Below are 66,537 nucleotides of genomic sequence, written 5' to 3'. Positions count from 1 at the left end.
CCGCGATCCTCCTGTCTCAGCCTCCCGAATGCTGGGATGACAAGCGTGCGCCACCACGCCCCGCTTGCCCTGTGCATTATTACCAAGCAAAAACCTATAATTTAGGACACTCTCCAGCTTATCTGTTAATGAAATAATAAAGACCTTGATCAGCCTGAGGACCCTAAGTCTGACCAGACCACCATAAACTACACCAGGAACTACAGGCTGCCCCACCTCCTCCAGCCCACCCCTCTCCAAAGAAGACTTCTGTCCTCCCAGTCTCTCCCTCTTGAGATGGCGAACTCTCCCTAAATGTGTATTTCCCAGTTTCCTAAACACCTCCATGTCTGCCTGCCCCATGCGTTATCCATCCATCGCGTTATCCAAGGACCCCTCGCATCCCGAGTTCCCGGGCTGAGGGATGAACCTCTCACCCCAGAGGGCCACGTGGGAGGGACCCTGGGCCAGCCGTGGAGGCTCATGGGACCCACGAGGCCAGGGCCCAGTGCAGCGGGGAGGGACCCCTGACGCCCCTCGGCCAGCTGCAGGGCCGGGCACAGTTCAGCCACTCGGCTGGCCTCGCCCTGCCTCGGGCTCAAGTGTCCCGGGCCTCTCTCTCCATCCCGCTCCGTGTCAGCCTTCCGGGGCTGCACCCCGCGTCCTGGCATCCCGCCGCGGCACCCCTGCATCCCTGGAACTATCAGCTTGGCCGAGGCGGCCCTCAGTGCCGCTGCCTGTGGAACAGGTCAATGGTGGCCAAGGAGTGGGACTGGGTACCCCCTCGGGGGTCCTGTACCCTCCTGGGAGGTGGCAGACCCTGGCTCCGCCTCGGGCACCGGCAGGAACCTGCCGTGGGCCAACCAAGTTCATGAGCAGCGGAGAAAGCAGCTCTGGCTTCCCTGCGACCCCCTGACCCCCAGCCCCCAAAGCCGCTGCGCTCTGCCCACCTGAAGGGAAGGGAACCGAGGGGCCAGCGAGTAATAACTTGAGGGAGGGAGGGAGCAATCCCAGCACTCAGCCTCTCCTGACACACCTTCCCTCCTTCTGCAAACGGGCTGCTGGGGAGGGAGCTGGAGCCTGGGGTCGCCTGGCACCCAGCGGGTGGCTGGTGGCGGTGGCGGCCCTCCCCGCCAGGGAGCTGAGAGACCCGCTCAGGTTCCTCGGAAAGTTCCCCCGGGCTCCGGCTTGCCGCCTCCAGAACGGTTTGCAAGACGTGGGTGTCAGCAGCTTGGCTGTTGGCTTGAGGTTACTTCGCGGGTCCTTGAATTAACCAGTTTTTGTAAAAAGAAAAATTTCCACTGACTTTTTTGAGGTTTCTGTTTTTGGGTAAACTGTTTCAAGACAATAAATTGTCTCCCACACTTAAAGAAAAGAAGCCGTGCCCGGTGGTGCACACCTGTAATCCCAGTGTCAGGAGGCTGAGACAGGTTCCAGGACAGCCCAACAACCATGGGGCCTCAGCAACGTATAGGGGGGCTCTGTTTCAAAATAAAGAGGGCTGCGGGTATAGCTCAGAGGTAGCATGCCTTTGGGTTCAATCCCCAGTACTGTAAGGAAAAAAAGAAAGGAAGGAAGGAAGGATGGAAGGAAGGAAGGAAGGAAGGAAGGAAGGAAGGAAGCCAGCCAGCTTCAGCTACTTAGCGAGGCCCTTTGCACCTCAGTGAATCCCTGTTTCAAAAACAAAGAATAGCCGGGCGTGGTGGCGCACACTTGTAATCCCCGCGCTTGGGAGGCTTAGACGGGAGGCTGAGACAGGAGGATCGCTTAGGTTCGAAGCCAGCCTCAGCTACTTAGTGAGGCTCTCAGCAACTTAGTGAGACCCTGTTTCCAAATAAAGTATAAAATAGGTCTGGGAGTGTAGCCCGGAGTAGAAAGGTACCACACCCAGTACCACCAAAAATAAGAAAGAAAAAGAAAGAAAGAAAGAAAGAAAGAAAGAAAGAAAGAAAGAGAGAGAAAAGGGCTGGGGTGTAACTTGAAGGTAGAATGCTCCTGGGTTCCATTCCTAGTACCAGAGAGAGAGAGAGAGAAAGAGAGAGAGAGAGAGAGAGAGAGAGAGAGAGAGAGAGAGAGAGAGAGAGAGAAAATAATAGGGCTGCAGTATAGCTCAGAGGTAGAATGCCCCTGGGCTCCACCCCCAGTACTGCAAAAAAAAAAACAAATTAATTTTTTTAAAGAAACAAAGAAATAATAAAAAAGAAATATTTTGAAGTACTCTGTTGGCAGTACTTTTTGCCTTATACAACCCAGGACAACTTCCAACAAAGAATTAAGACTGAATCTGTAAGAGTAAAGCCAAAGCAAAGATGCCTGTCATCTCAGTACTTGGGAGGCGGGGACAGGAGGATCGCAGATTCAAGGTCAGCCTCAGCAACTTAGGGAAACCCTCAGCAACTTAGGGAGACCCTATTTCAAAATCAAGCAAAACGGGACAGGCAGTGTAGCTCAGAGGCAGAATGGCCCTGAGTTCCACCCTCAGTACAAAAGAAAAAAAAATAAAGAATTAAGTCTCACTGGTTGTGGAACCCAGCATTGGCTGGCATGAATTCAGGCTCTGTACAGAAGCACCAACAGCAATTGTAGCTGAAGTCCCGCCCGCAGGGCCGGGGCTGGGAGGGGGTGCTCAGCAGCGGGCAGCCACTGAAGGGGAAGAAGCCAGGCCACGGGGCTGCGCAGGAAGCGCCATCTCGGCCTCCCTAGGAGGTGTGAGGCCCCGGTTGCCGCCTAGGATCCCTTAAGCTGCTGAGGCGGCCTCAGACCTGCGGTCCTCCTCCTCAGCCTTCACGAGCTGGAATCACAGGTGGATTCTGGGATTCCCACTGCACCCGCTTACAAATTTCAGTACACACGATATGTGGATAAAATGTTCTCATCCTATCATAGGTCTTAAAGTTTATTTTCATTAAAATATTGAAGTGAAGCCGGGCTTGGTGGCGCACGCTTGTCATCCCCGCGCTTGGGAGGCTGAGACAGGAGGATCGCACGGGTTCGAAGCCAGCCTCAGCTACTGAGTGCGGCTCTCAGCAAGTTAGTGAGACCCTGTTTCCAAATAAAATATAAAATAGGTCTGGGAGTATAGCCCAGAGGTAGAAAGCCTCTGGGTTCCATCCCCAGTACCACCACCACCAACAACAAAAAATATATATATATTGAAGTGAAAGCCGGGCGTGGTGGCACATGTTTGTAATCCCAGCACTTGGGAGGCTGAGACCAGAGGGCTGCAGTTCACGGCCAGCCTCAGCTACTCAGTGAGGCCCTCTGCAACTCAGTGAGACCCTGTTTCAAAATAAAGAACAAAAAAATTGGGCAGGGGGTGTAGCTCGGAGGTCAAATGCCCCTGGGTTCCATCCCCAGACTCTCCCCCCAAAAAAATTTGAAGTGGAGCCGGGCGTGGTGGCGCACACTTGTAATCCGCGCTTGGGAGGCTGAGACAGGAGGATCGCACAGGTTCGAAACCAGCCTCAGCTACTTAGTGAGGCTCTCAGCAACTTAGTGAGACTCTGTTTCCAAATAAAAAATATAGAATAGGTCTGGGAGTGTAGCCCAGGGGTAGAAGGCCCCTGGGTTCCATCCCCGGTATCACACACACACAAATATATTGAAGCTACAGATTAAGCTCATTTGCTTTGTGGAATATAAAGTTACTGCCATAACCTTAGTCGCAAAGCCAGCTCTCCATGTCCAGCTGAGCAGCAGATCAGATATACTGTCTATTAAAAAGAAACCTAAAGCCAGGCGTGGTGGCTCACGCTTGTAATCCCAGCATTTGGGAGGCTGAGACAGGAGGATCCAGGTTCACGGCCAGCCTTAGCTTCTTAGTGAGGCCCTCTGTAACTTAGTGAGACCCTGTTTCCAATTTAAAATTAGGCTGGGGGTGTAACTCAAAGGTAGAATGCCTCTGGGTTCCATCCCCAGTACCACACACACACACACAAAAAAAAACTTAAAAAATAGGGCTGAGAGCCGGGCGTGGTGGCACATGTTGTAATCCCCGCACTTGGGAGGCTGAGACAGGAGGATCGCGCAGGTTCGAAGCCAGCCTCAGCTACTTAGTGAGGCTCTCAGCAACTTAGTGAGACCCTGTTTCCAAATAAAATAGAAAATAGGTCTGGGAGTGTGACCGGAGGCAGAAAGCCCCTGGGTTCCACCCCCAGTACCACCAAAAAAAAAAAAAAAAAAAAAAAAAAAAAAAGGCTGAGGATGTAGCATAGAGGTAGGGAAAAAAAAAAAAAAAATCCCTGTACAGGAGGGGTGCAGGCTTGAGGCCAACCTCAGCAATTTAGTAAGACTCTCAGCAATTTAAAGAGAACCTGTTTCAAAATAAAAAATTAAAAAGGGCTGGGGGTATAACTCAGAGGTAGAATGTCTCTGGGTTAGATCCCCAGTACCATTAAAAAAAAAAAAAAAGGCTAGGTGTGGCGGTATATGCCTGTAACCTCAGTACTTGGGAGGCTGAGACAGGACCACTGCAGATTGAAGGACAGCCTCAGCAAATAGTGAGACTCATCAACCTAGCAGGGCTCTGTTTAAAAATAAAAATAAATGCTGGGCGTGGTGGCGCACGCTTGTGATCCCAGCATTCAGGAGGCTGAGACCTGGAGGATCGCGGTTTGCGGACAGACTCAGCTACTTAGTGAGGCCCTCTGCAACTCAGCGAGACCTGGTTTCAAAATGAAGAATAAAAAATAGGGCTGGGAGTGTAGCTCAGAGGTAGAATGCCCCTGGGTTCCATCTCCAGAGCCGCAAAAAAAAAAAAAAAACCTATATCTATCTATCTATCTATCTATCTATATATATATAATAAAAATTAAATGGGATTGGGGGTGTAGCTTGGAGGTAGAATGCTTCTGTTCTATTTCTAGTACTACTTTTTTTTTCGGTACTGAGAATGGAACCCAGGGGCATTCTACCTCCGAGCTACACCCCTAGCCCTATTTTGTTGTCTTTCTGTTGAAACAGGGTCTCACTAACTCACTAAGTTGCAGAGGCCGCACTAAGCAGCTGAGGCTGTCTGTGAACCTCAATCCTCCTGCCTCAGGCTCCGGAACGCTGGGATTACAGGTGTGTGCCACCACGCCGGCTCCCCAGCACTTCTAAACAGAACAAAGAGAGAAAGGGAAGGAAGGAGGAAGGCAGACACCTGGTTGACAGAGCTCCACACCCCGTTCCGAGCCACGGCAGGCGGCGGGGCGCTCACGGGTGGGCAGCCAGCCCTCCGCACACCTGGCCAGGACAGGCATCTCCAGGGCCGAGCACAAGCATCTGCTCTTCTGCCTGCTGCAGGGCGGATGTCTTGTGGTTACGACCAGAATCCACCACCTTCTACAAAAAACACCACTGGGGTTACAAAGGCTCTTTGGTGGGTTTGACGTGCTGCCCGGGCGCCCTCCGGCCCCGTGGCGCTCCGTACAGGGCCCCACCCATCGCTACACGGTCCTGAGCTGCAGAGCTGGGCGGCCCCCAAGCCAGCTGCAGCTTCCACCCGCGGAAAGGACCCAAATGTATGGACCCGCTTTCAAGCAGTGCACCACCAAATCCAGCCATCGCTGTGCCCAGGGACCTGCTTCCTGGGACTCGGATATCTCTAGGTCCCTCACCAGGCAAGGAGACGGCCGTCCTCGCTGCCCCTTCTGACGGCGTCCTTTGCTTGTTAGGTCGTGTGCCGGTCTCCTGCGGTGCGAGCAGAGGCCGCGGGCACTGCAAAGGGGGGCAGCCCTGGCCGCAGGCTTGCCCTGTGGCGGCCAGCTGAGCCTGGCAGCTCCTTGTTCCCGAAGTCACGCGGGCTCAGGGCCGGGGCTGAGCGTGCACAGCCGGGGCACCCTCCCGCACGCACACGCCTGATGTGCCAGTCAGTGCAAACGCTGCTCTTACATTTGAAATGACGCCCAGCCGGGCGCGGTGGGCACGCTTGTAATCCCCGCGCTTGGGAGGCAGAGACAGGAGGGTCGCGCAGGTTCGAAGCCAGCCGCGCGCACTGGCTTAGGAGACCCTGTTTCCAAATAAAAATGTAAAAATAGGTCTGGGAGTGTAGCCCAGAGGTAGAAGGGCTTCCAGGAACCCCAGTACCACCAAAAAAAAAAAAAAAAAAAAAAAAAAAAAAAAAAAAAGAAGAAAAGAAAAAAGAAAATGCTGCCCAGCCGGGCATGGTGGGCACGCTTGTCATCCCAGCATTCAGGAGGCTGAGGCAGGAGGGTCGCGGTTCGCGGACAGCCTCAGCTACCTAGTGAGGCCCTCTGCAACTCAGTGAGACCCTGTTTCAGAATAAAAAATAGGGACGAGGGTGTCGCTCGGAGGTAGGATGCCCCTGGGTTCCATCCCAACACTCGCAAAAAATAAAAATAAAAGATAATAAATAAATAAAAGTGGTAGAGCTGGAGCTTAGAGGTAGAAAGTCCCAGGGTGCACTCCCCAGGATAGTGTGTGCGTTCGCACGTGTGTGTGTGTGTGTGTTCAGTGATGACAATAGAAGCAGACACTTGACACCACTAGGCATGGTGGCACATGTCTGTAATCCCAGTAACTGGGAGGCTGAGTTAAGAGGTTAGCAGCCTCAGCGACTTAGAATAAATAAAATAGGGAGGCGGGTGTCGTTCAGGTACAACACCTCGCTTTCAGTCCTGACTGCTTCCTCCAAAAAAGAAGAGAATGGCGGGCGTGGTGGGCACGCTTGTAATGCCTGCGCTTGGGAGGCTGAGACAGGAGGACCGCGCAGGTTCGAAGCCAGCCTCAGCTACTGAGTGAGGCTCTCAGCAACTTAGTGAGACCCTGTTTCCAAATAAAATATAAAATGGGTCTGGGAGGATAGCCCGGAGGTAGAAAGCCTCTGGGTTCCACTCCCAGTACCACAAAAGGAGGAGGAGGAGGAGGAGGAGGAGGAGGAGGAGGAGGACGAGGAGGATGACGCACTCCAGCTTCCGGCCTTCGCCTTTTGAAAGCCTTAATTTTCCTTTTCTCCTCTGTCCCTGTCCCCCAGAGAGAGCCATTTCCCAGGGCCATTTCCCCAGCCTCCTGCTCACCCCGAAGCCCCCAGCTCCCCACAGCAGGTCCCCCCTCCCCAGGCCGCCTCGTGGACCCCGACCCTCTCCGGATGGACCCCGAGGTGACAACCGTGGAAAGGAGGGCGACTCTTTCCTCCCAGGCTGAGTGACATCACATCCTCCAAACGCAGACGGCCCCCTGGCGCCGTCGGAGGGGCGCAGCTCGTGATCCCCGCTGCCCGCCATGGGCTCCCCGCTGAGCGCGCGGCTCCTGCCGCTGGCGCTGCTGCTGCTGGGTGAGTTCGAGCCCCGGGGAGGCCGGGAGGCCAGGGAGGCCAGGGAGGCCGGGAGGCCAGGGAGGCTGGCCAGGTCAGGAGGCCAGGAGGCTGTCAAGGCCGGGGAGCCCTGAAGGCTGAGAAGCCCCGTGAACTCGGGAGGTTGGTGAGGTCCGGAGCTGGGGAGGCCGAGAGGCTGGCGAGGTCCGGAGGCGGGGAGGCCGGGAGGCTGGCGAGGTCCGGAGGCGGGGAGGCCGGGAGGCTGGCGAGGTCCGGGAGGCTGGCTCACCCGCCCTCCGGCCGTCCCGCAGGCGCCCCCGCGGCCTCGGCGCCCCCGGAGTTCCGCATGCGGCCGCAGGGCGAGCTGCGGGCGGCGCGGGGCGCCCCGGTGGAGCTGCGCTGCGAGGTGCTGCTGCGGGGCGCGGCGGCGGGCTGCTCCTGGCTGCGGCAGGCCCCCGGGCCCCCGCGGCCGCGCTTCCTGCTCTACGTGTCCGGCTCCGGCCCGCGCCCGGCCCCGGGGCTCGGCGCGCGGCTCTCGGGCAGCCGGGAGCCCGGCGGGGTCTGCGCGCTGCGGCTGCACAGCTTCGGCGCGGAGGACCAGGGCCACTACTTCTGCATGGTGCTGGCCGGGCCCGCGGCGCACTTCAGCCCCTCCGTGCACGTCCGGCTGCCAGGTGCGCCGCCCGCGGGCGCTGGGGGAGGCAGGGAGGCCGGCGGCCTCCGCGGAGGCTGGGCGGGGCTGCCCCGGGGCCTCGCGGGCGCCGGGCACGGGGGTCCCGGGGTCAGCGCCACCGCCTCCTGTCCCCGCAGCGGAGCCCACCCCGGCGCCCACCCCGGCGCCCGAGCCCACCACCGCGGCGCCCCGCTCCCCGCGCCCCGCAGCCTGCCGGCCGGTGCCCAGCACCACAGGTGAGCTGGCCACCCCAGGGGGCGGCGGGCAGGGGGGCCCTGAGAGCCCGCGGGTGGGCTGGACACCCCAGGGGGCGGCGGGGGGGGCTGAGAGGCCGCGGGTGGGCTGGACACCCCAGGGGGCGGCGGGGGGGGCCTGAGAGGCCGCAGGTGGGCTGGCCACCCCGAGAGCCCGCGGGTGGGTTGGACAACCCAGGGGGCGGCGGGGGGGCCCTGAGAGGCCGCGGGTAGGCTGGCCATCCTAGGGGGCAGCGGGCAGAGGGAGGGGAGCCGAGCACTAAGAGCCCGCGTCTCAGGGTCCCCAGGGCACGCCCGGAGGCTGGACTTGGCCTGCGACCTCTATATCTGGGCGCCCCTGGCCGGGACCTGCGCGGCCCTCCTCCTGTCCCTGGTCCTCACCCTTGTCTGCCATCGCAGTAAGTCCTGGGGCTCCGAGCGTCTTCGGGACGGTGTGGGCAGCCTACCCTGGAGGAGGGGAGTTGGAGGGAAGGCTTCCCACTGGAGGAGGAGGAGGAGAAGCTTCCCACCGCCCAGGCCAGCCCCTGGGGAGTTTTTGGAGGACAGCCCCAAGTCTGGAGGACAGCAGCAGAAGCCAGGGCCCAGTGTGGACTTACCAGGAAGCAGCCGGGGGGGGGGCCCGCATGGCGGAGAGGGCTGGCTGGAGAGTTGCCCTTCCCCACCACACACTCCCCTCCCCCTCGGTCGGGGGCAAGGCCAGCTCAGGTTCAACCACATCTGAGTTCATGCTCAGAGTCCAATGGAAAAGCAGTTCCCACCTGGGCTCTCCACTGAAAACGCTCAGCTGGGAGGCTGAGACAGGATGGAGGCCAGCCTCAGCACTTGGCCAGATCCCATCTGAAAAGGAAAAATAAGCCGGGCGTGCTGGTGTAGGTTTGTGATCCCAGTCCTTGGGAGGCTGAGGCAGGAGGATCACGGATTCCAGGACAGCCTCAGCAAGTAGTGAGGCTCTCATCAACCTAGTGAGACCCTGTTTCAGAATAAATAGTACCCGGGGTGTACTCAGTGATGAAATGCCCCTGGGTTCAACCCCAGTGCCACATAAAAGACAGGCAGGGCTGGGGTGTGGCTCAGTGGCACAGTGCCCCTGGGTTCAATCTCCAGTCCACCCTCCTCCAAAACCCCACACATCATAGCCCTCGATTAATAGGAAAGGAGGAGAAAGCACAGCTGGGGACAGCAGGGCCTCACTTCCCTTCTCTCCCTCATCCAGGGAACCGCAGGCGAGTCTGCAGATGCCCCAGGTGAGCCTCTCCCAGCACGTGGCCGCCCTGGTCCAGCTGCCCAGCGGGAGGTGGCAGGCTTTCCCAGAGAGAGGCCTTGCTGGCTGGGAGTTCCCTGGAGTCCCTGAACGAAGACAGACTGGGTGGGCAGGGGAGTCCATTTCCCTTGGGCCTCGCACCTAACACTCATTCCTGGGCTTCCTCCAGCACATCCCAAGCCCCCAGCCCCTCGAGCAGCCGAGAGCCTAATACATGGTCCCAATTCACGGACCCTAGCTCTGAGATTAGGAAAGCCACCGGGTGGGGCAGGGGCAGGATGATACTCAAACCATCAGAAGTAAAAGCAGCCGGGCGTGGTGGCGCACGCTTGTGATCCCAGCATTCGGGAGGCTGAGACAGGAGGATCGCGGTTCGCAGACAGCCTCAGCTACTTAGTGAGGCCCTCTGCAACTCAGTGAGACACGGTTTCAAAATAAAGAATAAAAAAATAGGGCAGGGGGTGTAGCTCGGAGGTCGAATGCCCCTAGGTTCCATCCCCAGACCCGCAAAAAGAAAAAGAAAGTAAAAGCAGTCAGCCAGGCCTGGCGTTGTTGCGCACCCATAATCCCAGCACTTGGGAAGCTGAGACCTCAGGTTGGAGGGTGGGTCCCCATAACTTAGCTAGACCTGGTGTCACAAAGGAAAAAGGGCTGGAGTATAGTTCAAAGGTAGAATGCCCCTGATTTCAGCTCAGTGTGGTGGCGCACGCTTGTAACCCCGATAGTCTCAGCCTGCAGGGTCGCAGGTTCACGGCCAGTGTCAGCAGCTTAGTGAGGATCGCCCCAATTTTTTTTTTTTTTGGTAGTACTGGGGTTCCTGGAAACCTTTCTACCTCCGGGCTACACTCCCAGACCTACTTTATACTTTTTTATTTGGAAACAGGGTCTCTTACGCCAGCACGGCTGGCTTTGAACCTGCGCGATCCTCCTGTCTCTGCCTCCCAAGCCTGGGGTTTACAAGCGTGCGCCACCACGCCCGGCTTGGAGCGCCCCAATTTAATGAGATCTTGTTTGAAAATAAAAGGTAAGCCGGGCATGGTGGCACAGGCTTGTAATCCCAGCATTCCAGAGGCTGAGACAGGACGATGGAGGTTTGAGGGCAGCCTCAGCAACTTAGTGAGGCCCTCTGCAACTCCGTGAGACCCTGTTTCAAAATAAAGAATAAAAAATAGGGCTGGGGGTGTAACTTGGAGGTAGAATGCCCCTGGGTTCCATCCCTAGTACCGCAAGAAATAAAAAATAAAAAAAAGCAACGAAAAGATAAAAATAGGTCTGGGGATGTGCTCAGAGGTAGAATGCCCATGTTCATCTCTACTACCACACATACACAAAACGCTCCCCTGGGCACGCGTGCGCGCGCACACACACACACACACACACACACACACACACACACACACACACAGAATAAAAGCCAGCCCTAACACGAAGCTCTGCAGATCAAACACAGTAGAGGGGTTCAGACCAAGTGAAGGTGCACTGTGAAGTCCAGGGCGGCTCAGTTTCGCAGGAAGGTTTTGAGGACGGGGCGTTCGTGGTCTGCCAGCCCACCGAGGAGCCGGGCCCAGGCTGAGTTATCCGGTGCCCTTAGCCAGCATCAGGTTGGGGTGTGGATGGCCTGCAGCCTGCTCGGTCTGGCCGGGGTGCGCGGCTCACTCCCTCAGGCCAGGTTCTCAGCCTCCCCAGGTCTCAGCCAGGGAAGTTCTGGCCTCAGCCACCTCCGGGTTGCCTGCGCTACACAAGTTGTGTAAGACAGTGGCTGAGGTCGCTGCGGGCAGACCCTTCAGAAGCTGGGGCCGGGGGACCAGGGGCGACCCTGCTGCAGTGATGGCCGCCCCCTCTTTCAGGCCCGTGGCGAGACCTGGAGGCAAGGCCTGCCCTTCAGAGAGATACGTCTAACAAAGCGACTGGCCGCTGTGGTCACTACGGACCTCCAAGAGCGAAGGCCTGGCAGGAGCGCGCCCTCGCCCCTCTCCGGGTCTTCCCGGTCTTTCTTTCAGCGGGGGCAGGGTGGGAAGGGTCCTGTTTATGTATTTACTTTGCTTGAAGCAAAACAAAACCATACACTCTACAGCAGACCGCGAGGGTCACAATTCTGTTGCGTGTGCCTGATGCGCGGGGTGGAGGGCAGAGAGGTAGTGGTTGTGGCCCCACAGCCATCGGAAGCGCTGGGGCGGCTGCTCGACCCAGAGATGGGGCACCTGATGGAGTGGGAGCTGGGGGAACCTCCACTGTGGGCTCCACTTGTCCTCCACCCGAGGCCGGGCCACGGCTGGGGTGCGGTGCCGGGAATGGAACCCAGGGGCATTCTACCTCCAAGCTACACCCCCAGCCCTACTTTCATTATTCTGAAACAGGGTCTCACTGAGTTGTAAAGGGCTTCACTAAGTAGCCGAAGCCGTCTTTGAACCGCAATCCATCTCAGCCTCCCTAATACTGGGATAACAAGCGTGCGCCGCCACGCCCGACTGAACATCAGGCATTTTGATACCAAGTTTGAAATGTATGGACAGTGCAGGTTCCTAAGGTAAAGGGAAGACGCGAACTGGAGCTTGGAGAAGGAGTCCTTCCGTCTCTAAGGAAAATCGCTGTAAATTCAAATTTTGCCAAGGACAAAACTTTGGGCACAGCCAGGCTGGTAATCCCAGGCGGAGACAGGAGGATCGCACAGGTTCAAAGCCAGCCTCGGCTACTAAGTGAGGTTCTCAGCAACTTAGTGAGACCCCTTTTCCAAATAAAGTATAAATAGGTCTGGGAGGAGTATAGCTTGGAGGTAGAAAAGCCCCTGGGTTCCACCCGCAGCCACACCACACACACACACACACACAAACAGAGCTTCAGCATCGTAAGGTTGAGCAGAACCTCTAAACTTGGAACGTAAGATTGGTATACACCCCGAACCACTGACAGCTTCTTATACTTTGAAAAGACAGAATCCATCAGACATGGTGGCCTGGAATCAGTGCTTGGGAGACTGAGGCAGGAGGATCACAAGTTTGAGGCCAGTCTCAGTAAAATACTGTTTCAGAATAAAAGTAATTAAATAAATAAAAAGGGTATATAGCAAGCTGGGCGTGGTGGTGCACACTTGTAATCCCAGCATTCGGGAGGCTGACACAAGGATCGTGGTTCACGGCCAGCCTCAGCTACTTAGTGAGGCCCTCTGCAATTCAGTGAGACCCTGTTTCAAAATAAAGAATAACAACTAGGGCTGGGGCCGTCGCTTGGAGGGAGAATGCCCCTGGGTTCCATCCCCAGTACTGCAAAAAAAAAAAAAAGAGAGAGACAGACAGACAGACAGACAGACAAACTGCACAGCTGCCAGCACACCCGGTCTCCCCTTGGCCACTGATGGGAAGAGGTGGTAGACACTGGGGGGCTGAGCGCCAAAACGGAGGCCCCTGCACGAGTCCTCCTCAGAAACCTGTTGGTTGAAGCTATGGATGCTCACTGGAAGGAAAATCCTAAGGAAATACGGATCACCCTTTCTTAATCCACTGTTAACATTCCGGCATGTCTTTTTCCTGATTGCGCGCAGAGGTGGAGCTCAGAGGTAGAATGCCTCTAGGCTCGATCTCTACTACCACACACATACACATGGCATTTTCTTAAAATTCTCTGCAGCCGCTGGGTGTGGTGGTGCAGGCCGGTAGGGCACGCCAAGACAGGATCCTGGACCCCAGGTTCAAGGCCAGCCTTAGCAACTTTGCAAGGCTCTCAGTGACCTAGCAAAACCCTGTTTCAAAACAAAACATTTAAAAAAGGGCCGGGGTTGTAGCTCAGAGATCAATAATAGCACACCTCCCCACCTCCCCAAAAAATCTTTAAACCCAGACAGAGAGCAATTTTCTTTCCTGACCACTGGTCTCTCCATAGCCCCCACCCCCCCACAGCCTCTGGTCACCTGGTATGTTGACATCACATAGACCAGCTCCACGAAACACTTTTAAATGTGCATTACTTTAATTTTTAAAAATATACACAGGAGAAGTCATGTGTTTTACATAGGACACAAATTAACAAAACACTTCTTATAGTTTTTCAAAACTCTATTATATCAGTCTGAAATTTATAAATTAAATATATCAGATTTTTTTAAAGTGACATGAAATTCCTGAAACTACCGCATCGGCTGGACTTTTTCCAAAATCAAATAAACGGAGAGTATGAGGGTGTTTTGTGTTAAATAAGGTTTATTGTTAGCTTTATTGCCTATAATCTAAAGATGCAGCTTTATTGCACCTTTGCAAACGGGGTACATCTCTTAGAAAACCGATCCAAAGTTTCAATACATATAGCTCTATATGATAGATTACAGTGCAACACTATTCTGGTTACATAATTATAGAAATAGTATAGATCCCAAGAGCACAGGGTAAGAAAAAAGCAAAACGATCCTGAGCCATCTGAGCAAGATGAACTGATGAATCCTTTTCGTGTAAGTTTATAAGAGCAGGAAGGAAGGGCGAAGCGTGTGTCCTCGTGAGCAGGCTCCACGGGGCGGCCGGGCGGGCGACAGCGAGACCCACCGGCCACCGCACGCTCCCCTCGGCTCCTGCTCCCCTATCCCTAGGGCTTCCACTCCCACCCCCTTCCCAAAGAAGAGACCAGGCACCGAGTCCTGGTGGCTCCCACATCTGCTGTGCTGGAGAAAGAAAAGCGGCTCGCTAAGAACGCGGTCCTCGCCCGTAACTGACACCAAGCGCGGCCGGGGGCCCGGCGCAGAGGCCGCGGCCGGGGCCTCTTTGGAAGTCAATGTGTGCCCACCTGTTTAAAAACCCCAGTTTCGAAATGTCTTAAAAATCGAAATTTTGTTTCACTCCCTCTTGAAGTAAAAGCAACAGTGGGAAATTTACCCTCAAACGAACTGCCTCATCTGCTGCTAAGTAACTACATGTCACTCTATTTTTGGTATCCATTCTGGTCTCTACAGTTTAGTGAGAAACGTTCGTGAAGCTTGAAGCTGCTCCTGGCACAACTCAGCCACACGACGGCCTTCTGCGGGCCCCGTGTGCCCCTCAGCCTGCTGCGTTCTGGTGTCAGCAGAGAATGTGCGTAGTTAAAGGAATGAAACCAACCACACGGCCCCCGGACCTCCCTGCAGATAGCACGCGTCGGCTGACCAAGCAGACCCACCCGCCGGCCTGTGCCGCTTACCTGACGTGCTGTGCGGGTGAACCAAGGGCTCTTGGTTTGCGCCATCCGCTGTCCCGAGCTGTGAGTGCCGGGGCGGGAGCGAGTCACCGACAGCGCGGGAGGCTGGGGAGTCAGCCAGGAAGGGAGGGCGGGCCGCAGCGCCCACGTGGGGCGGCTCGGGGCCTGCTACCCTGCTCTGCCTTAAATGCTCACAGGCTCACAAGCTACACGCCCTCTGGATCTCAGATGGCTCTTTCCAGGCACCAGTACCGGCTCACTTATGTATTAGAAGTCTCATATAATTATAAATAAGACAGAAACGGCATCGCGATGATCATACAGGAGGAAGAAAGATCAAAAGAAGAGCCTTCACCACTGTGCGGCGCGAGCTTGGAGACGCGGCTGGTCTGGCCGGCCAGGCAGGACCGCTCACGGGGCCGCGGAGCTCAGCGGGCTGGGCCTTCGCTGACCACCGCCAAGCGGGCTAAGTGGAAACGGGCTCCCCAGGGCTTGGCTCGCCGAGATCTGCTGTGATGTGCACTACCAGCGTGTGGAGGACACAAAGCCCGTCCCCTGCTTACCCTGCAGGTGGAGGCAGGAGACAGAGGCCCCCCGCTGCCGACCCAACGCTGCCCCCAGCATCTTTGGTTAAGGTCTGGCCTACAGCCACGTCTCCTGTACACTTCATCGGTGAGTTTTCAGTCCATGCTCTTAAACAAGGTCATAAGACCTAATTTTCCTAGGAAATGGTCAGATCAAGAGAATCTCCCGCTTTTGGCCCCTTTCTGCCCAGCCTAGTGGACTCCAAGGCCCTTGCATGAGAAGCTGTAAGTCGGATGCTTGTTAAAGCACACTCTATTTATACATATATATATATATATCTTCTGGTACTGAGGATTGAACCCAGAGGCACTCGACCTCCAAGTTATTGTCCCAGTCCGATTTTCTTATTTGGAAACAGGGTCTTACTAGGTTGCCGAGGCTGGCTTTGAACTGCGATTGCAGCCTCCCAAGTACTGGGATTACAAGCGTGCGCCACCACGCCCGGCTTAAAGCACTCTTCTTAGAGAGTGTCATGGGCTGCGCAGGAAAGCGCCGCGGGACACACTGGGAGGGCAAGGCCGGGCTCTGCCTCTGTCCTGGGAAGTGGCACGGGCGACTTCAGGAACGGCCTTGCTGCCAAAAGTACTTGCCACCAGCAGCTAGGGCATCTAGGTCTTTACTTAAAACTCCGCAGGAAGCCAAGGAGTGAGGAGAGGCGAGGTGGAGAGGAGCGAGGGGAGGCGAGGTGGAGAGGAGCGAGGGGAGGCGAGGTGGAGAGGAGCGAGGGGAGGCGAGGTGGAGAGGAGCGAGGGGAGGCGAGGTGGAGAGGAGTGAGGAGAGGCGAGGTGGAGAGGTGAATCAGATGCAAACGAAGCTAAATTTGATCTGGGGAGAAAAAAACTTTTTTTTTTTTTTTACCACATCCTAGCATTTAAGGGGGCTTCTGCAAAGAGAGAGCATGCCAGGGCCGAGCACTGGCTGGCACCGACCCTGCCGCCGGGAGCTGGCGGGGCGCCTGCCTTCCTGCTAGTGGGGGCTTTCCAGAGCCCCGCAGCGCAACAGTGACCAACAGTGACCGGCGCTGCCGGGCACGCGGGGCCGTCCACGTGGGCCTGACCGAGCTCTGCAGCGCCCTCTCCCCTCACTGACAAGTCAGCTCGCCCAGCTGGTGCGCCGCTTTGAACGCTGCAGTTTCTAAATAACCTGGCATTCGATAGCGGCCGCCTCAAACCAAGTTCACCTGGAGCGGAAGGCGTGAGACCCGAGCTCCCGTGCCGTCGTCCTTTCATTTTCTCATGGAAGCATTCCTATAGATATTGATGTTCAGCTCCAAGTCAGATGAAATAAAGTTGAAAAACATTTGGTGATTTCCCGTAACGTTCCTGTGATGAGGTAACTCCATGGGTTTAAGTCAGAGTCGTGTCCACAGAAGTCTTCTTCACGTGGTTCTTCCTGGACAGTGCGTTAAATGAAGATACCTCAGGGGAGAAAAGAGCATGATCTGTACCCAGTTGGAGAGTATACAGCTTCGCAGTCAGTGAGATGATACGCTCTGCAGAAGAGGCATCAAGAGCACACTAATCAAGATAAACAGGCAGCAACGAACCTCCCCACGCTGCAGAAGAGCTGCCAGCGTCTAACCTGAGGACCTAAAGCAAGGGCCGGGTGGCTGCGGGGACCGGACCGCGATGTTGGAGGCCGGGCACACGCCTGCACACACACGCACAACACTGTGTCTGAAGCGCTATACTAAAGCGCGGCAGCCCTGAAGCAGGTGTCACAGGATCAGAGGGCTACCAAGACCGAGAGCATACAGCGATTTAAGAACACTTCTAACTTCGGAATTTCATTTTATTGAACACACTTTTAAAACAAGCACCTCTTGGCAATAAAAGTAAAAAAAAAAAATTTAAAATTAAAATAACACTCCCTCACTCCACTCTAGCGGAGACTTGTCACGCAGCCTGCCCACAAAGGACGACGCAGAGCCGGCGGCCGTGCGGACTCCTCCTGAGAGCCGGGGCGGAAACACCAAGAGGCAGGTCTGCCACCTATCACGGCGCTCTCCCACTTAAGCAAAATAATAACAGTAATAATCTGTAAATGCAAATTCAGTTTGTAGCCACAATTCAGTGCGCCCAACTTCCTCTGAAGAACTTCCAGTAAGTGTGCATACAACAGGCTTCGCGTTACCGAGGCGACAGAGTAAAGCAGGGGGCTTACACACGTGGTGGGGTCGTCACAAGTAAAAAAATCACCGTATAATTAAGTACAAAAACCTGCACTGAATGGCAGCTGCTGGTGTGTTTACTTGATCAGCAATGGAGACCGAGGGGAGCGAGGCCCTGCGGGAGGCTGGCGGCGCTCCCCGCGCACGGCCCGTCGCCGGCCCCGGAGACGTGCTCTGCAACGCGAGTCCTCAGTTGGCCGCGCTCAATGGAACCTTCTCTTCTGAAACGCACCCTCAATTCAGCTTCACTTATAAACTTTAAACTAAATTCACCTCTTCAGAAAAATATCTGTTTGGCATCTCCTGGGCTTTGCTCCATCGGACAATATGGACATTTTAATCTAAAGACAAGACAGAAAAGACTCGGTCAAGGCACAGCACCAGCGCGGAGTGCTCAGGTTTTTTGTTCTGTTTTGTTTTTGCGGGTCTGGGGATGGAACCCAGGGACATTCTACCTCCGAGCTACACCCCCTGCCCTATTTTGTATTCTTTATTTTGAAACAGGGTCTCACTGAGCTGCAGAGGGCCTCACTAAGTAGTAGCTGAGGCTGTCCACGAACCGCAATCCTCCAAGTCTCGGCCTCCCAAATGCTGGGATGACAAGCGTGCCCACCACGCCCGGCTCCTATTCACTAACTTCTAAAGAGTGAGACACTTACTTGCTACCATTAAACATTTTATTCAGGGCATCTCTTGATATAATATGACCGCAGACCAGTTTCATGGGCGGATTGTTATCTGTTGTCTGCTGACGAAGGATGGGACAGGCAAATATCGAGTGATACCAGCACTTTTTACCAAGGTCCACTTCAATCTGCTCACAAAAGAAAAGAGTTAATTACATTTCAGAAAACCAGGTCCAGGCTAACATGCTGTGGGCAGAACTGTCCCCGCCGTCACTGGTCTAAACGAAACTCTCTGGCACTGCGCTGAATCACAGGGATCTCAGGATTCAGTTTGGTCAGACTTGCCTTTGACGCTATAATACTTTTCAAACCAAATTCTGGTATCTGAGAGTTAGGAGTCAAAGGCAAGGCGATGCTCTAGAAGCCGTGTGCGTGCGTGCGTGTTGGTAAGGAATCAAAGGAAGGGCCTGGTGCTGCTAGGCCAGCGGTACCTCAAGCCATGCCCCCATGCTAAGCACTGTGTGTGTGTGGTGGGGGTCCTGGGGATGGAACCCAGGGGCCTACCACCTCCGGGCTACACTCCCAACCTATTTTTTAATATTTTATTTGGAAACAGGGTCTCACTAAGTTGCTGAGCGCCTCATTAAGTAGCTGAGGCTGGTTTCGAACTTGCGTGATCCTCTGGTCTCAGCCTCCCAAGTACTGGGATTATAACTGTAAACCACCACGCCTGGCTAAACACCTTTTTGTGTGTGTGTGTGGCACTGGGGATTGAACTCAGTGGCATTTTACCTCTGTGCCGTACCCCCAGTCCAATTTTATTTATTTGGAAACAGGGTCTCACAAAGTTGCAGAAGGCCTGGCTAAGTTTCTGGGGCTGGTTGTGAACCTGCGTCCTCCTGTCTCTGCCTCCCAAGTACCAGGATTACAAGTGTGCACCACCACGCCGGCTTACACAATCCTGAGAAGGCATCAGGCAAGTAGATACCACCCGTGACCCTATGACACTCAGCTGGTGATGAGTTTCAAGGCTAGGACTCCAGTAGTCTACGCAAGGCTTCCTCCTGCATGCGCTTCAGATCTGGGTTTCCTGTGTTTTGTGTGTAATGATTCAGAGAAACCAGCCAACTTTATACTTCCCAATCTATATATCAAAGCCCATAGCATTTATATAACTCGTTTCTCTGCCACAAATAAGCTATGAAATCAGACTGGGCGTGAGGGAGCAAGATTATTCTCAAGTGATTCAAGAGGCTGAGGCAGGAGGATCCCAAGTTTGAGGCCAGTCTGGGCAACTTAGTGAGACTCTATCTCAAAATAAAAAATTCAAAGGAGCCGGGCGTGGTGGTGCATGCCTGTAATCCCAGCACTTGGGAGGCTGAGACGGGAGGATCGCAGGTTCAAACCCAGCTTCAGCTACTTAGTAAGGCTCTCAGCAACTTAGTGAGACCCTGTTTCAAAATTAAAAATAGGGCTGGGGGTGTAGCTTGGAGGTAGAATGCCCCTGGGTTCCATCCCCACTTTCGAAAGAAAAAAAAATGCAGGAATTAATAAACAACTAATATTTAAAACAAAAATTAAAAGGGCAGGAGATATGGTATCTCAGTATCTCAGTGGTGCAGCACTCCTGGTTCAACCCCCAGCACTGCAAAACAGAGAAAAGGAAAAGTAACAAAATCCTTGAACAGAGCAGCTGGAGCTCGATCGAATGTCCAGGAACATAAGCAGTTTTCTCTCCCTCTGACTCTACAACAGCTACCGGATGCGAGCCCCACCGAGGCGGGCGCTCAGGGAAGCTGAAGGGGCAGCCGGCTCTGCCTGCGAGTCTGTTCCGGCGTCGGAGACGCCCACGGGGAGCTGGGCACCTGCCGGGCTTGGCACGAGTGCTGGGCTCGGAGGCGGTGCACACACCTGCGCCTTCCATCACAATAAGACCTTCCAGGAGAGGCTGGGGCGACAGTCACCAGCTGGAAGAACCAGGCAACTGCGGGCTAACCTGTGCACAGGTGTGGCGGAAAAGCAAGAGGCCAAACTCGTGGTGAGGAAGCCCTTGGGGAGACACCGCAGCGAGAACCGCGGCCCCGGCTGGGTCAGGCCTGCTGTCGGGGAGCGCGCACACTGAGCTGCGCCGCGGGTGCCTGCAGAGTGCCCACGTCACGCAGCGCAGCCCGCAGAGGGCCACCCGATGTCATGCACGGCGGACGCCCTCCTCACTCCTGCTCCCACGTGGTCAGATTCCTCTAGCGCCTCTAAAACTTACAGGAGCCTCGTTTTTACCTTTATTTTGTGCGATACTGGGGAATTGAACCTCGGGTTTAGTGCATCTGAGGCAGCACTCTTATCACCGAGACATACCCCCACCCCGGTTCTCTCTCTCCGTGTGTGTGTGTGTGTGTGTGTGCGCGCGTGCGCACACTAGGGACTGAACCCAGGGAAGTCCACTTCTGAGCCACATCCCCAGCCCTTTAAAAAAATTTTTTCCAGAGTCTCACTAGATTACGTACACTGGCCTTGAACCTGCAACCGTTCTGTCTCAGCCTCTCAAGTACTGAGCTTACAGGCCTGCACCACTGTGTCTGGCTCCAGCCCTTTTTTGTGTATGTGGTACTAGTGATGGGAGCCCAGAGCACTTCTACCCTGGGTACACCCCAACCTCATTTTTGTTTTTTATTTGGAAACTGGCTCTAAGTTGTTGAGAACCTGTGTTGCTGAAGCTGACTTCAAACCTGCCATCCTCCTGTCTCGGCCTCCCAAGTACTGGGATTACAGCGGTGCACCACCATGCTCGCCTCAGCCCTATTCTGGTTTTTTTTTTTTTTTTTTTTCAGTGCTGGTGATGGAACTCAGGGGCATTCTACCTCCGAGCTACACCCCAGCCCTATTTTTTATTCTTTATTTTGAAACAGGGTCTCACTGAGTTGAAAAGGGCCTCACTAAGTAGCTGAGGCTATCGGCGAACCTGGATCCTCCTGTTTCAGCCTCCCAAATGCTGGGATTACAAGCGTGCGCTACCATGCCCAGCTCAGCCCTATTTTTAAGTCATGTCTACATATACATAAAAACCCTTGCCACCTGACCACAGCAGCGTTTCCGGGTTAGAAGGCAACGGGCATTTCACACCCTTAAACGGCGCAGCGCCATGTCCCTCGGGGAAGGAAGGGGAGGTAGATGGGGAGGACTCACGGGCAGCTCGTCCTTCTGGCTCCACACTCCTGCGCACTGCCTCTGCTCAATCACCGCCCTGATGTTGATGAGCGCCGGCAGCGCCACACAGCCCGCGGAGAGACTGGGGTGGGGAGACGGAGAGTCAGGCCTGCGCGCGGAGCCGTCACCCACAACCCAAAGGACGGCACAAGCTTTGCTTTGTGCTGGGAACTGAACCCAAGAACAGGCACGCTGAGCTTATCATGCCCAGCCCATTTTATTTGTTATTCTGAAACTGAGTCTCACTGAGCGGTTGAGGGCCTCGCTCAGTTGCCGAGACGGGCCTTAAGCTGCACTCTCCTGTCTCCGCCTCCAAGTCCTGAGACCGCGGGCGCACCAGCACGCCTGGCCCCTAACCTTTCCCAACCTCTTCCTTCACAGATCACACACCCACTTACTTAAGTTTATTTTCCTTACAAAATGTGCTCCGAGGCAAAAGCTGAGAATGGCCTGTAGACCGGTGCTGGTACAAACCAAACCAAACAAGTAGGGAACACCGAGCAGCTTTTTACGGAGCTCGATGGCATCCGTGTCCAAAGAAAGTTGGGGTTTTTTTGGTACTGGGGATAAAACCTAGAGGCATTCTACTTCCAAGTTACACTCCCAACCGATTTACTTCTTTGAAACAGGGTCTCCCTCACTTGCAGAGGACCTCACTACACTGCCCAGGCTGGCCTGGAACCTTCGATCCTCCTGTCTCAGCCTACAGAGTACTGATCACAAGCATGTACCACCACACCAGCTTCTTGTGTGTGTGTGGTGCTGGGGGCTGAGCCAGGGCATTCTACCTCTAAGCCATACTCCCAGCCCGATTTTCTTCCTTATTTGGAGACACGGCCTTGCCACGTCCACCGGCATTCCCAAGATGCACGTAGCGGTGACAGGAAGGAGTCGGGCAATGACTCCTGCCAAGGCCCAGCGCGTAAGCCGCTTCTGCGCGCTCCACCGGTGCAGACGTGGGCAGTGGGGGCACCTTCTGCTTCCAGAGAGGCCAACTGCCTCTGGGCTCTCACCACCAAGACCAGCTAAGAGGAGCTGCCCCAATGGGTGGGGGACCCACTTGTAATCCTAGAACTTGGCAGGCTGAGACAGGAGGATTGCAGGTTCGAAGCCTGCCTTGCCAATTTAGTGAGACCCTGTTTCCAAAAAATAAATAAAATCAGCTGGGTGTAATCTGGCAGAACGCCCTGGGTCCACCCCAGAACTGCCCAATGCAGTCCACACCCGGGCAGTAGGCAGGCCCATGTCCGTACCTGACGCTGAGGGGGGACTCCACCGACAGCCCCAGCAGCGCGCAGGCGTCCCGCGTGAAGATGTCGCAGATGTCGGCCCACTGGCTGGTGTCGAGCAGGTGCACGTAGGGCGAGTTCTCGATCCCTTGTCTCAGGTACACGAGGCTCCCCATCAACACCTGGATGTCTGCAGAGAAGAGCACCGGCACCTGAGGCGTGGACGGTCACATCTGCAAGGGGCTGGGGAGGGCGCGGAGCGCAGCAGGGCCTGAGGGGGCTTGGCGGAAGGTCCCGCCCTCAAATCCTGGACACAGCATGGAGGAAGGAGCAAAGCAAAGCACAGAGAACACCGGACACCGAGCTCCTGCTTGCCTGCTCCTGTGCAAGGCGGCCGTGCTCGTCACCGTCGTGCTGCGCTCGGCAAAGGGGCGCTCACACACCCGCCTCTGGTGCGGAGCAGCTGGCTAGTCCCGTCCGCCGCCCCGGCGCAGCCGCACGCCTGCCGACAGGCCCCGGCCCGCAGCACGCTCCCTAACTTATCAGAGGGGCAGCCTCCGCTGTTGCTCTAGGCCGGTCAGAGCCTAGGAGTGGGTCTCAGCCATAACTGTCTTCTTTATTGTTGAAATCAAACATTGTATGGGGAGGCTACAGGCTTGCTCTACACGCCAGAGAAAGGCCGCCGGCTCCAGACTCACCTTTCTGGTGATTGAGGGCGAAAGGCTGAAAGTTCTTGGCGTACTGCAGAGCTTCCCGCTGATTGGTGGTCCCGCCCATCAACAAGCTGATGAAGTAGAGCCGGTGCAGCTTGAACTCCAAGGAGCTGTTCTGGGCTATGAGCACCTCTCGGTTTGACACCGCCCACCTGAAGGCAAAGCACAGGATCTTTAATACTCACCAGGAGCGCAAGCAAGCTCAAGCAAGGTGGCTTAAACACTCGGAGACCCAGCCGGGCGTGGCGGTGCACGCTTGTCATCCCAGCATTCAGGAGGCTGAGACCGGAGGATGGCGGTTTGCAGCCAGCCTCAGCTAGTCAGTGAGGCCCTTTGCAACTCAGTGGGACCCTGTATCAAAATAAAGAATAAAAAATAGGGCTGGGGGTGTAGCTTGGTGGTAGAATGCCCCTGGGTTCCATCCCAATTACCAAAACAAAAACCCAGTAAGGAGAAAAGGGGGTCTGGCCTGCCACCTTGTGGAAGACTGTGGAACATCAGTTCAGAGGTACCGCCACAGAATTCAAGAGCCCTTTAGCCCCTTAAATACCAAGTAGTGACTATTAAGTTAGGTGACAATTATATACTTAACAAAACTTTACATTAAGACAAGAACGTCTCTGGTGCACCCCATGACACGGGTTTGGACAGCGTGGCACTCTAACGCAGGTATCAGCCATGGGGTTCTAGATACAGCTTGATCTAGAATGGTTCTAGAGTGCCTATATCTTTGCTCTTTTCCTATTAAACTGGTCTGTTTATAAGTCAAAGGGACTCGTTTTGTTTTGTACTGATATCGAACCCAGGGCTGTTCTCCTCCAGCCCTATTTTGAAATTCTGAAACAGGGTTGGCTCAGTTGCTGAAGCTGGCCTCGATCCTATCTCAGCCTCCCAAATACTGGGATTATAGGCATGCACACTGCAACTAGGTGGGGATCACTTATTTTTAAACCTTCATTTGATGAAAAGGTTTGTGCTAGTAACTTTGAGATTAGAAACAGTAAACATAGCCGGGCGTGGTGGCGCGCACTTGTCATCCCAGCATTCAGGAGGCTGAGACAGGAGGAATGTGGTCTGCAGCCAGCCTCAGCTGCAACTCAGTGAGACCCTGATTCAAAATAAAGAATAAAAAATAGGGCTGGGGGTGTAGCTCGGGGTAGAAGCCCCTGGATTCCATCCCCAGTACCGCAAAAAAAAAAAAAAAAAAAAAAAAAAAAAAATCACATGGATGGGAGGTGGCTCAGTGGCAAAGTGCTTTCCTGGCAACTGCACCTCCCTGGGTTCAATTCCCAGCCCAAAAAAAGAAAAAAAGAGAAAATGAGCAGAGGCCAGAAGAGCCAGTGTGCTCAACGCTGCTCTGCACGCGGCGCTGTGCAGGGCCACTTGACTCTAAAGTTGTGCAGACTGGCTCAGACAGACTTTTGTTTTATTTTTATTTTTTGGTACTAGGAATTGAACCCAGGAGCAACCTACCTCCAAATTACACCCGCAGCCCTTTTTATTTTTAAACGGTCTTGCAAGGCTGTTGAGGTCTTCACCAAGTTGCTGAGGCTGGCCTCGAACCTGCAAACCTCCTGTCTCAGGATCCCAAGTACTGGGATTAGGTGTGCGCACCACGCCTGGCTGCAAAGCGCCATTTAGTTGTCAGCTACTCAATGAATGATGAACAGACACATTTTCAGTAAGAAAATGATAATGAAAAGACAAAGATGCTCGGGTACTCGCAAGTGATACGCAGAACAGCTCTGGTTTTATAGCGCCCACCATCGGGAATACGACAGGAATACGACAGGTGTCAGCTATCCCCTCCAGAAACGCGAGGCCTTGTGCAGCTACACTTACGAGTTCTCTCAGGCCGGGCAAACATTTCCTTTTTTTTTTTTTTGGTGGTACTGGGGGTGAAACCCAGAGGCTTTCTACCTACGGGCTCTACTCCCAGACCTATTTTATATTTTATTTGGAAACAGGGTCTCAATACGTTGCTGAGAGCCTCACTAAGTAGTTGAGGCTGGCTTTGATCCTCCTGTCTCAGCCTCCCAAGCGCGGGGATTACAAGCGTGCGCCACCACGCCCGGCTTGGGCAAACATTTTCTGTGTCAGAACCACGGATCCTGAGCTCCACCGAAGAACCACAGCGGGCAGGGGTGTCGCCTAGAGGTAGAACGGCCCTGGGTTCCATCCCCAGTACCGCAAAACAACAACAAAAAAGGTGCTTCAAGACCTCTGGCGGCGCGGGCGGGCTGCTCACGGGCCCTGGGGATAACTCGGTGGTGTAAGGTGATCGTGCCCCTGGACAGTGGTCCCTGGGCCCCGCCTGAGAAGGCCCCAGATGAAATGAATTTTGGTGCAGACGAGGCCAGGGCCTCTGCTGGATGAAGGCGCGAGCATGCTGGGGGCTCAGCCCCACTTGTGAGCCAACGCAAACCGAAAAGTAGAGACTCCACACGCCTGTCAGATATGCGAAGATTTCGAAGAAAAAAGGAGACGGGATCAACCGTGCTGACAAGATTGTCCAGAACCCTTTCTAGCCGGGCGCGGCGGCGCACCCTTGTCATCCCCGCACTTGGGAGGCTGAGAAAGGAGGACGGCGTAGGATCGAAGCCAGCCTCAGCTACTTAGTGAGGCTCTCAGCAACTTAGTGGGACCTGTTTCCAAAAAAATATATAAAAACTAGGTCTGGGAGTGTAGCCTAAGGAAGAAAACCCCTGGGTTTCCATCTCCAGTACCACGAAAGAAAGAAAGAAAGAAAGAAAGAAAGAAAGAAAGAGAGAGAGAGAGAGAGAGAGAGAGAGAGAAAGAAAGAAAGAAAGAAAGAAAGAAAGAAAGAAAGAAAGAAAGAAACGAAACCCTTGCTACTTGTGGTAGGACAATATTTTGGGGCAACCTTTATAGAGAAAAATGAGACATTAACCCTAAGTTTTGTTTTGGGTTCGTTTGTACAAGGGCCAAACACAAGAGCCACTCTACCTCTGGGGCACACTATCCAGCCCTATTTTTTATTTTGAAATGCGATCTTGCTGAGTTTCTGAGGTCAGCCTCCAACCTGCAATCCTCCTCTCTCGGCCTCTCAAGTCCTGGGATCACCTGACGGTGCCGCCACGTCTGCCTCAACTCACATTAAAGTTCACTCTACCCAACAACCAGGAACGTGCCCTGAAGGCCGAGGTGGGCGCACGCAAAAGGATGTGCAATGGGCTTTTACTGCTACTTTGCTTATAAAGAAAAAGACTAGAAAATAAAAACTCTGCATCAATAGGGACTGGTTAAATAAAATCAGGGTACAAACCCCAGAAACCTAGGCAGTCGTTACAAAAAGTGGACACTTCTGTGTGTCTCGATATATCTAAGTAGTTCGTAAAGTTTCAAGTAAAAAAAGCAAGATGCAAAAAAAAGCAAGATATGTACAGTAGGTGTACAATGTTCCACCATTTGTACATAAAAGCCATATTGACACAGTAACACATACACTTACTCCCTCACTGCTTAAGTTTAAACCGTGTGACAGGCACTTGGTTAAACTTATCTCTGAGTGTGCCACAATCTAAAATGATGTAAAAACACAACAAAACAAAACCCAAACCACACATACAACACACAAAGGACGCATCTTACAAAGAAGTACAGTTTCGTTGATTTTTTGTTGTTGTTTTTTTTTTTTTTTTGGTGGTACTGGGGTTCCTGGAAGCCCTTCTACCTCCGGGCTGCACTCCCAGACCTATTTTTACATTTTTATTTGGAAACAGGGTCTCCTAAGCCAGCGCGCGCGGCTGGCTTCGAACCTGCGCGATCCTCTTGTCTCCGCCTCCCGAGCGCGGGGATGACAAGCGTGCCCACCACGCCCGGCTATTTTTGGTTTTGAAACCGTCTAAGTTGCTGAAAGTCCCACTACACTGCTAAGGCTATCTTCAAACCTGAGACTATCCTATCTCAGCCTCCCAAATACTGGAATTATAGACGTGTGCCACCACACCCAGTTTATACTAAGTTATGACGTAAACTTTTTTTACTTTTGTCATATTGGGGACATTCTACCTCTGAGCTACACCCTAGCCCTATTTACACTTTAATTTTGAAGCAGTCTCACTAGCTTGCTGAGAGTCACACTAAATGAGGCTGTCCTCGGACCGAAATCCTCCTGTCTTAGCCTCCCAAGAACTGGGATTAAAGTGTAGCCCACCACGCCCTGCTGTAATGTAAAGTTTTTCAAACAGAGGCTGGTAGTCATGGAAGCCTGGCACAGCTGAAGGACCGGCTCCCCTTGCAGCCGTCAGCAGCTTCCTTCCACAGTGGGCGCCGGGCCGGGCACAAGGCCGACAGGACGGAGAGCCAGGTGGAGAGGGGAGAGTGCGGACGGAGAAGGGTGTGCCGTGAATGCTCAGCGTATCTCTGAAAGGAGGATGCCAAGAGACACGGCGGAGCGGCGCGGGTGGAGGGACACTGCGGATGGAGACAGATGGAGAGCCTCCCGCCAACGGCCTCATCTCTCCACATCGCCAGAAAACCGGAAACGCAACCACTTTACGCTTAGACTCCCTCCCCCTGCTGGATGCGAGTTTTAAAGGTGCTACAGTGCTTGGTTACTTTATCTCCAAAGTGTGTCCCAATCTAAAATCTGTTAAAAACCAACAAAACAAAACCCAAAAAACCACACGCGCCCTGTACAAAGGTAAGAGGCACCTTACAAAGCCGCGCAGCTCAAGCGAGGTGCGTCTGTAAGCGCAGGGACTGCCGGGTGCGCAGTGCAGGGTGCCGAGGAGGGAGGCCAGAGGACCACTTCCTGAGGCCAGCCTGGGGGCCCAGGGAGACCCAGGCAAAATCAAAAGTTAAAAGGGCTTAAACAAGGCCGGACGTGGTGGCGCACGCTTGGAATCCCCGCACTTGGGAGGCTGAGACAGGAGGATGGCGCAGGTTCAGAGCCAGCCTCAGCTACTGAGTGAGGCTCTCAGCAACTTAGTGAGACCCTGTTTCCAAATAAAGTATAAAATAGGTCTGGGAGTATAGCCCGGAGGTAGGAAGGCCCCTGGGTTCCTCCCCCAGTACCACCAAAATAAAAATAAGTAAATAAAATTTAAAAAAAATTTTTTTGGTGATACTGGTGTGGAACCCAGGGACCTGGGATTACAAGCGTGCACCACATGCCTGGCAAGAATGACTTTTTGATACTCTTAAAGGGCTATAACATGAGGAAGAATATGTGACAGAGACCTGACGACACCTGTAAAAGCCTAAAATATTTTTTATATGGCCCTGTAAGAAAAACTGCCAACCTGGCCCTGGATGATTAGAACTGACTCAGTCATTTCAGATAATTCCTATCATAAAGCTCATGATGATCAGCAAAAGCTCTGCCGGGCACAGTGGGGCACACCTAAAATCCCAATGCTTGGGAGGCTGAGACTGGAGGATCGCGGGCTCATGGAGGCCAGACCCGGAACTGAGCAAGGTCCTCACAGCCACAGCAACACTTCCTTCTTCTTTCTTTCTTTCTTAGTTTTCTTTTGGTACAGGGGATTGAACCCAGGAGCTTCCTACCTCCAGGCTACACCCCCATACCTATTTTTTATTTGGAAACAGGGTCTTAGTAGGTCACTGAGAGCCTCGCTAAGTTGCCAAGGCTGGCTTTGAACCTGCGATTCTCCTATCCCAGCCTCCAAGTGCTTGCCACCACATCTGGCACAAAACCTTGTTTCAAATTAATGATAAAACAGGGCTGGGGAACAGCTCAGAGGTAAAACACCCCCACCAGGTTTCGTCCCAAGCACCCCCCAAGAAAGAATAGACTCCTTTACACAGAATGTGGCCGCCTTCGCATGCCAGAGTCCAAGGCCAATGGAGTCATCGCCTCGTGGGATGTCAGCGCAGCGCAGCACACTACAGACGCTCAACCGTCGGCCGCAGACGGCCTGACCACTGCGATCGCAGCGCTGCCCAGCCCTGACCACTGCTGGATCGCAGTGCTGCCCAGGCCTGACCGCTGCGATCACAGCACTGCCCAGCCCTGACCGCTGCGATCGCAGCGCTGCCCAGCCCTGACCGCTGCGATCGCAGCGCTGCCCAGCCCGTGCTGGGAGTGGACACAGGAGGCCTGTGCCCTCTGGGGACTCAGACCACTGACAGCCAGACAGGCTCCCACCACCTTCTCAACTCACGCCCCAGATTTCAACTGGCTAAAAGAAATAAAGCAATTCTCCTTTGACTTCTCTGAGTCTAAACCAGGTACGGTAAATATATCTAAGAATGTCGAGTGTGTCTTTTTTTTTTTTTTGGTGGTACTGGGGTTCCTGGAAGCCCTTCTACCTTCGGGCTACACTCCCACGGGCTACACTCCCAGACCTATTTTTTAACTTTATGTGGAAACAGGGTCTCTTAAGCCAGCGCGATCCTCCTGTCTCCGCCTCCCGAGCGCGGGGATTACAAGCGTGCACCACCATGCCCGGCCGAGTGTGTCTTCTAATTAAAATTGTTTCACAGAGTTCTCCTAAAGTATCCCAAAAAAAAGCAAACTCAGAAACTCACTCCAGAGCAGGTCTCAGAACTCGGACTTTTAATGCTTCTAATATTCGGTTTAACTCCACAAATGGTTCTTTCTGACTTGGGTCTACAGAAAGACCAGATTCCTGCAAAAAAATTAAAAAAAAATAAATAAAACACTTTTGTTAGCAGTAATCAGAAAAAAGGGCACAGTGATCAAAGCATATTCTAGAGCTGGGCACGGTGGCACACGTCTGTAACCCCAGTACGTGGGGTTTGAAGCAGGAGGGTCGCAGGTTCATGGCCAGCTCCAGCGACTTAGTGAGGATCCATTTCAAAACAAAAAAATCAGGGCTGGAGGCGGAAGTGTGGCTTGGACAAAGGATGCCCTGAACTCCATCCCCAGGGCCACACGCGCTCAGCCACAGCAGCCGCTGCCCTTATGACCACATGGTAACAGTAAGTGGTTCTGAGGTCCGCAGAGTCCTGTCTAATAGTCATAAAAGACAGCAGGGAGTGGGCATGGTGGCGCACGCTCCTAATCCCAGTACTTGGGAGGCTAAAACAGGAGGATCACAGGTTCACGGCCAGCCTCAGCTACTTAGTGAGGCCCCCTGCAACTTAGTGAGACCCTGTTTTTTTTTTTATTATTTATTTTTATTTATTTTTTTTGGTGGTAGTTTATTTATTTTTTTGGGGGAGGAACCCAGAGGCTTTCTATCTCCGGGCTATACTCCCAGACCTATTTTGTATTTTATTTGGAAACAGGGTCTCACTAAGTTGCTGAGAGCCTCACTAAGTAACTGAGGCTGGCTTCGAACCTGCGCGATCCTCCTGTCTCAGCCTCCTAAGCGCGGGGATTACAAGCGTGTGCCACCACGCCCGCTTGTAATCCCAACATTCGGGAGGCTGAGACAGGAGAATTGTGGTTCGCAGACAGCCTCAGCTACTACTTGGTGAGGCCCTTTGCAATTCAGCGAGATCTGTTTCAAAATAAAGAATAAAAAGTTGGGCTGGGGGTGTAGCTCGGAGGTAGAATGCCCCTGGGTTCCATCCCCAGTGCCACCAAAAAAAAAAAAAAAGAAGACCTCCTAGTAAAAGGAGTCCCCCTGACAATCAGAACACCGCAGCCTTAGCACAGGCGAAGGAGAAGGCTGCTGCGAGCCCTACATACAGCCCAGCCGGCCCCACACAGCCACAGCGTCACCTGGCAGAGCTCCTCGGCCACGTCCAGCATCCCCTGCCGGAAGAAGTGCTCCACCATCACCTCGTTGAGGAGCCGCTGGCTGTCCGCCTGCCAGCAGCCATCGATCCCCACACTGCTGATGTCCGAGTCAAAGTTCTGCAGAGGAAAAAGAAGAACACAGAATCACAAATAGAGCTTTTCACCCACCTAACAAAGAACGAGCGGCCCCGGCAACTTAACCAGGTCCCTCAGCAATTTAGTGAGACCCCCTGCTCCAAATTAAAAATAAAATAGGTGGGAGGCTGAGAACGGATTGCAGGATCGCGGCTAGCCTCAGCTACTTAGTGCGGCCCTGTTTCAAAATAAAGAATAAAAAACAGAGTTGGGGTTGCAGCTTGGAGGTAGAATGCCCCAGTAAAACACACACACACACACACACACACACACACACACACACACACACACACGCAGGCACGCGTGTGCAATATTTAAACAGTATCCTTTGGGTCTGTTACAAAGTTTCACAAGGACGCCCTTTGTAGACTTTGATCCTTAAGTTTACAATGGTCACTACTATGTAGATGCAAAAATGGAAGATTTTCCCCCTTACACAGGACATCTCTAGCTACACCCACGCTCTGTAATTATTTGCCAGCCCAGTGTGAACAAACAAAGCATCTGTGTGGGGGGACTGGGGACTGAACTCCAGGGGCATTCTATCTCTGAGTGACACCCCAGCCTTATCATCATCATCATTATTAAACAGGGCCTAAGGTGACAGGAGTCTCACTGAGCTGCTCTCAACTTGTGATCCTCCTGTCTCAGCCTCCCAAGTACTGGAACTGCAGCCATGAACCACCACACCCGGCTTTTTTCCCCTCTCTATCACTCTGATTTTCCAGTGAAAACCACAAGTCGATACGAAAACTCCTTTCATAGCGTATGTTCTGGTTGCATGTAGTAAAACTTAAAGCTAGGATTACAAAAAGGGGTTGGAAGGCGGTGATGCAGCGCCCAACGCCCTTTGTTACAGCAGCAGGTCTCACTCACTGTTGCTTAGGAGCCAGCATCAGTTCCCGCTTCTGTTGCTAGGTAACCAGGCTCATTTGCATGGCTGCCTAGGAAATCAGCACCACCAACCAAGTACCTGTCTATTATTAGCACTTTCTGCTTTAATATACTTTTTTCTTTTGTGTTTTTAAAGCAAAAAAAAAAATCTGGCAGTTTAATTTTTAATTTTATTTTTGTGGTACTGGCAATTGAATCCGGGACATTTTACCTCTGAGCTACACCCCTAGCCCTATATTTTATTCTTTATTTTGAAACAGGAGCTCACCAAGTTGAGGAGGGCCTCACTGAGTAGCTGAGGCTGTCTGCGAACTTGCGATCCTCCTTTCTCAGTCTTCCAAAAAATATATAATTATTAACCAGCCAGTGGCAATATGTAAAATTCAGTATTTCTTTTCATTTCTAAGCTCCAACTCTAATAGTATTCATATATTTTTCTCAAACTTCCTCATCTACTTTATAAAGAAAAACTGGCGTGTGAACCTAACAGTGCGCTATTGTCGTTTCTACCAGGAACTAGTCTTCCTTCGGCATCTAGTCAGTCAGGTTTAACAACGACAGACGTGAAGGAGCCTTCTTTGTGGAAGGTGCACTGGGGACTGAACCCGGGGGGCACTCGACTTCATATTTTTTATTTTGAAACAGGGTCTCATTAACTGGCTGAGTCTTGCTAAGTTGCTGAGGCTAACCTAAACCCTGCGATCCTCCCATGAGCCTCCCAAGCACTGGGATTGTAAGTATGGCCAGGTTAAGAGGAGACTTAAACGGATAAGACGACCTCAACTTGGGAGAAGAGAGCCACTTCACACACAACCCACAAAAGATGAGTGCTTGAAGAGTCTGAAAACAAACAGAAGCCTCCCATCAGTGAGGAGGACAAGCGAATGGGGAGAAGCGACACAGGAGCAGGACACGCACGAGAGGGAGCCAGGCAAAGGGCAAAGCTGACAGGACGCTCAGCCTCGAGGATGCGCGAGGACGCGTCAGCACAGCTGGCCAGGGCGCCACGGCACAGTAACCCGCAGCAGACGCGGACCGGAGCGCAGCGCTCCTCAAACTACGGACCGCGAAACAAACTCAGCCAAACCGCACCGTCAGCACCAAGGAGACGCGTCTTTAGTGTCGGCGGCACGGCGTGAGCCAGTCCTCACTCTCCTCTGTGTGGTACCACACTCTCCTCCGGTTGTCAGAGTTCAGAGATAGGTAGGTTCACGCTGTCAAGTCCACACTGACAGTTCGTAGGGTGTGTGTGTGTGTGTGTGTGTGTGTGTGTGTGTGTGTGTGTGGTGTGTGTGTGTGTGTGGTGTGTGTGTGTGTGTGGTGTGTGTGTGTGGTGTGTGTGTGGGTGTGTGTGGTGTGTGGTGTGTGTGTGTGTGGTGTGTGTGTGTGGTGTGTGTGTGTGGGGGGGGTGTGTGTGTGGTGTGTGTGTGTGTGTGTGGTGTGTGTGTGTGTGTGTGGTGTGTGTGTGTGTGGTGTGTGTGTGGTGTGTGTGTGTGTGGTGTGTGTGTGTGGTGTGTGTGTGTGTGTGGTGTGTGTGTGGTGTGTGTGTGTGTGTGGTGTGTGTGTGTGTGGTGTGTGTGTGTGTGGTGTGTGTGGTGTGTGTGTGTGGTGTGTGTGTGTGTGGTGTGTGTGTGTGTGTGGTGTGTGTGTGTGGTGTGTGTGTGTGTGTGGTGTGTGTGTGTGTGTGTGGTGTGTGTGTGTGTGTGTGGTGTGTGTGTGTGTGTGTGGTGTGTGTGTGTGTGTGTGTGTGGTGTGTGTGGTGTGTGTGTGTGTGGTGTGTGTGTGTGTGTGTGGTGTGTGTGTGTGGGTGTGTGTGGTGTGTGTGGTGTGTGTGTGTGGTGTGTGTGTGTGTGTGTGGGTGTGTGTGGTGTGTGTGGTGTGTGTGTGGTGTGTGTGGTGTGTGTGTGTGGTGTGTGTGTGGTGTGTGTGTGTGGTGTGTGTGTGTGTGTGGTGTGTGTGTGTGTGTGGTGTGTGTGTGTGTGTGTGGTGTGTGTGTGTGTGTGTGGTGTGTGTGTGTGTGTGGTGTGTGTGTGTGTGTGGTGTGTGTGGTGTGTGTGTGTGTGTGTGTGGTGTGTGTGTGTGTGGTGTGTGGTGTGTGTGTGTGTGGTGTGTGGTGTGTGTGTGTGTGTGGTGTGTGTGTGTGGTGTGTGTGTGTGTGTGGTGTGTGTGGTGTGTGTGTGTGGTGTGTGTGTGTGTGTGTGGTGTGTGTGTGTGTGTGTGTGTGTGTGTGGTGTGTGTGGTGTGTGTGTGTGTGTGTGTGTGTGTGTGTTTTACTGGGGATTGAACCCAGGAGCATTTTCTACTTCTGAGTTACACTCCCAGTCCTATTTTTGTGTTTTTAATTTGAAACACGTTTTCACTGACAGAGCATCTCTGCTTGCTGAGACGGCCCTTGCAATCCTCCTGTCTCAGCCTCCCAAGTACTGCGGTGGCGCACACCTGGAATGCCAGTTTGAGGCTAACCTCAACCGCTTAGCAGGACTCTCGGAAACAGCAACGAGTCCTGCCAGCCACTCAGCAAGCCACAGCAAGCCACTCAGGACAGAGGCGGCTTCACTGGCCGTCCCATCCTCACGGAGAGCGGCCGGCCTCCAGCACGCCTGCCGACCCACCTCAGGTCACCTTCCTGCGGCTCCCACAAGCCGTGGGCCATGAAGGCCTCGACCCTGCTGTTCACCCGATGCCGTGCGCCAGCCTCCGCACATTAAACGCTCCCAGTGTGCACACATTTCCCAGCTTCAGGCGGGCGGAGGACTTAACAGCCGACAGAGGCTTCCTCGCGGACACAGAGGATGCGCCATGTCTCGGCATGCCCAGGGGAAGCGGCTTCCTCTTCAGCTGAGGCAAACAGATGTCCAAAACCCGGAGAGAGCCGAGACCGGGCTAAAGCAGACACGCTCTCCCCCACGGCTCTGGACTAGAATCCCACCCATGCTTCACAGCAGCAACTGCACAAGACAGTTTCCCCCGAGGAATGAGAAGAAGCTGGGTCACCTGGAACCTACCTTTACGGGAACAGAAAACAATTTCTGGAAAGTATTAAAGAATTATGCTTATGTGAAAAAGCCCTTATAATATCCAAGGACAAGGGGGAAAATATTCTCAAAAGACTAAGAGTAAGCCGGGCATGGTGGTACACAACCTCAACTTAGCAAGACTGTTTCAAAATAAAAACAAAACAGGGCTGGGGGTGTAGCTCAGGCAGAACCCCCTGGGTTCCATCCCTGGCACCAAAGCCAGAGCCCAACGGTCTGCTGCTGTGAGACCCACCAACAAGCCGTGCGCGGCCCCTCGCGCCTCAGGACTCGCCACTGCCCTCCCGGCAGAAGCCGACGCACCAGCCCCTCTCTGACGTCTCCTGCGGAGGCGAAGCTGGCCTCCCTCCTGGGATGTGTGGAGTGCTGGCTGAGAGGCCACTAAACCTGCCCACACGCAATGACTGAACAAGGCCCCAGAGGCCTGCCCACACTCCTTTCCCACCTCACCAGCCCTCAGCAGAGACTCCTCAGGCGCAGCTGACATGGACACCTGCCTCATAGTGCTGCCAGCTCTGCAGGGTATTTTTTCTTTTTTCTTTTTTTGTGGTACTGGGGATGAAACCCAGGGGCATTCTACTTCTGAGCGACACCCCCTGCCCTGCTTTTTATTCTTTATTTTGAAACAGGGTCTCACCGAGTTGCAAAGGACCTCACTAAGTAGCTGAGGCTGGCTTTGAACCTGCGCAATCCTCCTGTCTCAGCCTCCCGAATGCTGGGATTACATGCATGCGTCACCACGCCCGGCTTCTGCAGGGTAGTTTCTAACCACGGCCGACCCAGAGTGGATGCACCCACTCTCGCAATCCCAGGAGCATCCGCACCTGTCCGTGAGCGTCGCTGCGTGCACACACTAAGCAACTCACGGCACTTCAGGAGATGTCTGTGCCACAGAGGCGGAGCTCTTGACCACTCTTCCTCCCCACCCAAGGCTCCCGACGTGTGAACAGAAATGTCCGCGGCCAGTGCGCCCTCCCAGTGGCTGAAGTGGTCAGAGCTCACAGGGAACCCCGGGCCGCCCCTCTAAGGCAGGACTACGAATTCCATGGGTGAAACTGGTCCCGAGCTAAAAATGGAAACAGGTCACGAGCCAACCACTGTGTCAAGGACTGCTCATCCAAGAAATGTCACGAGAAAAACCCACGAGAGCGACGGCCCACGGCCAGCCCCCAGCTGGCTCATGGGTCAGCGAGGTGGCGGCTTCGGCCCCGGGGGGGCAGGGGGAGGACTCAGGCGCAGGCCGCCACCTCGGGGCGGAGCAGCCGTCAGGGACCACTCAGGAAACAAACTCCCTCAGTGTGGTGCGCTGGGGTTTCCCTGGGACTTACTCATCAGGACACTGGTTGCATAAGCAAATAAACAACAGAGCTATAAAAGGAAGGGGCTTTTGGTTTTGTTTCTATTTTTGGTTTTTAAATAATAGCAACAGGGCATCTAGGCATGGTGGTGTGTGCCTGTCATCCCAGTACTTGGGAGCCTGAGACAGGAAGATCGCAGGCTGGGGGCCAGCCTCAGCAACTCGGCGAGGACCTCCACAACTCAGTGAGACCCTGCTTCAAGATTAAAAAATGAAACAGAGAACCGGGCGTGGTGCACACGCTTGGAATCCCAGCTTTTGGGAGGCTGAGACAGGAGGATGCGGGTTTGCAGCCAGCCCCAGCTACTCAGTGAGGTCCTTTGCAACTCAGTGAGACCCTGTTTCCAAAATAAAGAATAAAAAAAAATAGGGCTAGGAGTGTCACTCGGAGATAGAATGCCCCTGGGTTCCATCCCCAGTACCACAAAAAAAAAAAAAAAAAAAAAAAAAAAAAAAAAAAAAAAAAAAATGCTGGGAGTGGTGGTGCATGTTTGTAATCCCCTCGCTTGGTAGGTGGAGACAGGAGGATTACACAAGTTCAAACCCAGCCTCAGCTGGCTTAAGACACCCTGTTTCCAAATAAAAATATAAACTAGATCTGGGAGTGTAGCCCAGAGGTAGAAGGCCCCTGGATTCCATCTCCAGTATCAAAAAAAGTATAAACTAGGTCTGGGTGTGTAGCCCGGAGGTAGAAGGGCTTCCAGGAACCCAAGTACCACAAAAAAAAAAAAAAAAACACACCAGGACTGGGGGTGTAGCTCAGAGGTAGAACACTCCAGGGCTCAACCCCAAGTAACAGAAAGAAGGAAGGAAGAAAGGGAGTGAGGGAGGAAAGAAGGAAGAAACTTAGATCCTTTTTCTAACTAACTAACTAACTAACTAACTAAATAAATAAATAAGGAAGACTGGGGTGTAGCTCAGAATTAGAGTACTCTGGGTTTAATCCCCAATTACAAAAAAAAAAAAAACAAGCAAAGAAGAAAAGAATGACATAATAATTTGGGAAAGCTAATGTTATCAAAGTACAAAGAGAAAGAAAAGGAGGTTAAAAAGCACAACAAAACACTCCGCTCCATACCATACCTTATCAATGGCTTTTCCAACCCGAGACACACTGCTGTGAATGTCTTTGTGGTCCGAGGCCAATTTCTGAACAGTATCCTTTATTCTTTTACAGCACTGTGTCAAAACAAGGGACAGCGTCCCTGACAGCTCGGCATCTTGGCCTGTAAGAAAAAAGAAAAGATCGATTGCTCACTGAAGCGTCTGAAGATGGCGAGTTTGGAAGAGCCCCTGGAACACGGGGAGCGGAAGGAGGCGGCTGCCACGCGCCCCGAGGCAATGGCTTCCAAGTGAAAACCAAGACAGACAACTTGACTTCTAGGAATAAGAAAACTTTAGTATGGAATAAACCACTCTTGTAGAAGAATCAGCAGAAACTCTAAATAATACCAACAACACAGTGCTACTTGTCAGAAAGTCATGTCCATGTGAATAAGCTCGCTTATTCAACTGAGTTCAAGCGGGTGTTGTGGCGCACACCCGTGATCCTAGTACTTGGGAGGATCACAGGTTCAAGGCCAGCCGCACAGCTCAGCAGACCTCAGCAACGTGGCCAGACCGTTTCAAAATTAAAAATAAAACAGGGCAGGGGAGGGGTAGAGCTGGGAGGAGAATGCACCTGGGTCCAGACAACTGGGGAAACAGGGTGGATGGACACAGCAGGCCTCACCGAGGGGACATCGGCGAGAGGAAGGGAGGAGTCCGCGTGGGGAGAGTGCTCCAGGCGCAGGGCCAAAGCCCACGGCAGAAATGAACTCAGACTATTCAGAGAAGAGCAAATGGCTGGTGTGTCTGAAGGAGATTTCTGGCAAAGAAAAATGGGAGGAGATCCAAGAGATGATGGGGGAGCTGGGTGTTGTGGGGCACCTGTAATCTCAGTACTTGGGAGGCTGAGACAGGAGGAAGGCAGAATCAAGGCCAGCCTCAGCAACTTAGTGAGACCCTGTTTCAAGATAAAAATATAAGCCGGGCATGGTCGCGCACGCTTGTAATCCCAGCATTCAGGAGGCTTGAGACCGGAGGATCACAGTTCATGGACAGCCTTAGCTACTTAGTGAGGACCTCCACAATTTAGTGCGACCCTGTTTCAAAAATTAAGAATAAAAAATAGGAGGTAGAATGCCCCTGGATTCCATCCTCAGTACCACACAAAAAAAGAAAAAAATATATATGTCTCTAATAAGGCTGGAAGTACAGCTCAGTGGTAGAGAGAGCGCGTGCATGCTGGGGGAAGGCGGCCTGCTTCTGCAGGGTCTTCTGACAGTAACGAGACCGCAGCTTCCACCTCGAGGAAATGGAGACGGGGGCAAGGCGTGAGCAGGAGGTGCGAGCCCTGGCCCAGCGCTGAGTGGGGGCAGGAGCAGGGCAGGAAGGCATCAGGAGGCGGCAATTCAGATGGGACCTGGCAGCGACCTGGCCTAGGGCTTCCTAGCTGGCCACGGGGGAGAGAGGACTCACGACGTCCCACGCTTTTCCACCTGTGCCAATTAGGAAGATGGCGTTGACTCCAATTAAGAGGACACGGCGACAGGCTGAGCGGGTCTGCGGGGCTGGGAGACGTGACAGCTCGACGAGGGGCTGAGCAGCCCGGGGGCGCTGGTGGGCACCGCAGTGCAGGTGTGGCAGGCGGTCTGTGGACCTGGGCTGGGGCAGTCGGGCCCAGGGCACACAGACAGTCTGAAGCCCAGGACCCCTCCATGGGAGCCGGAGCGCCAGAAGCCACAACCCGGGTGCCCTGGGAAGGGAAGGCGCCCCACAGAGGGGACCGCACCGCCAAGCCAGCCCGATGTGCGTCTGAGAAGCGGCTGGGCTTACGTGGAGTTCAGGGACCTGGGCGAGAAGAGTTTCAAGGAGAGAAATCTCGGCGGCTGCGGGTCATGGCAGGGAAGCCATAGCCGCCGGGGCAGACAGACGAGCCAAGGAGGTGGCCAGCGGGACCCCCCAGGGCGGGCCAGCGCAGAAACTGCCCTGCCTCTGACGCCTGCACGAAGCTTGGAGTCAGCCTTCGACTTCTAATGGCACACTGAGGCTAAGGGAAGATTTGGCCCTTAGGAAAATTCAAAATCTGGCTAACAGGAATTCCAGACAATCTACCTGCTCCAGCAGCTCTACTCTGGCCACCCTGGTCTCCCTGTGCCAAGCCGTACCTGATTTCCACAGCCCAGTCACCTCCACGGCCCTCTGGTCAGACTCACTCCCTGTTCTGAATTCCTGGTGACGCCTGTTCTTTCCACCACTCCCCCCGCACTTGATAAAACACCATTCGACAGCCTTGTGTGTGTGTACCATCGTGTACGCGTGCCATCATCGTGTACGCGTGCCATCATCGTGTACGCGTGCCATCATCGTGTACGCGAGCCGCCATCGTGTACGCGTGCCGCCATCGTGTACGCGTGCCGTCATCGTGTACGCGTGCCGTCATCGTGTACGCGTGCCGCCATCGTGTACGCGTGCCGCCATCGTGTACGCGTGCCGCCATCGTGTACGCGAGCCATCATCGTGTACGCGAGCCATCGTGTACGCGTGCCATCATCGTGTACGCGTGCCGCCATCGTGTACGCGAGCCGCCATCGTGTACGCGTGCCATCATCGTGTACGCGTGCCATCATCGTGTACGCGAGCCATCATCGTGTACGCGAGCCATCATCGTGTACGCGTGCCATCATCGTGTACGCGTGCCATCGTGTACGCGTGCCATCATCGTGTACGCGTGCCATCATCGTGTACGCGTGCCATCATCGTGTACGCGAGCCATCATCGTGTACGCGTGCCATCATCATGTATGTACGTGTGCCATCATCGGTCTCGATAAAGAGGCCCCAAGGGAAAACGGGTCTCACCGTGTCCCTCCGCCTGCAAACGTGCAAGACACAGGACTGGTGGCGAGAGCATCACATTCAACTGGACGTGGCGATGCACGCCCCAGTACTAGGAGGCCAAGACAGGAGCAGGTTCAAGGCTAGCCTCTGCAACTTAACAAGATGCTCAGGGACTTAGTGAGACTGGTTTCAAATTAAAAAATAAAAAGGGCTGGAGTGGAGCTTGAAGGTAGGCTGCCTCTGGGTTCAAACCCCAGCATCTCCTCCCCCCAAAAAGCTATTCATATATAAAAGAATCTTATCATTACCGAAAAAAAAAAAAAAACCCTCAAAATGGAGTAAAGACCTAAATGTGAGAGTGGAAACTCCTATGAGTCTTATTTATAAGAAAACAGAGCCGGGCGTGGTGGCGCACCCTTGTAATCCCAGCATTCGGGAGGCTGAGACCCGAGGATCGCGGTTCGCGGACAGCCTCAGCTACTTAGTGAGGCCCTCTGCAACTCAGTGAGACCCGGTTTCAAAATAAAGAATAAAAAATTGGGCAGGGGTTGTAGCTCGGAGGTCAAATGCCCCTGGGTTCCAGCCCCAGACATGAAAAAAAAAAAAAAGAAAACAGGTGCACTCTGCACCCTGAATTAGCCCACAGCTTTTCTACATGATACCCCCTCCACAAGCATACACAAATTTCTTCCCAAAGAAAAAATTCAGTTGAACTTAAAAACTTTGTGCTTTTAATACTATCTGAAAAGTGAAAAGAAAATGACAGGCGAGAGCAGCTACTTGCAAATCTCTTTTCTTACTGCACCCAGAATATAAAAAGAATTTTTTCTTTGGGGGAGGGGTACTGAGGATTGAACTCAGGCATTCTACTTCTGAGCTACACCCCCAGCCCTATTTTATTTTTATTTTTGAAACAGGGTCTCGCTGGGTTGATGAGAGTCTCACTACTTGCTGAGGCTGTCCTCCAACCTGCAATCCCCCTCTCAGCCTCCCTAGTACTGGGATTACAGGTTAGATTAAGAATTCTTGCAACCGAACGATGACACGACCAGCAATTCACCTTTAAGTGGGCAAAGCCAGGTGTGGCGGCACACGCCTGCAACCCCAGGACCTGGGAGGCTGAGAGGGGATCGTAGATTCACAACCAGCCTTGGCAACTTAATGAGATCCTGTTTAAACAACAACAAAAAATTTTTTTAAATAGGATTGATATTCCTGGGGTTCAATCCCTAGTGCTACAAAAAAAAAAAAAAAAAAAAAAGAAGTTGAAGAGCCAGGCATGGTGGCACACATTTGTAATCCCAGCACATGAGAGGCTGAAACAGGACATCGCAGGTTCAAAGCCAGTTCCAGCAGCTTCGTGAGATTGGAGGGGTAGTTCAGAGGTAGAAAGCCCCGGGTTCAATACCGAGTGCCCAAATAAAAAGCAAAAGCAAAAGGATCTGAATAGGCATTTCTCTGAACTGGACATACAAGTAAACAATAAACATAAAAAAGATGCTTAATATTAGCAAGGCAAAGTGGCGCACGCCGTAATCCTACCGCCTGGGAGGCAGAGACAGGAGGATCACAGGTTTGCAACCAGCCTCAGTTACTTAGGCCCTCCACAACTTAGTGAGACCCTGTTTCCAAATAAAAAGATAAAGCCAGGTGTGGTGGGCACGCTTGTCATCCCCGCGCTTGGGAGGCAGAGACAGGAGGCGCAGGTTCGAAGCCAGCCTCAGCTACTTAGTGAGGCTCTCAGCAACTCAGTGAGACCCTGTTTCCAAATAAAATATAAAATAGGTCTGGGAGTATAGCCCGGAGGTAGAAAGCCCCTGGGTTCCACCCCCAGTACCACCAAGAAAATAAATAAATAAAATAAAGAATAAAAAGTGGGGCAGGAGGTGTAGCTCAGAGGTCGAATGCCCCTGGGTTCCATCCCCACTCCTCACACCCACACACACACACACAAAAAAAAAAAACCTTAAAAATAAAATAAAAAGGGCTGGAGGTGTAACTCCGAGTTTTACCATCACCCCTGGGTTCAATTCCCAGTACTACAAAAAAAAAAAAAAAATGAAGAAGTAGAACATGGACGACCCTTGGGACATTAGGACAATGAGCCAGACACGAAGAGCCACGTGGTATGAGACTATTACAGAGAGTCCATGCGACGCCCTAGACACCAGCTGAACACCGTCAGCGGGCTGGCCGCGAGGAGCGGCCGTTAAGGAATACAGGGCTGCCTTTTCAGTGATAAAAATGTTCTGGAATTAGATAATGGCTGTAAGCGCACGACTGCATGCAGTAAAAACCACGTGACTGTGCACCTTAAAAAGGAGAGGCGAGCCGGGCGTGGTGGCGCACACGCTTGTAATCCCCGCGCTTGGGAGGCTGAGGCAGGAGGACTGATCACAGGTTCACAGCCAGCCTCAGCTACTGAGTGAGGACACTCAAAACTCAGTGAGACCCCATTTCAGAATAAAGAATAAAAATAGGGCTGGAGGTGTAGCTCGGGGTAGAATGCCCCTGGGTTCCATCCCCAGTGCGGGGGGAGGGGGGCTGTAGCTGGGCATGGTGGCGCACTCCTGGAATCCCAGTATCTGGAAGGCTGAGACAGGAGGATGGCAAGTTCGAGGCCAACCTCAGCAAGTAGTGAGACTCATCAATCTAGCAAGACTCTTTCAAAATAAAACAGGGTTGGAGGTGTAGCTCAGAGGTAGAATGCCCCAGGTTCAAATCCCCAGTGCCACACACACACACACACACACACACACACACACACAACTGTATGATAAGCAGGTTGTAACTCAATGAAAAATGTTTAAGAAAGTGCCTAACTTTCCACCCAGACACATGTGTTTCTACACCCAATAGAAAACAACAAAACAAAGGTTAAAGAAAGAACAGAAGGCAGATTGGAGTGGTGGGTCGTCTGGAATTTCCTGACTGAATTTTCATACACCAACCTTGAAGCCACACTGTTTTCAAACATAGCAACTCCCGGCACTATTCCTTCCTTTCCCACCTACAAATTCCTCTTCTCTTTGGTTTTATTGGGGATGGAACCCAGGGGCATTCTACCTCAGAGCTACACCCCCAGCCCTATTTTTTATTCTTTATTTTGAAACAGGGTCTCACTGAGTTGCAGAGGGCGTCACTAAGTAGCTGAGGCTGGCCGCGAACCGCGATCCTCCGGTCTCAGTTTCCCAATGCAGGGATGACAAGCCACCATGCCCAGCTTCCTCTTTATTTTTCAAACAGGGTCTCACTGAGTTGTGAAGGGCCTCGCCAAGTAGCTTAAGCTGTCTGCTAACCATGATCCTCCGGTCTCTGCCTCCCGAATGCTGGGATTACAAATGTGCACCACCACGCCCGGCCTTTGGTTTTCAATTTTATTTATTTTTCTGGTACCAGTGACTGAACCCAGATGCATCATATCTGCAAGCTACACTCCCAGCTTTTTCATTATTTTTTGCTTTTGAAACTGATGTCCCTAGGTTGCTGAGAGTGTCGCTAAACTGCTGAGGCTGGCCTCGAACCCAAGGTCCTCATCTCAGCCTCCCAAGTATGGGGATTACAGGCGTGCTCTAACACACCTGGCTTGGTTTTCTATTTTATTTATTTACTTACTTTTCTGGCACTGGGGATTGAACTTGGGGGCATTCTACCTCGGAGCAACACCCCCAGCCCTATTTTTATTTTGAAATAAGGTCTTGCTAGATTGATGAAAGTCTCACTACTTGCTGAGGCTGTTCTCAAACCTGTTCTTCTCCTGTCTCAGCCTCCCAAGTGCGAACCACCATGCATGGCTTGGTTTTCAATTTATAAATTATAGGTAGCAGTATATATAGTCAATTAAGTAATGCCAAAAGTTCTTAGAGTCAGGCATGATGGCACACACTTGTAATCCCGGTACTTCGGAGACTGAGACAGGAGGATCTCAGCTTAGGCCAGCCTCAGCTACTTAGTGAATGACCCTGGGTTGATCTCCAGTACCAAAAAAAAAGAGTTCTTGGAATTCTGAGAAAATGTCCTTCCTAGAGGGCTTTGGCGCCTGGCAGCTTTACCAGGAAGCCGAGGCTGTAGGTGCTGGCCATCAGGTCTGCAGGGGCTCTCCACCAGCCTCCCAACAAGGAAACCGCCTGATGGGGAATCTGTGAAGGTATCTGCCTGCCCTGGCCTGGGAGGGCTCCACCCAGGCCTTCCCAGGGCGCCGGGGGAAGCGCCGTCCACGCCGTGGCTCTGGGGAAACAAGAGCTCCGAGGACCTTTCTGTGAGAGAAACTCACGGGAGGCAGTTCCTACAGCCACGCGAGATCCAGGCGGGCCACCCGGTGCCCTGGCCGCCGGGATGCGGCCTGACCCCCCACCCCGGGCGTCGCTGCTGAAGGTCAGACATACAACACTTTTATGATGACCTGATTAACACAGCGCGGTACATTCAAGCGAAGAGCCAGCACAGGCGGATGGGCCAAGTTAAAACTCGTCTCCTAGGGGCTCACTCGGTGATGTGTACATGTATGTCCACACACGATATTTTACCCCAATATGATGTATGAATATAATGCACCAATTAAAAAATTTTTAAAAACGAATTTCCTTTCCGAGCTGGGCGTGGTGATCTTAGTACTTGGGTGTCTGAGACAGGAGAGCGCGGGTTCGAGGGCAGTCTAAGACTCATCGACCTAGCAAGACCCTGTTTGAAGAGAAAAGAAAACAGGGCTGAGAGTGTAGCTCAGAGGCAGACTGCCCCTGAATTCAATCGCTGGTATTAAATACATCTATACATCTATAGTAATTTCCTTCCAATGAAACAGAATGTCAAATTGTTTTTTGGGGGGAGATACTAAGAACTGAACTCGGGGGCATTTTACCTCTGCACTAAACCCTCAGTCCTCTATTTTTATTCGTTATTTATTTACTTATTTATTTGGTGCTGGGAATTGAAGCCAGGGGCATTCTACCTCCAAGGTACACTCCAGCCCTTTTTAAATTTTTATTTATTTATCTATCTATTTATTTATTTATTTACTTATTTATTTATTTTGCAGTCCTGGGGATGGAACCCAGGGGAATTCTACCTCCGAGCTCCACCCCCAGCCCTATATTTTGTTTTTTTATTTCGAAACAGTCTCACTGAGTTGCAAAGGGCATTAGTAGCGGAGGCTGTCCCGGAACAGTGATCCTCCTATCTCAACCTCCCGAATGCTGGGATTATGAGTGTGCGTCACCACGCCCTGCACTATTTTTTGTTTTTTGGTGGTACTGGGGATGGAACCCTTCTACCTCTGGGCTACACTCCCAGACCTATTTTATATTTTTACTTGGAAACTGGGTCTCTTAAGCCAGCGCGGCTGGCTTCGAACCTGAGCGATCCTCCTGTCTCCGCCTCCCAAGCGGGGATTACAAGGGTGCGCCACCACGCCCGGCTACACTTTATTTTTAAACAGGGTCTTTTTGTTTGTTTGTTTTTGGTGGTACCGGGAATGGAACCCAGGGGCCTTCTATCTCCCGGCTACACTCTCAGACCTATTTTATATTGTATTTGGAAACAACAGGGTCTCTTAAGGCAGCTAAGGCTGACTTTGAACCTGCGCGATTAAAAAAAAAAAAAAAATATATATATATATATAATAATAAAACAGGGTCTTAAGCTGGACCTGGTGGCACATGCATGCATGTGCTTCTAGGGTTAGTGCCCAGAAGGATTCTATAGCCAAGCTACACCCACAGCCCTATTTTATTTTGATTTTGAAACAAGGTCTTGCTGGGTGGATAAGAGTCTCGCTACTTGCTGAGGCTGTCCTCCAACCTGCAATCCTCCTGTGTCAGCCTCCCAAGGACTGGGTGGACAAGCACCGTGGGACCACAGGCACGGCACCACAATGTGGCTGCACTGTCACTCTCATGTACTTCAACAGTTCTAGCATTTTGTACCTAATATTTTTCTCTTTTCTTTCTGACCAATCACAAGTCTTAAGATAACAATGCGTCCAACTATAATTCAATCAAGACAAAGTGCCATTAAGACTGGCAGTCCCCACCAGGCACTGGCACTCTCAATTTTGGGGGCTGCCACTGATTTTATGGCAGGCGCCCGGGGAGGACCTCAAACAACTCACACACACTCACAGCTGGCTGGGTGGTGGCCCCAAGATCCTGCAGCCTCAAATGTCTGCTCATCAGCAGATAATCAAAAGTTCTAATTTGGTCTAGGAGTCCATTTGAAGGTGTCCATACACCATCAGGTGCGGGCTGCCCAAGAGCGGAACGCACGAGAGGAGACCCGCCATCAACTACAACACTAAAAACGTGGCGAGGCCCAGCACTTGAGACCACAGGGGCCAATGATCACACCTGCAAAGAGCTCGAAAATCCCAGCACCGAGGCCTAGAATACCTAGGCAGAGATGCAGTGTCACTCCCCGGAAGTCACTAAGACTGACTTGACTTTTCATGAATATCCTGGAGACAGAAAACAAAATGTCCTAGTTTATAAATATTTCATATTTATATATTGCGTGTGTGTGTGTGTGTGTGTGTGTGTGTGTGTGAGACAGGGAATTGAACCCAGGGGTATTCTCCCTCTGAGCTCTACCCCTACCCTGATTTTTCATTCTTTATTTTGAAACAAGGTCTCACTACCTTACTGAAGGCCTCGCTAAATAGCTGAGGCTGACTGAATCTGTGATCCTCCGGTCTCAGCCTCCCAAGTACTGGGATTACAAACACCTATCATCATGGCCAGCTTTATACATTGTATTTAAACCCTTCTTTGTTGAAAGTTGCCACCTGTGCACATGCATGTGTGCGCACACCCGTGCGTGTGTGTGTGTGTGTGTGTGTGTGTGTGTGTGTTTGGGGAATGAACCCAGGGACATTTTACCTCTGAACTCCACCCCCAGATCATTTGTTTTTATTCAGAGACAAGGTCTCACTAAGTTGCTGAGGCTGGCTTCCAACCAGCCAGGCCTCTGTCTCAGCCTCCCAAACACTGGGATGGTAAGTGTGTACCACCACACCCAGCCATTAAGTCCACTTTCAGAAAATGGACAGAACTAAATAGAAAGCAAATTCACACACAAGGTATTTTTTGTTTTGTTTTTTCCTGGTACTAGGGACTGAACCCAGGGGCATTCAGCCTGCAAGCTACACCTCCAGCCTGATTTTATTACTAGGGAACTGGGTCTCACTAGGTGACGACCCTTGCTAAGATGCCAAAGCCTGCTTCCAACCTCTGATCCTGCTGGCTCAGCCCCCCAGCACTGGGATGACAAGAGAGCCACATGCCCAGCTGAAGCACAAATTTTGATGCAGATAAACAGAGAGACATCCATCTAGGAAACATAATCCTAACTGTACCTACAAGAAACTCAGACCTCGGAGAGCTAGACTCCAGAATGCATTCTAGAACCTTAAAAAAAAAAGTTAGCCGGGCGTGGTGGCGCACACTTGTAATCCCAGCATTTGGGAGGCTGAGACAGGAGGACTGCGCAGGTTCGAAGCCAGCCTCAGCCTCTTAGTGAGGCCCTTGGCAACTTAGTGAGACCCAGTTTCAAAATAAAGAATCAAAAATAGGGCAGGCAGCCGGGCGTGGTGGCGCACGCTTGTAATCCCCGCACTTGGGAGGCAGAAGACAGGAGGATCGCGCAGGTTCGAAGCCAGCCACGCACGCTGGCAAAGGAGACCCTGTTTCCAAATGAAAATGTAAAAATAGGTCTGGGAGTGTAGCCCGGAGGTAGAAGGGCTTCCAGGAACCCCAGTACCACCAAAAAAAAAAAAAAAAAAAAAAAAAAAAAAATAGGGCAGGCAGTGTAGCTCAGAGGTCGAATGCCCCTGGGTTCCATCCCTTGACCCGCAAAAAAAAAAAAAAAAAAAAAAAAAAAAAAAAAAAAAAAAAAAAAAAAATTGAAAAGACTAAAAACTAGGGCTGGGGTTGTAGCTTGGAGGCATAATACCCCTGGGTTCCATCCCCAGTATGGGGGGGGGGGGAGGGCTGTGGAGCTGCTTGGAGGTGGAATACTTCTGGGTAACCAAAATTAATTAAAAGAAGTTAGGCGTGGTTTAAAAGGCCTATAATCCTAGTACTTGGGAGGCTGAGACAGAAGGACAGCAGGTTCAAGGCCAGCCTCAGCAACTTGGTGAGATCCCTGTTTCAAAATAAAAAATAAAAGAGGAACAGAAGTAGAGCTCGGAGGTAGAATACCTTTGAGTTCAAACTACAGTATCAAAAATTAAATAAAAATAAACAGCCAAAATAATATTAGGCATCGCTAAGATGGCTAGAAAGAGGAAAAATTATGTTCTCCCAGTGTCTGTGTGTGTGTGCGCGCGCGTTACTGGAGATGGAACCCAGGTACGTTCTGTCTCTGAATACCCCAGCCCTATTTACTTTTTATTTTGAAACAGGTTCTCACTAAATTGCTACGGCTGGATTCTGGCCTGCGATCTTCCTGTCTCGGCCTCCCAAGTACTGGGATTACAGGCATGAGGCATCTCACCTCATATTTGCCATTCTTTTTAAAGTTTTAACACTTAAAAATAAAATAAAAGTAAGATGAAACAGGAAAAAAAAAGTCAAAACGGAGAAGTGACATTTAGATTCAATTAACATTCGCTGTGTACTGAAGACCTGTGTCAGCACTGTTCAAAGTACATTTCCACATTATCAGTTTCTAGATGATTAAGAAATTTAGGGTGGGAATAAAAAGATAAAAGACAAAAGGATTTACGACTGATTCTTAAAGTCAATGACAAGTTCAACACAAATATATTTAAGTATCAGAACTTGAAAGTTGAAAAGGTAAGGTTGGTGTTGAAAATAATAAGACAGCAGCAAAAATAAAAGGCTGGGCAGGGCCCCCTTGTAACCCCTGTACTTAGAGGCTGAAAGAGGAGGACTGCAGGTTCGAGGCCAGTCTCAGCAAGTAGTGAGGCAGAGACACCTTGTTTTAAAATAAAGCCGGGCGTGGTGGCGCACCCCTGTAAACTCAGCATTCCAGAGGCTGAGAGGAGGATCAAGGTTCAAGGACAGCCTCAGCTACTTAAAGAGGCCCTTTGCAACTAGTGAGACCCTGTTTCAAAATAAAATATAGGGCTGGGGATGTAGCTCAGAGGTAGAATACCCCTGGGTTCCATCCCCAGTATCAAAAATAAAATAAAGTTAAATTAAATTAAAATTGGGCTAGGGGTGTAGCTTGCCCCTGGGTAGAATGCCCCTGGACTGAATCCCAGGCACCAAAAACTTAATAATGATAATAACAACAAAAAAATAAAGGGTTACAGGCTTCCTGGACGCTTCCTCAGCACCTAGGACACACAGCTGCCACCAGAGTCGCACTCTGAGGTAAGAAAAGGCACTCTAGAGGCGGCACCCACCAGGAACAAAACTAGCTTTGGGCACATTAACTACATTAACTGCCTCGAAGTCTGCAAGGAGGACGGCCTGGGGTGCTCAGGCTGACCTTGAGAGTAAAGGCTGGATTCCCAGATGAGGGTGGCGATCCAGAGGCAGGGCGTGGTGGCGCACGCTTGTCACCCCAGCATTGGGAGGTGAGACCAGAGGATCGCAGTTCGGGGACAACCTCAGCTACTTAGTGAGGCCCTCTGCAATTTAGTGAGACCCTGTTTCAAAATAAAGAATTAAAAAAAAAAAATAGGGCAGGGGGTGTAGCTGGGAGGTTGAATGCCCCTGGGTTCCATCCTCAGACCCGCAAAAAAAAAAAAAAGCGCCAGCCTAGTGCGTCTAAAGCCATGCAGGTGACCAGGCTGTGGTGTATACCTGTAATCTCAGTACTTTCGAGCCTGAGACAGGGGGAATCACAGGTTCAAGGATAGCCTCCACAGTAGTGGGACTCTCATAACCCAGCAAGACCCTGTTTCAAAAGCAAAAATAAGCTGTGCATGGTGGTGCACGCTTGTAATCCCTGAGTATGGGAGGCTGAGACAGGAGGACTGCACAGGTTCAAAGGCAGCAATTTAGTGAGACCCTGTTTCCAAACAAAAAATATATATAAAGTAGGTCTGAGAGTCTAGCCCAGAGGTAGAACGCCTCTGGGTTCCACCCCCAGTACCACCCAAAAGATAAATAAATAAAATAAATAAACAAAACAAAAATATAACGAGATTCGGGGTATAGCTCAGAGGTAGAATACTCAAGTTCATCCCCCCAGTACCAAAAAAATAAATAAAAATAAAAATAAATAGCCAAGCATTGTGGCGCACACTTGTAATCCCAGTACTTAGGAGGCTGAGACAGAAGGATTGTGGTTCCAGCCAGCCTTAGCTACTTGGTGGGACCTTGTTTCAAAATAAATAAAAAATAGGGCTGGGGGTATAGCTCAGAGGTAGAATGTCCCTGGGTTCCATCCCCACATCCCCAGTACCACAAAAAATTATATATATAAATAAAACACCCCCACCTTTTTTTTGAAACAGGGTCTCACTAAATTGCTGAGGGGCTCCCTAAATTCCCAAGGCTAACCTCCAACCAGTGATCCTCCTGCCTCAGCCTTCCAAGTACTGGACTTACTGGGCTGTCCTCTTTTTTTAATCCCCAATGGTCTGGCTTGTTTTAACAACCCTAGAGAACTGCAGGCACACAGGTCCTGGCGCTGCGTCTGCCTCCGACCAGCCGGGCGCCCTCCTTTATTCTCAACCTTCTCTTCCCACCTCCGCAGCCTCTGCCGAGGCCTTCCACCTTAGAGGGGAGTCCCCCGATGTGGTGGGGTCCCTGTCCATGCATCCTAAGTGATCCCTCCAGTGTCTCAGTCTGACTCAAGCACCTTCCAACACCCTATCTTCATTACATTCTTATCTTGGTCTCTCCTGACCAAAACCAAATTCTCCCGCCTCCCTAGGGGTCCGGCTCACCCCACCCCATCTTTCCTCCCGGTCTGGACTGACCTCATCATCGGTACCAACTCTCTGAAATTTTTCTCCCCAGGCAGCCATCAAGGTCTGCTTTCTTCCCGTGTACTACTACTGGAACTCGTACTCCAGTTCAAGCGGTTTCGCCTGGCGTGGCGGCGGAGCACACCTGGATCCCAGTACTCGACAGGAGGACCCAATCGCAGGCTCAGCAACTTAGCAAGACTCTGGCAATCTTAACAAGACCCCGTTTGGAAACAAAAAATAAAAAAGGGCTGAGGTGGAGTCAGAAGTAGAAGGCCGCTGGGTCCGATCCCTAATGGCACAAAAATATAAATAAATAAGATAGAATGGCTCTGCCACCGTCACGTTCCCACCACGCTGGCTGTAGTTCCGCTTCTTCCCGGCAATTCTGAAGTGACTCTGTCCAGCATGAGAAGCTGAGAGCCTCCAAGTGGGGAAGGGCCAACCTCCTGTGTAACTCAGTAAATAAAAAGCCATTTACCCTTTTGGGGGGGCGGGGGTAGTGGGGATTGAACCTAGGAGTGCTGTATCTCCGAGCCAAACCCCCAACTTTATTTTAAATGCTGAAACAGGGTCAGTCTCCCTAGGTTTTTTGTTTTTTTTTTTTTTTAAGCCGTTTACTTCTTGCTCAGAAGGGAACATCACTGTGACTACTCAAATATACACCAGACCTTTAGGGTTATTTTTAACACCAAAACCCAAACCCCTTCCCAACCAGCTTCCACAGTTCACTCTGGCAAAGCATCTTCCCCGGGGCCTGGGGCGGTAATAAAATACGGTAAAATTCTTTCTATGGGGAAAGAATTTGTCTTCTGAAGGGAAAACGAGTGTAATGGGCAGCTCTGCCTCCCTCGCCTCCAGGGCCCGGGGCGGACTCGGCAGGTTCCCGGCGAGGGCCCCAGAGACTTGTTTCGACTGAGTCACGTCACCAAGTTAGGAGAGGACCGAGTTAGGAGAGGACCGTCCTGTGAATCCGGGAGGGACTCCGCGCTGGGACCCGGGGCGGGGGCAGGCTCCCCCGGACCCCCGCCCCGGACGGCGAGGTGAAGGCGGGGGGCCCCGGGGGCGGTGGGGTGAGGGTAAGAGACCCCGGGGGCGGTGGGATGCAGGTGGGCGACCCCGGGCGGCGGTGGGATGCAGGTGGGCGACCCCGGGTGAAGTTAGGGGACCCCGGGCGGCTGCGAGGCGAAGGTAGGGGACCCCGGGCGGCGGTGGGATGCAAGTAGAGGACCCCGGGCGGCTGCGGGGCGAAGGTAGGGGACCCCGGGCGGCTGCGGGGCGAAGGTAGGGGACCCCGGGCGGCGGTGGGATGCAAGTAGAGGACCCCGGGAGACTGCGGGGCGAAGGTAGGGGACCCCGGGCGGCGGTGGGATGCAAGTAGAGGACCCCGGGAGACTGCGGGGCGAAGGTAGGGGACCCCGGGCGGCTGCGGGGCGAAGGTAGGGGACCCCGGGCGGCGGCGGGGCGAAGGTAGGGGACCCCGGGGGCGGTGGGATGCAGGCGGGCGACCCCGGGTGAAGGTAGGGGACCCCGGGCGCCCCCGGGCGGCGGCCGGTGCAGGCGGCGCCCCCGGCCCTACCGTGGCTCTGCAGGATCTCGAGCTTGAGGCCGCCGGCGTAGTCGATGAGCTCCTCCAGGCCGCGCTCGCACAGCTGCGCGTAGCCCGAGAACTTGTGCAGCACCTTCTCCAGCTCGCGCTCCACGGTCACGCACTGGTCCATGCCGGGGGCGGAGGCCGCGCGGGCCGCGGCGGAGGCGCTGAGGCGGCGCTAGCCCCGGCGCCCGGGCAGTCCCGCGCGCGCCCGCCCCATGGCGCCCGCCGCGCCGCTCGCCCGCCCGCCCGCCCGCCGCGCCCCGGCCCGCTGGTCGCGCTCGGCAGCCCGCGGCGCCGCGGCTGTTTTTGTTTTCTCGGGAGCCGACCGCTGACCCGGTTCTCCCGGGCGGCCTGGGCGCCGCGGACGGGGGCAGGGGCGCGGGCCGTACCAAGGCCGGGGGGAGCCGGCGCGCTGCGAGGTGCGGGCCGCACCACGCGGAAGGCGTGCGGGGGGAGGGGGCGGGGCGAGGGCGCGATTGGTCCGTGGAGCTAAACTGATGGCTCCGGGGGCGAATCCGCCCTCCGTAAACACGGGTGGGCGCGTCCCACCGCTCCGCCAGAAACGCGGAAACCAGCCAATGGGCGCGGGGGGAAGCGAGGAGCTGCCGTCCAATCATCGTCCGCGGCTAAATCCTCAGCCAATCCGAGCCGAGGGGCCAAACCAACGGGCTCGCTGTTGGAGGGGTGGCGGGCGAGCACCGAGAAGCCGTCGCTTCTGAAGCGGTGGGGGAGATGGAGACGGGAATTCCAGGGGCTGTTTCCCTAGGACTTCGCGCCGGCCGCCGTTCTTTTTATGCCTTCACCGCTCTCCAGGGGGAAGGGTCCGACCTTCCCCGGCGTCTGTGGACGGACCCGCCTCCCGGATGGAAGGGCCGGGCGTGGGTGGCGGCCGGGGCTCCGTGGGGGATGCAGGGGCGTCCCGGGCGGCCTGCTGGGCTGGAGGCGAGCGGTGTGGGGGCGACGGCGGGGCTCAGAGGTTGCGGGCGGCGATGAAGGCCCGCGATCGGAGGGTCGCTCCGGCCGCAGCCTTGCGGACGCGCGAGAAGGAGCTGGCCGCGGCTCGGGCCCGGAGCCTCCCGCGCCCTTTGCGGGATGGGCCGCGGCGGGTCCGTCCTCGGCCCGCAGCCCTCGCCGCCCCGGCCGCCCCGCGCTGACCCGGGCCCCCGGGGCTCGCACTTGCGGCTCCCGGATCTGGAAAGCCGTCCACGCCTCTCACCCCTGAGGCCCTCGGCTCTCGGATCCCACCAGATCGTCCCTGGCCACATTATGTTTTTCCACACCACTTGGTGAAGGCTGGAATGATATTTGCTTTCCTGTTTTGACCGTGTCACTTTAATAAAACCTTGAAGGCAGGACCCTTGCCTGTTTTCTGTTTGTTTTTTATCTAGAGTAATTCTGAGCAGTCTTTTTTTTTTTTTTTTTTTTAAACGTGGTAGCCCTTTCTTGGGGGATGGGAGGGGATACATACCCAGTCCTATTTTTTTATTTTGAAACAGGGTCTCTATTAAATTAATAAAGGTCTCACTAAGCTGCTGTGGCTGGCCTCGAACCTACAATCTGTCTCTGCCTTCCAAGTACTGACATAGGTATGTGCCACCATGCCCAGTTAAGGCGTAGCCTTTTAGAAACTCAATTCCTTTATTATTTATTTATTTTCGAGATGCTAGAGATTGAACTCAGGGACATTCTACCTCCATGCTACATCCCCCAGGCAGTTTTATTTTTTTATTATAATTTGGGGGGTGCTGGGAATTGATCCCAAAAGTGTTCTACCTTTGAGCTACACCTTTTGTGGGTGGGGTTTTTTTGTTTGTTTGTTTTTTTCAGTACTGGGGATGGAACCCTGGGGCATTCTACCTCTGAGCTACACCCCTCGTCCTGTTTTTTTAGTCTTTATTTTTTGAAACAGGGTCTGAGTTGCGAAGGGTCTCGCTAAATAGCTGAGGCCGTCTGCAAACCTTAATCATCCAGTCTCCACCTCCCAAATACTGGGATTACAAGCTTGCCGCAACCACTCCTGGCTCCAATTTTATTTCTTATTGAAAATAGGGTCTCGCAAGGTTAATGAACATCTCACTACTTGCTAAGGCTGTCCTCGAACCTGCAAATCATCCTGTCGCAGCCCTCCAAGTACAGGGATCACAGGCATGGGCCACCACACCCGGCTTGTTTTTGTTTTGAAACCATACCTTGCTGAGGGTTGCTCTAAGTTGCCGAGACAGACCGGCCTCAAGTCACTGTTCTCTCTCAGCCTCCCAAGTATTGGGGTTACAGGTGTGCATTGGCACACCTGGGTAATTTCCTTTTGTATAATTTGGAAATAATTGGAATGCATAATACTGTGCACCAAATTGTTAGGCTAAATGAGATAACATACTTGACTGTACGCAATAGGCGCACGACAGCCGCCATGTTAAGTGAAGATGGTTATCAGCCCACCCGAGGCTCTTACAACTTTCCTTCCTCATCCCCACTCACCTCATTTTGTCTCCTCTTCCTCTGCCAGACGTCCCTGACATCTGCTCCACTGAGAGAAAGAACCTCCCGCCCCAGCAACCTTGCCACTCTTCATAAAATGTTTCTGTCTCTCATCCATTTTGTGAAAGTTCTCAAGGACCCAAAGAGCCAGAACCCTTCTACGGGGGCCGCCTGGCCTGCTCCACCTAATTTCGCCCAATGCATCTCCTTCCTGCTCAAGCTCCTTCCATTTTTGTGGCTGAATGTGTCAGACCTACCTAGCAGTGCGGAGGGACCTTCTTTTAACCCTCAAGCGGTTTCCGCTTCCTCCACCAAACTGCACAGACAAATCTACTTATCTATCCAATTTCTCCAAGGATCTCCTTGATGGATAAGCTCGGTCACCCTTTTTTTGACTTTTTACCCTCAAAGTGTGCTATAATTACATGAAATAATTCATGTAAGACACTCAACAATAATGCTTGAGTAAAAGCTCTCCCCGCCCGTGCTGAGGATTGAGTCCAGGGGCGTGCTAGCTCTGAGATAGACTCCCCCATCCCCCCTCCACCCCAGAGATTGAACCAGGAGTGTTCTAACTCCGAGCTACATCCCCCCCCTTTTGCTTTTCTTTTGAACTAGGGTCTCACCTCAGGCGTGGTAGCCCACGCCTGTAATCCCTATTTTATTTATTTATTTATTTTTCGGGTCTGGGGATGGAACCCAGAGGCATTTGACCTCCAAGCTATACCCCCTGCCCAATTTTTTATTCATTTATTTTGAAACAGGGTCTCACTAAGTAGCTGAGGCTGTCTGCGAACCGCGATCCACTGGTCTCAGCTTCCCAAATGCTGGGATTACAAGCGTGCGCCACCACGCCCCGCAATCCCTATTTATTTTGAAACAGGGCCTTGCCAAATTGCTGAGGCTGTCTTCAAACCTGCGTTCCTTCTGTCTCAACCTTCCAAGTACTGAGATTCCAGGTGTGTGCCATCACGACCAGCTAACATTAATTCTGGGGTGGGATATTACTGGGGCTTGAACTTAGGCATTCTTCCTCCGAACTATGCCACCACCCCCTTTTTTTTTTAATCTTATTTTACAGCTGGGCGTGCTGGCACACGCTTGTAATCCCCGCGCTTGGGAGGCTGAGACAGGAGGATCGCGCAGGTTCGAAGCCAGCCTCGGCTACTTAGTGAGGCTCTCGGCAACTTAGTGAGACCCTGTTTCCAAATAAAATATAAAATGGGTCTGGGAGTGTAGCCTGGAGGTAGAAAGCCTCTGGGTTCCACCCCCAGTACCACCAAAATAGATAAATAAACTCTTATTTTATTAGTGGGGGTTACTGGGGTTAAATCCAGTGGTATCCCATTGCTGAGCTCTGCCCTCTCGTGGGCTTCCTGGTGGATGGTAGGTGGGCACAGCCCCAGGAACTGGCACCTAGTCTTTAGGGGGTACTTATGCCTCATGGACTTCGTCTTTTTGGGGGTGGCACTGGGGGCATTCTACCCAGGCTCCAAGCTACGCCCCCAGCCTTCAATATCTTTTTTTTCTTTTCAGTACTGGGGATGGAGCCCAGGGGCATTATATCTCCGAGCTACACCCCAGCCCTATTTTTTTTTTTTTTGAAGATTTAAAGAAGTTTATTAGAAAGAAATACAGAAAATAGAAATACAGCCCCATGCCAGAGTGGCGTGGAGGGGTGACTCGAATGAATACACCCCCCAGCCCTATTTTGAAACAGGGTCTCACTGAGTTGCAGAGGCCTCACTCAGTAGCTGAGGCTGGCTGTGAACCGCGATCCTCCTGCCTCAGCCTCCCAGTGCTGGGATGACAAGCGTGCGCCACTGTACCCAGCTTCTATTTCTTATTTTGACACAGGGTCTTGCTCTTCTTAAGGATCTTGCTACCTTGCAGAGGCTGGCCTCTGACCTGTAATCCTCCTGTCTCAGCCTCCCCAGGACTGGAATTCCAGGCCTGGCAACTGTCCCAGTGTTGTTGTTTTCTTCCTTAAGTCTGGTTGTGTTTGTGCGGTGTGTCCTGCCCACTCCCTGGTGTGCTTCGAAGTCCATTCATTCTTTTCCTGCTAACGTAGTTTCCTCATCTCTAAGGTGAGGAGGTTGGAATAGATGACCTTTAAGTTTCTTCCAGGTCTGAAGTTACAGAGACCTCAGTGGTTATTAAGTAATACCTGAGGCGGCACCAAGAAAACCGGAATGAACAACTTCTCTCCACAGACGCCTTCTGGAGTCTGAATCACGACTTCCTCTTTATAGAGATGCAGCGAGGTTGGTTTTGGAGGGCAGGGCTTGGGCTCTAATATTAGCTGTCATTTGCTCCGTGCTGACAGTCTGCAGGCACGCTCATTCAGGGTGATTATCTCAAGCCGGACGCAGCAGCGCACACTTGTCATCCCAGCATTCCGGAGGCTGAGACAGGAGGATAGCAGGTTCGTGGCCAGCCTCAGCTCCTTAGTGAGGCCCTCCGCAACTTAGAGACCCTGTTTCCAAATAAAGAATAAAATATAGGAGCCGGGTGTAGTGGCACACGCTTGTCGACCCAGTACTTGGGAGGATGAGACAGGAGAATCACAGGTTCGTGGCCAGCCTCAGCCACTTAGTGAAGCCCTGTTTCAAAATTAGAATAGAAAAATAATATTGGGGGTGTAGCTCAGAGGTAGAATGCCCCTGGGTTCAATCCTCAGTTCTGAAAAATAAAAAAACAAAATAAATATATATGCGATTATCTCAATCCCAGAGTTCTTCCCTCTCTCCCTCCCTCCTTGTCTGGTCCTTGGGATTGAATCCAAGAGCATTCTACCTCTGAGTTCTACCCAATCCTGTCTTGTATTTTATTTTGAAATGGTCTCACAAAGTCGGAGAGGACCTCGCTAAATTGCTGAGCCTGGGCGTGAACCTTCGATCCTCTGTGCCAGCCTCCCAAGTCCTGAGATTGCAGGTGTGTGCCACCACAGCTGGCCCTGTCTTCCTGTGAGTCATGGGGCGAGGACCACTTCCAGAGCTTGGAGAGGTGCCTGGAGATGCCCTCTCCACACATCGCCATGCTGCCACTTGCACCCAGTCGGACAACCAAGAAGATAAATTATCCACATTCCATAGTACCACAAGCCCAACAGTGAGCCAAATTAAACAATGAACTTACTTTTTATTTTGTTTTTTAGTTTTTGCAGTACTAGGGATTGAACCTAGGGACATTCTGCTTTCCAGCCAGACTACCAGTCCTAGTTTTTATTCTTTTTTTTTTTTTTTTTTTTTGGTGTGTGTGTGTGTGTGTGTGTGTGTGTGTGTGTGGTACTAGCGATGGAACCCAAGGCATTCTACCTCTGAGCTACACCCCCAAGCCCTCTTTTTTATTCTTTATTTTGAAACAGGGTCTCACTAAATTATGGAGGGTCTCCGTAGCTGAGGCTGGCCATGAATCTGCAATTCTCTTGTCTCACCTTCCAAAAACTGGGATTCCAAGTGTACGCCACCATACCCACCTATTTTTTATTCTTTATTTTGAAACAGGGCCTCACTAAGTTGCAGAGGACCTCACTAAGTGGCTGAGGCTGGCCGTGAATCACGATCCTCTTGTCTTTGCCTCCCAAGCACTGGGATTACAAGCCTGTGCCACCACGCCCGGTTGGGATGAATTTTTGAAATTTAAGACGTAAAAGCAGGGTGTGTGTGTATGTGTGTGTTCTTGTAGATTGAACCCAGAGATATTTTGCCTCCAAGCTATACCCTCAGCCCTACTTTTAAATTTATTTATTTATTTATTTATTTATTTATTTTTGTGGTGCTCGGGATGAAACCCAGGGGCATTCTACCCTCAAGCTACACCCCCAACCCTATTTTTTTTTTTTACTTTGAAACAGAATCTTACTGAGTTGCCAAGGGCCTCACTAAGTCGTTGAGGCTGTCTGCAAACCGCAATTCTCCTGTCTCAGCCTCCCAAATGCTGGAATTACAAGTGCGCGCCACCATGCTTGGCTTTTTTCAAACTTTTAAAACAGGGTCTCACTAACCTGCCCAGGCTGGCTTCAACTGTGCAGTCCTCAGCCTCCCAAGTACTGGGATTACAGGTGCACCCCGCCATGCCTGACTGTAAAAATATGTTTTACATGCTGATCTCTTGGGATATTTTCACATGTAGATATGTAAGTGAAATAAAACGATGAATATGTAAACATCGTTATTTCTCCAGAAATAGCCAGGTGTGGTGGAGCATATCTGTAATCCCAGTTCTTGGAAGGTTGTGACAGAAAGAGAATCTACAAATTAGAAGCTCTCTAAAAATTAATGAGAGTTTCAGAGCCGAGCATGGTGGCACATGCTTGTAATCCCAGCATTTGGGAGACTGCGACGGGAGGATGGCAGTTCACAGACAGCCTCAGGTACTTAGGCCCTTTACACTTCAGTGAGACCCTGTTTCAAAATAAAGAATAAAAAATCAGGCTGGGGGTATAGCTCAGAAGTAGAATGCCCTTGGGTTCCATCCCCAGTACCACAAAAAAGAAAGAAAGAAAGAAAGAAAGAAAGAAAGAAAGAAAGAAGAAAGGAAGAAAAGAAAAAAATTGAGACCCTGTTTCAAAAGAAAAAAAAAAAATAGGGCTGGGGTATAGCTCAGAGGCAGAATGCCCCAGGGTTCCATCCCCAGTACCACACGTACAAGAGGTACTGCATCGGAGTACTCCCAGGTATAGGATGGAGTGGGAGGAAGGATGCCCAAGCAACGTGAGCAGGGAGGAAGGTGGTGGAGAACATTCCAGGCAGAGGACTGGCACAGGCCGGGGCCGGGGCACAGCACAAGAAGGTAAGGGCAGAGACTGCACTCTGCTGGACAAGCCAGTCCTAAAGCCAGCAGAGATGCAGGAAGAGAGGCTTATAAACAGCTGGGAGAATTACGTGGCCATGATCACACCAGTGACTCACAAAGGTACACAGCCAAGCCGGGGGTGGTGGCTACACCTTGAAGGTCAAGACAGCAGGATCACAGGTTCTAGGCCAGCCTCAGCAATTTAGCAAGATCCTGGGGCCTTAATGAGACCCTGTTTCAAAAATTTTAAAAGGCCAGGCCAGGCATGGTGGTACATGCTTCTAATCCCAGTGCTTGGGAGGTTGAGGCAGGAGGATCGAAGGCTCATGGCCAGCCTCAGAAACTTAGTGAGACCCTGTTTTCAAAATAAGAAGTAATCCGGGCGTGGTGGCGCACACTTGTAATCCCCGCGCTTGGGAGGCAGAGACAGGAGAATCGCGCAGGTTCGAAGCCAGCCGCGCTGGCTTAGGAGACCCTGTTTCCAAATAAAAATATAAAATAGGTCTGGGAGTGTAGCCCGGAGGTAGAAGGGTTTCCAGGAACCCGAGTACCACCAAAACAAAAGAAGAAGAGGAGGAGGAGGAGTAAATGTCGGGTGTGGTGGCGCACACCTGTAATCCCCACGCTTGGGAGGCTGAGACAGGAGGATCACACACGTTCAAAGCCAGCCTCAGCTACTTGGTGAGGTTCTCAGCAACTTAGTGAAACCCTGTTGCCAAAAAAATATAAAATAGAGGTAGATCACCTCTGGGTTCCACCCCCAGTACCACAAAAAAATAAATAATAAGGAGTAAAATCAAGCTGGACGTGGGGGCGCACACTTGTAATCCCAGCATTTGGGAGATTGCAACAGGAGGATCGCAGTTCGAGGACAGCCTCAGCTACTTCGTGAGGTTCTTTGCAACTTAGTGAGACCAAGTTTCAAAATAAAGAATAAAAAATAGGTCTGGGGGTGTAGCTCAGAGGTAGACTCCCTCTGGGTTCCATCCCCAGTACCAAAAAAAGAAGTAAAATCAGTCTGGGAGTGTAGCTCAGAGGTAGAGTGTCCCTAGGTTCAATCCCCAGCACCAAAAATAAAAATAAAAATAAAAAATGGCTTGGGGTGTAGCTCAGAGGTAGAATGCCCCCAGTTCTATCCTCAGTGCTCAAATAAATCAAAAGATTCAGTCATCAGAACCCAACATGTAAATGTATGTATGTAGCTAGGGATTAAGAAACATCTGAAAATCTATAGCAAATTATTTTCTGTTTATAATCATTTTCCTGTAAAATTTTTCTAAAAGCTCTACCGTACCAAAGTATATTTGACCACATTAAAGAGAAATATAGAAGGCTTTTGTATACAAGCAGGGCTCATAAAAGATACCAGGTGAGTAACAACAGCGTCTCAAATTCCATATTTAAATACAGAGCAGCCGGGCGTGGTGGTGCGCGCTTGTGATCCCAGCATTCCGGAGGCTGAGACAGGAGGATCGGAGTTCGCGGACAGCCTCAGCCCTCTGCAACTTAGTGAGACTCTGATTCAAAATAAGAAATACAAAATAGGGCAGGGGATGTAGCTCGGAGGTTGAAAGCCCCTGGGTTCCATCCCCAGACCCGCAATCAATCAATCAGTCAATCAATCAATCCAGAGCAGCCGGGCGTGGGGCGCACGCTTGTAATCCCAGCATTCCAAAGGCTGAGACAGGAGGATCACGGTTCGCGGCCAGACTCGGCTACTTAGTGAGGCCCTCTGCAATTCAGTGAGACCCTGTTTCAAAAATAAAGAATAAAATATAGGGCTGGGGGTGTAGCTCGGAGGTAGAATGCCCCTGGGTTCCATCCCCAGTAATGCAAAAAAATAAATAAATAAACAAACAAACAAATACAGAGCAGATGCTAGGTGTGGTGGTGGATACCTGTAGTTCCAGTTCTTGGGAGGCTGAGACAGGAGGACCTCAGGTTGGAGGACAGTCTCAGCAAGTTGTGAGACTTATCAACCTAGCAAGACCCTGTTTTCCAAATAAGAACATAATCAGGCTGGGAGCATAGCTCAAAGGTAGAATGCCTCTGGGTTCAACCCCAGTACAATACATACATATACACACACATACATACATATATATACATATATACATACATACATACATACATACATACCAGATATGATTGGCTTTCTGAGAAACTTCACACATCGATTTTCAGAAAGATTTCCCATAGTTTGCTATGGAAGTATTGTATTTTACCTAGAACTCTGTGTGTGCTACACTGTATGTACTCTGTGCTACACTCCCAGCCCTATTTTATTTCTTATTTTATTTTATTTATTTTTATTATTATTATTACTTTTTTTTTGGTGGTACTGGGGGTGGAACCCAGAGGCTTTCTATCTCCGGGCTATACTCCCAGACCCATTTTATATTTTATTTGGAAACAGGGTCTCACTAAGTTGCTGAGAGCCTCACTCAGTAGCTGAGGCTGGCTTCGAACCTGCGCGATCCTCCTATCTCAGCCTCCCAAGCGCGGGGATGACAAGCGTGCGCCACCACGCTGGCTTTATTTCTTATTTTAGAATATAGTCTCACTAAGTTGCAAGGGCCTCCCTAAGCTGTTGGGGCTATTCAAGAACCCGAAATTATAAGTGTGCACCACCACAGCTACCTCACCTACAACTGTGTGTGCTATTTTTTAATTTGTAATACTGGGGATTGGGCTGGGTTAGGGGAGCCATTCTTCCTCTGAGCTACACATTTAGCCTTTTTTTTTTTTTTTTTTGTACTGGAGATTGAACCCAGAGGCATTTTAACTCTGAGATACACATCCCAGCCCTGTTTTATTTTTATTTTGAAACGGTCTCACTAAGTGGGCCTCAACAGGCTGGCTGTGAACCTGGAATCCTCCTGTCTCAGCCTCCCAAGTACTGGGATTACAAGCGTGCGCCACCGCGCCCGGCAATTTTTTTTTTTAATCTTGAAATAACGTCTCCCTCAGTTATTGATACCAGTTAGACTGATCTCAAACCTGGAATCCTCCTGCTCAGCCTCCCAAGTACTGGGATTACAGGTGCGCGTCACCATGCCCGGCTCACCTAGAATTTCTTTGTGTGTGTGCAGTACTGGGGGTGGAACTCAAGGGCATTCTACCTCCAAGCTACACCCTCAGCCCTCATTTTTTATTCTTTATTTTGAAACGGGGTCTCACTGAGTTGCAAAATATCTCACTAAGTAGTAGCTGAGGCCTTCCACGAACCACCCAAATGCTGAGATTATAAGCATGTGCCACCACATCCAGCTATCACCTAGAATTTCTAAATAACAATGCTTCATGCTAGCAAAGCAGCCCCCCGGCCCCATTATTTTATTTATTATTTATTTATTTATTTATTTATTTATTTATTTATTTTTGGTGGCACTGGGGGTGGAACCCAGAGGCTTTCTACCTGCGAGCTATATTCCCAGACCTTTTTAATATATTATTTGGAAACAGGGTCTCACTGAGTTGCTGAGATCCTCACTAAGTAGCTGAGGCTGGCTTCGAACCTGCGCGATCCTCCTGTCTCAGCCTCCCAAGTGCGGGGATTACAAGCGTGCGCCACCACGCCCGGCTATTTATTTTTTGTGGGTCTGGGAATGGAACCCAGGGACATTCGACCTCCGAGCTACACCCCCAGCCTTATTTATTTATTTATTTATTTATTATTTATTTATTTATTTTGTGGGTCTGGGGATGGAACCCAGGGGCATTCGACCTCCAAGCTACACCCCCTGCCCTATTTTTTATTCTTTATTTTGAAACTGGGTCTCACTGAGTTGCAGAGGGCCTCACTAAGTAGCTGAGGCTGTCTGCGAACTGCGATCTTCCAGGTCTCAGCCTCCCGAATGCTGGGATTATAAGCGTGCGCCACCACACCCGGCTTTTATTCTTTATTTTGAAACAGGTCTCACTAAGTCGCGGAGGACCTCACGAAGTAGCTGAGGCTGGCTGCGAATTGTGATCCTCCAATCTCAGCCTCCCAAATGCTGGGATTACAAGTCTGTGCAACCACACCCGGCTTTATTTATTTATTTATTTATTTGCAGTACTGGGGATGGAACCCAGGGGCATTTTACCTCTGAGCTATACCCCGGCCCTATTTTTTATTTATTTATTTATTTTTGCGGGTCTGGGGATGGAAACCAGAGGCATTTGACCTCCGAGCTACATCCTCTGCCCAATTTTTTATTCTTTATTTTGAAACCGGGTCTCACTGAGTTGCAGAGGGCCTCACTAAGTAGCTGAGGCTGTCCGCGAACCGCGATCCTCCGGTCTCAGCCTCCCAAATGCTGGGATTACAAGCGTGTGCCACCACGCCCAGCTCTATTTTTTATTCTTTATTTTGAAACAAGGTCTCACTGAGTTGCAAAGGGCTTAAGTAGCTGAGGCTGTCCGCGATCCTCCTGTCTCGGCCTCTCGCCCAGCTCTTATTTTTTATTCTTTATTTTAAAACAGAGTCACCGAATTGCAAAGGGCCTCACTCAGTAGCTGAGGCTGACCGCGAACCGTGATCCCCCTGTCTCAGCCTCCAGATGCTGGGATGACAAGCGTGCACCGCCACGCCCGGCTCCGTCCCATTATTTTGTATTTCTTCCACTCAATGAACGTTCACCCTCACGGTCTTTTTCTCACAACTTAGTACGTCACGCGTCAGTACCCACTGGTATTTAGTGTATTTCTCTTACCATGTTCCCATTTCTTCCTGCCTGGACACCTGGCTGTAACTCTCCAGGACCTACGGATGTACAGCTGCTCAAACTTAGCGTGACTGAAGCATCCGGGAGGCTGAGACCAGAGGATCACGGTTCGTGGCCAGCCTCAGCTACTTAGTGAGGCCCTTTGCAACTCAGTGAGACCCGGTTTCAAAATAAAGAATAAAATATACGGCAGGGGGTGTAGCTCGGAGGTAGAATGCTCCTGGGTTCCATCCCCAGACCCGCAAAAAAAAATAGGGTTGGGGTGTAACTTGGAGGTAGAATGCCTCAGGGTTCCATCCCCGGTACCAAAAGGAAAACAGAATAAAAAGTAGGCCTTAGGGTTTCGGGCCTGTGCTGCGGCGCTCTCCCTTCCTGGGGTACGGGCACCTCTGTGTTCCAGGACAGCAGGATAAAGGCTCTGGAGCAACTTCCTCCTTTCCTCCCTCCTGTGAACCACTGTCCTAGTGACTTCAGCCAGCTGGTCCACCTCGGAAAAGTCTCTCCTGGCCACTTCCCCTCTGGTCCTCAAGGGGTCCCAGGTCAGGCCTGCATTGCTGGTGTCTGATGATACCTTCTCCCTCCTTCCACGCTACAGCCCACAGTTGTTTATTACTATTGTTATTATTATTAATAATGATTATTATTATTTGAGGTACTAGGAATGGAGCCCAGGGGCATTCTTCCTCTGAGCTATGCTCCCAGCCCTATTATTTATTTATTTTTTTATCTTTTTTTTGTGTGTGTGGTACTGGGGGTGGAACCCAGAGGCTTTCTACCTCTGGGCTATACTCCCAGACCTATTTTTGGAAACAGGGTCTCACTAAGTTGCTGAGAGCCTCACTAAGTAGCTGAGGTGGCTTCGAACCCGTGTGATCCTCCTGTCTCAGCCTCCCAAGTGCGGGGATTACAAGCATGCGCCACCACGCCTGGATATATATGTATATATATATATATATATATATATGTATATGTATATGTATATGTATATGTATATGTATATGTATATATGTATATATATATATATATATATTTTTTTTTTATCTTGAAACGGTCTTCCTGAGTTGCAAAGGGCCTCACTAAGTAGCTGAGGCTGGCTGCGAACCCAGATCCTCCTGTTTCAGCCTTCTGAATGCTGGGATTACAAGCGTGCACCACCACGCCCGGCTTATAAGTATTATAACAATAATAATTATTATCATTTCTTCTTCCTCTTCTTTTTCTCCTTCTACTTCTTCTCCTTCTCTTTCTTCTCTTCTTCTCCATCTTGGTACTGGGGAACGGACTCGGGTGTTTTACCTCCAAGCTCCACCCATATCCCTTTTTTAAAATTTTTTTGTGGGTCTGGAGATGGAACCCAGGGGCATTCTACCTCCTAGCTACACCCCCTGCCCTATTTTTTATTCTTTCTTTTGAAACAGGGTCTCACTGAGTTGCAGAGGCCTCGCTAAGTAGCTGAGGCTGTCAGAGAACTGCGATCCTCTTGTCTCAGCCTCCTGAATGCTGGGATGACAAGTGTGCGCCACCACGCCCGGCTCACCCCTAGCCCTTTTAATTTTTTATTTGAAACAAGGTGTCACTGAGTTGCTGAGGGTCTTGCTAAATTGCTGAGGTTGCCCTCCAATTTTGGATCCTCCTGTCTCAGCCTCCCAGGCACTAGGATTATAGGCATGTACCACCATGCCTGGCTCTTCTTCATGTCCCATACTGCCATCAATATTACCGTGTGTGTGTGTGTGTGTGTGTGTGTGTGGTATTGGGGAATGAAACCTAGGAGCATTCTACCTTCAAACTACATTCCAGCCCTATTTTATTCTTTTATTTATTTATTTTTTGCAGTACTGGGATGGAACCTAAGGCATTCTACCCCTGAGCTACACCTCCAGCCCTATTTTTTATTCTTTTTTTTTTTTTTTTTTGTGGTACTGGGGGTGGAACCCAGAGACTTTCTACCTCCGGGCTATACTCCCAGACCTATTTTATAT

At 51.8% G+C, this 66,537-nt stretch overlaps 1 protein-coding gene across 1 annotated transcript; it reads right to left on the bottom strand.

Annotated features, from left to right (window-relative positions):
• Positions 1-17,608: 17,608 nt before the first annotated feature.
• Positions 17,609-52,698, bottom strand: RMND5A (required for meiotic nuclear division 5 homolog A; the record flags this gene model as incomplete). The annotated part of the gene is made up of 9 exons (XM_080711091.1): positions 17,609-17,672; positions 17,991-18,145; positions 21,141-21,243; positions 22,415-22,580; positions 23,089-23,255; positions 29,620-29,720; positions 30,782-30,916; positions 37,304-37,446; positions 52,557-52,698. 9 exons carry the CDS (start codon positions 52,696-52,698, stop codon positions 17,609-17,611), a joined length of 1,176 nt encoding a protein of 391 aa, XP_080567217.1.
• Between the last annotated feature and the right edge of the window lie 13,839 nt (positions 52,699-66,537).

The sequence above is a fragment of the Muscardinus avellanarius genome, assembly GCF_963383645.1.
Source record: "Muscardinus avellanarius genome assembly, chromosome: 15".
Classification (NCBI taxonomy): Eukaryota; Metazoa; Chordata; class Mammalia; order Rodentia; family Gliridae; genus Muscardinus; species Muscardinus avellanarius.
The sequence above is the reverse complement of the archived record's forward strand: the minus strand, read 5'-3'. Positions and strand labels throughout refer to the sequence as shown.